Source organism: Mercurialis annua, linkage group LG3 (assembly GCF_937616625.2).
Source record: "Mercurialis annua linkage group LG3, ddMerAnnu1.2, whole genome shotgun sequence".
Classification (NCBI taxonomy): Eukaryota; Viridiplantae; Streptophyta; class Magnoliopsida; order Malpighiales; family Euphorbiaceae; genus Mercurialis; species Mercurialis annua.
In genome coordinates this window covers 68,673,198-68,733,609 of record NC_065572.1, presented here as the reverse complement: position 1 = coordinate 68,733,609, position 60,412 = coordinate 68,673,198, and the positions used below count along the sequence as shown (strand labels likewise).

The 60,412-nt window shown below is 32.9% G+C and overlaps 7 protein-coding genes across 9 annotated transcripts; 4 read left to right on the top strand and 3 right to left on the bottom strand.

The window, feature by feature from the left end:
* Positions 1-323: 323 nt before the first annotated feature.
* Positions 324-5,877, bottom strand: LOC126674782 (C2 and GRAM domain-containing protein At5g50170). Its single transcript, XM_050369291.2, has 9 exons — positions 5,130-5,877; positions 2,930-4,138; positions 2,630-2,812; positions 2,259-2,542; positions 1,970-2,086; positions 1,508-1,770; positions 1,257-1,434; positions 841-1,113; positions 324-747 (listed from the first exon to the last, which is right to left on the bottom strand). The coding sequence occupies exons 1-9, from the start codon at positions 5,485-5,487 to the stop codon at positions 535-537; spliced, it is 3,078 nt and encodes a 1,025-aa protein (XP_050225248.1). The 5' UTR covers positions 5,488-5,877; the 3' UTR covers positions 324-534.
* A 1,078-nt stretch (positions 5,878-6,955) lies between these two features.
* On the top strand, positions 6,956-7,744 carry LOC126674498 (uncharacterized). Its single transcript, XM_050368947.2, has 2 exons — positions 6,956-7,204; positions 7,463-7,744. The coding sequence occupies exons 1-2, from the start codon at positions 7,061-7,063 to the stop codon at positions 7,619-7,621; spliced, it is 303 nt and encodes a 100-aa protein (XP_050224904.1). The 5' UTR covers positions 6,956-7,060; the 3' UTR covers positions 7,622-7,744.
* Positions 7,745-9,052: 1,308 nt separating this feature from the next.
* Positions 9,053-9,976, bottom strand: LOC126674497 (uncharacterized). Its single transcript, XM_050368946.2, has 2 exons — positions 9,698-9,976; positions 9,053-9,606 (listed from the first exon to the last, which is right to left on the bottom strand). Exons 1-2 carry the CDS (start codon positions 9,852-9,854, stop codon positions 9,203-9,205), a joined length of 561 nt encoding a protein of 186 aa, XP_050224903.1. The 5' UTR covers positions 9,855-9,976; the 3' UTR covers positions 9,053-9,202.
* Positions 9,977-33,710: 23,734 nt separating this feature from the next.
* LOC126672464 (L-type lectin-domain containing receptor kinase S.1) lies at positions 33,711-36,016 on the top strand. Its single transcript, XM_050366415.2, has one exon. The coding sequence runs from the start codon at positions 33,873-33,875 to the stop codon at positions 35,853-35,855; it is 1,983 nt and encodes a 660-aa protein (XP_050222372.1). The 5' UTR covers positions 33,711-33,872; the 3' UTR covers positions 35,856-36,016.
* A 116-nt stretch (positions 36,017-36,132) lies between these two features.
* On the bottom strand, positions 36,133-39,290 carry LOC126672463 (ferric reduction oxidase 8, mitochondrial). 2 transcript variants are annotated; one of them, XM_050366414.2, is made up of 7 exons: positions 38,757-39,290; positions 38,495-38,680; positions 38,172-38,409; positions 37,771-38,098; positions 37,433-37,691; positions 36,500-37,209; positions 36,133-36,420 (listed from the first exon to the last, which is right to left on the bottom strand). In XM_050366414.2, exons 1-7 carry the CDS (start codon positions 39,008-39,010, stop codon positions 36,239-36,241), a joined length of 2,157 nt encoding a protein of 718 aa, XP_050222371.1. In that variant the 5' UTR covers positions 39,011-39,290; the 3' UTR covers positions 36,133-36,238. The 2 variants fall into 2 exon arrangements, with proteins under 2 accessions (XP_050222371.1, XP_050222370.1); XM_050366413.2 differs by having other exon boundaries at positions 36,500-37,218; positions 38,757-39,288.
* An 8,786-nt stretch (positions 39,291-48,076) lies between these two features.
* Positions 48,077-50,285, top strand: LOC126671329 (U-box domain-containing protein 33-like). Of its 2 annotated transcripts, none has more exons than XM_050365092.2 (5): positions 48,077-48,547; positions 49,012-49,130; positions 49,408-49,526; positions 49,635-49,830; positions 50,008-50,285. In XM_050365092.2, exons 1-5 carry the CDS (start codon positions 48,271-48,273, stop codon positions 50,050-50,052), a joined length of 756 nt encoding a protein of 251 aa, XP_050221049.1. In that variant the 5' UTR covers positions 48,077-48,270; the 3' UTR covers positions 50,053-50,285. The 2 variants fall into 2 exon arrangements, with proteins under 2 accessions (XP_050221049.1, XP_050221050.1); XM_050365093.2 differs by having other exon boundaries at positions 48,079-48,547; positions 49,635-49,843.
* A 4,275-nt stretch (positions 50,286-54,560) lies between these two features.
* LOC126672910 (uncharacterized) lies at positions 54,561-56,058 on the top strand. The gene is made up of 3 exons (XM_050366859.1): positions 54,561-55,191; positions 55,303-55,590; positions 56,051-56,058. The coding sequence occupies exons 1-3, from the start codon at positions 54,561-54,563 to the stop codon at positions 56,056-56,058; spliced, it is 927 nt and encodes a 308-aa protein (XP_050222816.1).
* Positions 56,059-60,412: the final 4,354 nt, after the last annotated feature.

Genomic DNA, 60,412 nt, shown 5'->3' with positions numbered 1-60,412 from the left:
CTAAACATTATCGGGGGGTTTCATGCCAGACAGTCCCCACATTACCATCGTTCATAATCGAAGCTAAATGATCCGCAGCATAATTTGCTTCCCTATACACATGAGAGATCTTTACCTCCCAGTCACTCTTCAACAATCTAAATATCTAATATTAATCACATGCTACACATCTAATTGCTATTTATTATTAAACTTTTATAAGTGTATATTTACTAGTACTACTATATATGCAATTAAATCAATATAAAATGATTTTAGATTTTCATTAATGTAATTGGCACAGAGTTTTGCAGGATCTTGTAATTCTTTCTCAAGTAAAGATATTTAAACGACAGAATTTGAGATGGACCAGCTAAGGTCCTCTAAATTAGTATCATACAATTTGTACATGATCTCAGATATTTACATTTGCAGACTAGAAATTACATAAACATAAACAACTGAATGAAACTAAATACAGTAAAACTGTTGTTGTTACAGTAAAGGAACGAAAGAAAATAATGAATCACTGACCCAATCAGATTATCGTTTGCATCAATCAACAGTACCATTTTGTATTGTGAAGAGAACTTCTCTCTCAAGCAATTCAAAAATCTCACTTAATCTAAGTGCGAATTTTTCGGTTATGTTTCTTGTGATCCTCTGCTGAAACTTGTTGCTTTTCAACCAGCTTGTCCCAACATAAACATCACACTTGCATGCATTATGAACAAAGCTAGACTGCTCAATCTCGTACCTAACATTCACCTGCAATTCAAAGTAAAAACAAAGAGAAGAACCAATATCATCACATGAAGAACTACTAAAAGTAAAAGAAGTTTCAGAAATTACGTCACGTACGCGGAAATGATCACCGAATGGAACACCGTGAAGCGCCATGACCTCGTTTATAATCCACCCCTCGTCATTTTCAATGGGAAGTTTTTGTTGTGTGCAGGTGACTTCACCTCCAAAGATTGAAACATGACGACTGAATCTGTATGAGACGTTCCGTTCAAAAACATCAGGCTTTACGGATTCCCATGTGGTAGTTGTATAATTTAGACATCCAGATTTTTCCATAATTTTATACTCCATCCTTCCTCCATTGAACATTTTCATTACCGACTTTATCTGCATCAGTACAACAGGTTCAGTACTATCAATGCAAAAACTAAACTATTCCGGAAATGATATATATGTTTTTCACGAAGGTGACAGCATCGACATCAATCATCAATCATGGAGTTGGAGTGTCGAGAAAATTGAATACTTACACTAACGGGGAGTTCAGCAGAGTAAGCTCTTGACATCTTTGCCTCTTCGACAACCATAAGGGACGCTGAGTCTTCAGGCGTTATTGGACTTTCTTCTTGATCAAGCTGCTGCTCTTCTGCAACTTCTGCTTTCTGCTCAGGGGTCAGCATTCTTGTTCTCCACAAGGCCATTATTGTCCTATTGGAAGACCATATCAATCACCTTAGCTCAAGCCAGACGTTCGACAATTAAAATTGAGTATTAGGGATACCTGCTGGCCAGATTGAATGACACAAATGACTGGAAGTGATATCTAAGCCTGCCTTCTTCATCTAGAGTCTTCGCCCCATGCCTTGCATCAAGACCTCGACCCGTCCGCAGAACTATTACCAAAATTGGGCTGCCCACTGAAGAGAATGATGGCGGAAGCACATGGATGTCCTCAATATCTTCCCAGAGAAAGAAAAATTTTGTTTTATGTCCAAAAAAATTGGCGTAAAACCCCACAATTCTAGCAGATAAGAAAAGCCTGCCCTGCATTAAAAATACATCTGAGCATCAACCTCAAAGAACATTAGAGATAAAGTAAGAGAGACGATCTTATAATATAAATTTATCCCATTGTTTCCAAAGTATGACTATATTTTCCGTGCTAGAAGTATGACAATTCATTCTCGTCATGCCTAAATGCCAGTTAAAGTGTACATGTTGACAAGGAAGCCATAACTAGCACCTGCAAAGGCATCTTTCTCTTCAAGTAGCAGGTGAAGTCGCTGATAAGAAATTCCTCCGGTGGCAACCCAAACAGTTTCTGAAATGCCATATTCCTCTGTGGTGATCTCAAACTCAACTGCCACACAGACCAAAATCAGATGAGATAAGCACTTTGAAGGAAGGACTCAAAAGAGCAAAGATAGACAAAATGCAATGAGGAAACTCTTAACATTCATCATGTGCACATAAAAGAGGCATACAAATTTAGTTCTCTGAATGGCTGAGTTGAACTACACATAAAGTTTTACCTTCTTCCCGACTTCCTTTTCCATTTTTGTTAGATAGTCCTTGATCGTTTCAACACCTTTGTTGTTGTCTAAAAAGATTCTCAAGTGTAACTTTGACTGAGAAGACTGAGCGAGCTTTCCCTCAAGTGTGACCCACATGTCTGCCAATTCAGTAGATGTATGCTTCAAAAAATTGATCTCAGCATGCCCAAGTGAGGTGGCCTGGTCAAACGGACCATCAAAATCAAAAACTTCCATGTCTAGAACTGAAGGTGGTTCTTCCATTGCATCAAACTCGAGTATCTCTGCATTATTTCTTCAATATAGTTTAATTGCTATTATTGCAGGAAATAAAGAATGAAGCAAGTAATTGCAAAAGATAAAGGCGTTACCACTCCATTGGGGATTGCCAGTTTGGAGCTTAACAGAGCTTGTTCTTGTTTTACCGTTACAGGTGAAAACTACATAAGGATCTGAAAACCCTGTTGCATCCAATGATGCTTGATTCATTCCCTCTATTAAGGCCACAGTGAGAATCCATCCATCGCCTTGGGCTTTAATGCCATGATCACTTCCTGTCGATATAGAGATGCAAAGTTACACTGGGTTGGTTTGTAGAACTATAGAAATTTTGAGGACTCCAGATTAAAGCCTATTAATAAGATATACGAGATGTAGAAAATGATGTTTACCTTTTTGCAACCTAGCTTGTATGAAGTGTAACCCCATGTTATAAACGCGCTGTAGCTGAATGACTAAAATTGCACAGGTGATAAGTTGTCCAAAACTGTGTGGCAATTGAAGTCCATTGAATTCCAAACCTTGGACTTTACTTGGTTCGCATAATAGAATATGTAGGACTACATAGAAAGCCATAAAGATAGTAGAAACTACAGTAAAATTACAAAAGTAATCAGATGCCATTTCCCAGTCTGACTCGTGTTCTGCTTCTAAAGTTGTCAGTACATGGTCCTTATTTGATGAGTTTGCGCTTTCCAGAGTCTTTAAGTTTTTAGCTAACAAGTTGCTAAACTGTTCGAAATTCTCTTTCAATCCCTGCCTCGCCCCGCCTTCAATCATACCTTTCATCATTGTACTTTGATGAAAGTTAATGCCCCATGATATAATTAGGCGGGATGATTCTTCTCCAGAAGACAGTTCTGGCCCAGGCAATATCTTGTATAGCAGCTCAACATTGAATGTCCTTCCATATGGAACTTCTGGTGTGCTAACATTTACTAGGACAGCAAATTGTTGTCCATCAACTTTTATATAGGTCTGCTCCTCAGTGGCTCTAACAGCCTTAACTAACTTGGTTGCCGCATTTATGTATGTAACTGTTCGTGTTAGATGAGACCTATTAACCGATTTCCAAGTCCAAGGCCCCTCTTCTACATCTGTTGTACCCTGCAATTCAGCTAAGTCCTTCCTGAACTGAGAATCTGGCGCAAAGAGAAACTTATTGAGATCGCACGATGAAATTAAATAAGTTTGATCAAGAAGTAATCCTCCAGGGAGATCTTCTGGAAATTCTTCTTCAGTATCAGTTGATCTCATGATCTCCATAGCTTCTTCAAAGCTACAGCTGGATGGAGGCTCCTCCAAGCAATCCTCATAATCAGATGATGCACTGGCTGACTCAGATGAGCTATCAATTCTTACGGCTTCCTCGTTTTTATTGAAAACCCTCTCGATTCGGTTTGCAATAGTCTTCATAAGCTTCTTCCCATCTGTCATCTTGAGCAATGGGGCTTTGGAGCAATGCATACCACCAGAAGGTATAAGTGCCCCTTCTGATTCTTTATGCCCCTCATTCTTAATATTTGCATTTGCATTGCTAAAATGGTTGGTAGCAAAGTCGAGGCCTTTTCCATGCAAAGAAAGACTCAGAAGAATTTTCCCTGCAAACACAGTAAAACTGCCTTTATCTATGATTTCTACCAAATTGGGTTGCCTCTCTTTCTCACTAGTAGGACTACCTCGGATAATCCCTCCTTTTCATTGAAAGATAGTACAAGGACGGGATTGATGTACATGTTTGATGCCTAAAACAATAGTTCAAATCATAGGAAAAACTGTGATCCTGTCATAGGCCAGCAGAACCAAGATTTGGGGATGTTTTTTACATTTGACAATAAAATGGAATACCCACATAAGAACGATGTCTAACATGTGACATTAATACCATAAAACATGATCCTCAAAGCTTGACTAGAAATCAAGAGAACTCCCAAATGCATTGGTATCCATCAACAAGTTGTTATAATTATTTTTCTCTATTGGCACAAAAATTGCTTAACTTATTTCATTGCTTATGAATTTCGGATAGAAAAAAAAATCAGCAAAAAATCAACTATGTTCAAAGCAAACTACAAAGAACACTCATTTTTTTCGGTGACGAGGACCCACGCCCCCGAGCCGAAGCTTAGAATGACTGTCAAACCCCGGGATGTGGACTGCCCGCAAGCCCACAGACCTGTCAATTCCTGACTATAATGGCCCACAGTTCGGTCCCAACCATTCCATTTATTGGAATGGCCTTAGCAGACCATGGCGCCCGGACGGCTGCATGAGGGAACTGTTCTAATAACGTATTAAGCATCTTGGTCCAAAACAGCATTAAAAATCTACTATATCAGTGGAATGAAACTGAGCCTTAATGGATTATCTACTAACTATAAGAAGAACATAGTCCTATAATCTAAGGGCTTATACTTTCATTTTTCCCGCTAAACTTCAGTGGTTACACTATAATTTTCCCGTTTTAAAAACCATCAATCAAACAAAATCTATTCATTCCTTAGACAACTTAACAACACAAATTTGAATTCAATACAGAATGCAACCTATAATACAAATAGACAATAAAAGAGAGGAAACAGAGACACTAACCGCAACCCATATTGATAAACTTGCCAGTGAGGGGCTTTTCAAGAGAGAACCAAGTAGGCGGCAAGCTATGATTTTTCTCAGCAAAAACAGACCAAACAGGAATCCTAACCCGACCCACAAAATCTCCAGTCCCAGACAGCCCAAAATCATGATGATGGTGACGATCATATTCAAAAACAGAAACAACCAAGTCATCATCAACATCATGTATTCTGAAAACGAACTCCTCATCCCAAACGGGGCTCTCATTATTCTTCAAAGCTCTAGTCTTGGACTTGTGCTTGCCCACCTGTAGTTTGAGGTAGGGGTCCTTCACAGGCAGTTCTTTAGCCTGCAAAACGTAAACGTAAAGCCTCATGTTGGAACTAATTTGAACTGTTGTAATAAAAAGGAGAACTGAAATGGGGTTTTAAAGAGGAGAATCGTTGTCGGTTTGATTCTTGGTTTGAAAGGAGGAAAAGTGAGGGTGAAGGCATTGGAAAAGAAACGTGGATAATGGAGAAAAGGGACACGACGAGGAGGCGGTTAGTGTTTGAGTTTAAGTAGAGAAATTTAAAATTCTTTGGCTTCTTCAACATTGTTATGTCAGCTACAACCTCTTGCTCTTTCTTTTGGACTTTCTTCATTCTTCTAACACCAGATACAGATTTGAACTCTGAACTAAAATTAAACGAGTTTAGATTGGATTTAAACACATATATATTAGTAAATTTGTGGGATTCTTTCAAAAAAATCAACATATTGCAAAAAAAATATTCATATAAATACGGAATTGAGAAAGAATTAAAACTAAACGGAAATTAAATTTCAGAAAAAAAAACTTTCAAAAAACACCTAAAAAGCCATCATACATAACGGTCAATAAAATATTAAATAATATTAAAAACATTAAAAAAATTGAAAAACACAAAAAAACAAAATACCAAAAAATATTTAAGATCATATGCACCTAAAAATACTTAAAAAACATTATAGTCTGTTGGTTAATATTGAGCATACCATGTGTTGACCGGGTGTTGATTGTTGCTGGCCGGAAATTTCCGGTGAATTTTGGCGGCCAGTCATGAAACTTCGACAACATTATCTGATATACTTTTATTGTGTCCAGTGTTTTGTTTAAATATAATATTTTTATAAATATAAATTATAATAAAATTAGAAGTGCTAAATTTTTAAAGTATAGAATAATTTTCGAATTTTATGGTATTTTTATAGATAAATTTAAAAAATAGTAAATGGTGTATTTTCTCTAAATTTATAATATGATTAGTTTTATATCTAAACGAGTTAAATATTTGAGTTTATTTAGATACATTAAATATGACTAAACTTTTTTAAATAAATAATATTAGATTTAATATTTATAACAAAAAAAAACTTTATTCATGTAAGCAATTAATTTTAGTTGGACAATTGAGAAAAAACAATTCATCAAAAAAAATTGAGAAAAAAAAAAGAAACTTTTGATATAATACGTACTGAAATTTATGTGCGGTGGATTTGATAATACATTTATGATTTTAATCACTGAAAATTAGCTTTTCAATTAAATTTTTTTTATCATAATATCAAATAAATTGAATACTGAAGCATTTAAAACTAAATATTAAAATAGATTATCAAATACTCCAAAGATTTGTAATCAAATAATGAATTCAGCTGGCTGATAAATTCGGATTATTATAAGATTTTTGAAAGAAACGATTCAAGCTGGACATGTAACTGAGCCCACATATTTAAGGTTTAATTTCAAGCAACAGTCCATCATTTCATTTCACAGGCCCGCATGAGCCCACATCCGAAAACGACAAAACAGAAAATGTGCCGTTTGTTGTTGCACTAAACTAGAGAGAAACGAAGAGAATTATCAGAGAGAAGAAAAGTGAGCGCCTGAAAGAATTCGACTGTGCCAGCGATTTCACAGAAAAAAAATGTTACAGTTTCCAGCGTTCATGACTCAGTATCCATGGTCATCAAAGACTATTCCGACGTCGTATCTCTTACCGTCGCAATGGCCTCAGCCTCACAGCGAAGAGCTCCTCCTTGCCATGGAGGAATCCGATTTCGAAGAGAAGGTACCAATTCAGAATTCCCACTCTTCTAATTCATTGCCTTATCTGCATCAATTGATTTAGTTAAACTAAAATAAAACCTAAATTACTTGCTTGTTGTTAATATTTTAACAGATTATTTTATTTGATTAAAGATTTTAACTTCAATGGCCCCACAAGTTAAATTCTAGGGCTTATTTGAAGTTTTTGTAATTTAGGGTTACAGAAAAGCTCTAATTGAAGTTGGAATCATATATATGGTCTGCAATTGTGCCTTTGCAGTGCAATGAAATCAGGAAGACTAATAGCAACCTTCCGGTGATCGGAAAAATGACAGCTGATAACGATAAAGAAGACTTTGATAATGATGCTGATGATGATGATGATGCTGATAATGCTGAGGAATCTGAAGGTGAAGAATTTGAGCAAGAAACTGCCTGATGACTGTTGCTAATAGTTTCTTTAATTTAGTCTTATAAATCTTAAAAAGTAGAAACAAAGACAAGGTTTTATGTATGTTTTTGTATGATTTTAATAATGTAGTTTGGCTAGTGTTTATGTTAAGTTTCATCTTCTGTTGCTGAAAGCAAAAATTGGATTTGTCGTAATCTACATACGCTAAGCTGGCATGACAAACCGATTCTTCTATATAAGTTAAGATATGGAAATCAGAGTTTGAACTTTTCTTAAAAATGTCGAAATCAAAAGAACTGGAAAACCGCTGAAAAGGGAAAGGAAAAGTAAAACAATTACAGGATGGGTTAGCAGAGTTTTGAATTGGCGTGAAGGTTCCTTTGATTTGAACAAGAGCTCTAGTCAGCTTTTTGACAAATGGAATAACTTTCTTACAAGAAAGAGTCTTCAAAGGTTGGAGACTGAATGCATTCAAGGTCAACAATCCCTCTTGCTTATTGTTACCCATACGAACATCTTACTATAAAGTCTCCAAGCGAGCCAGGTGACTTCAAGGTATGGTTCCGCAAACGATATACTATATTGGGAGAACAGAGAAGACCACGTTTATAAAGTGGAATATCGCTCCCCTTGCCTAGATACCGAATTTGACGCTTGAATAACCGTTCCTATGATGGCTACAAATAGAATTGGATAATCAATTAAAGAGAGTAATATATTTTCTCACTTGAATCTTTGCCTTCCATACAATCTACCTTAAAGAATAATCCTTCTGATTTATGAGTCGGAAAGGACATACAAGCGATTTCCAAACATATAAAGCTTTGATGTCTTCGTCTATTCCGAAGACACCTTTGAGCTCTATCACTTTTGCTACTGCAAGCCTGTCGTGTTGTATCTAGTACCTAATTTCCATCCCCCGCGTGCTCTTTTTTGCAGAAAATGTGAAAGTTCCCATTTTATTTATTAGCCTGCTCTAACTTGCTTCTTCTTTTTTCACATGTAGAGTATTGTTATCAATTTCATTATTTTCTATTATCAGAATCCATTCCTCAAGAGTTTTCAAGATATCCTGCTACAGACTTAATCTGAAGTAATACGGTATTAATAACATGTTGAATATTTTTAATGTTGAGAAAGTTCAAACTTCAAAGTCTTCTTCAAATAATTCTGAGATTCGTGGCATAAAATTCAGATTCCCCACTCCTGCAAATCAGGAAATAAAAAACATCAGCACATACATAAAGGAAAATTAATAAATATACAATCAGCGCACCTGTGAGTTGACCATGGGGTCTGCCCTAGTTGGGGAAAGAAAATAAAAACTTGGCAAGTGTCGTCAAAAACCAAAAGACACGCGACGCATCATCACAGATAGAATATTGCTTTTGTATTAACGGTGGCTACTGGCTAGCAATTCTTAACGGCGACAAAAACATCCGAAAGACAAGCAACCGGTTCATAGGGCAATCAATAAAATTCATTCTTCTCATCAAATTTACAATCCAATCATACAGCAAAACCTAATTTCCGGAATATTTTTTTATCGTCATCATCTATGTTCTTGTATAAAATCTAATTAGGTATAATCAAGCATCGTCGTCATTATCAATGCGAGTTCCTCTGCTCACTGCCTCTTGATTTAGGTCCATAATATAAATCGTAACGACTTCGGTTGGAATTTTGACAAAAACTGACTGGATATCCAATCGGCGGCGAATTACTCTGTGACCGTCGATAATAATAACCGGTCGCGTTGGATTTTATTTGAGTCGTAGAGAAATCAACGCTTGAAGGACTTGACGGAGGAGGAGAAATAGTTTTGAGCGATTTCGGCGGAGTTAAAATCGCTCTAATCTTGGAAGCAGGACAATTCCGATCATATTCTTCGATCACAATCCTCAATTCCTCGTCGGATTTTATTGAGATTAACGTCTCCAAATCTCCATTCGGTAACTGACACCTTAACTCCACGGAATATCCACAAAATTCGCCAAGCTTGACCATTAGCTCTGTAAACAAATCAAAACACAAATCAAAATCAAAATGAAATAAAACTAATTAACATTTCATCGTCAATGAACAGAAAACTAATTAACAAACCTGCAAATGAAATGGAACGATCAACAGCGAGGACTCTGGTAAGACCGCCGGCATACCGGAGAACACCGTCAACGGAACGAGGAACAATCTTGCCGCCGTAGCTACAAAGAAACTTTGGAGTAGAGTTTCGATTTGAGTCAGTGATATCACTCACCATATTCCGATTTTGATTAGATGTTACTCAAAAGGAAGAGAGATTCTAGAGAGACGAGGAGGAAGAGGAGGATTTAGAACGGGGAGAATATTGTGTGTTTCAAACCTCAGAGGAGGAGAGAGATTGGAGGGTATAAATAGGGCGAAAAGTTGTGTGGGTGTGACGTAAGAGGGGGCCCACACGCTATGGGAGTAGTGAAATTGTTGGAAACGGAAAGGAAGCGGGTGGGAGAGGGAGAGAGAAAGAGAAGGGTAGCTATGTAAATACCGTTTGGAATATATTCGGATATTCTGTTTGGAAGTTAAGGAACGGCCCATATGGCCCATTTAGGTGAGCGTCTGTTTTTGAAAAGAATCTTTCATTTTGGTCGTATGATTCAATTAATTAATTAAACTAATTATTTCTGTTTAATATTAGGAATTCTGTTTAATATTGGGACCTAATTGTTTAATACTGGGACCCATGTAAGGTGGTCTCAATAATTTAAACTTCTTCTGGTTTATAATAATTATTATCGTTTTGTTTGAAAAAAATTATCGTTTTATATTATCTCATACAAATTAAAAAATATATGCCTTGATTTATATATTGACTAATTTTTTTATCTTATTAAATTATTTATAATTGAAATGATTTTAAAATAATAGTATAAATATTTTTTTAATAGTTTAAAGTGACACTTTATAGACAAAAAAACTTCACGACTAACAAATTTTATATTTATATTAAATATTAACCTTCAATTCAGTATAACTGCCAACTTAATTAACATTTCTAATAATAAGTAATTTCCTAATTAATCAGGTTAGCTAAACTACCATTTTCCTTTTATGTTTATTCCGTATTTTGTTATGCTGACTGTTTAGTGTAGACTTCAAATGGAAGTTTGTTTGTTTGGTTCAAATTGTTCTATAGTAATTTTTTTATATAATAAAAGTGGGTGTAATTAGACTTTTTTTTTAAATGTTACAATATTACTCCCTTCATTTTTTTTAGTTATCACTTACATAAATATTTTTGTCTATCAATAGCTATCATTTTAAAAAAATTATGTGACTTTTACAATAGTCTTATAAATTTAACCTTCTTATTAAATTATTTTATTAAATGGTATAGTCCAATTTTCAAAATTAACTCATCTAATAGTGGAATAATACTTCCATTTTTAAAATTAAAATTTTCAATAGTAAAATTTTATAAATAGAGTTAAATTAATCTTTATGTTTGTAATTTAAGACAAAAAAGCATTCTCTTAATTCTATCAATTTATTCAAAAACGACAACTAGAAAAATGGAGGGGGTAGTTGTTTAAATTCTATAATAAACAAAACAAATTAGAATAAAAGACATTACTGTTCATGTCTTCATGAAATAATGGAATTCAAAATTGAATTTTAACATGTTTGATTCTAGTAAAATAAAACATAAATAAATTATGCACTTATTAATCTTCTTCCTACTAATTATTCTAGGAATATGATGCCAATTGGTAATCAAAACATGATACATTTAGGAGTAGAAAATTCCAATTTACTGAAATAATGAAGTTCCACATTTCTAATTCCAGATCAGATAAAGAATTGTTACAGAAAAACTTTCCAATTCCCATTATATGCCTTACTATATAATAAGGACAGGTGGCCTTATTTTATACGCACTCTCATGCTAATTCAAAGAAGTAGTAATTCAATCAAAATAGCCCAAATTTTTTAAAGAAGACAAATTAATTAAGCAAAAGCCATTTTACACGTTTCAATTTAACAAAAACAATTCCAGGGGTCTGTATTGCCTCCACCCATACACCAAACGTCCGTATAACTACTCTTCAGTGACAAGACTATAAATATTGAATACGAACATTAATTTAGCTTAATTTCAGCAACTACTCCTAATTAAATTAAAATAATTTTGCCACCCGCCAGGAAAATTTGTATTTTAAAATATTGAAATTGTGATAATGTTGATATGTTGGTAGAAACATACAATTTGTTAATGTATGTTTTTAAGATAAAAAAAACATCTAAAAATAAAATAAAATCTTAAAGATATTTAATGTTTAAATATATAGAATGAAATTAATTTTTATGTAAAACTTGTATAAAAAATAATAATTTGAATTTATTACTCTATTTTAAAATAATAAGCTAAATTTTTATTTTAGATGTCTTCAAATATAGGTCAAATTTTCTTTTTTAATCTAATTAATTAAATTGAAATACTGACTTCATCTTTCATTAGTTTAGAATTTGTATAATATTCTTTTAACCATCATTAGTTATCATTTAATTTAATAAAAAGTAGGTTAAAATTTACTTATATCTTCAATAGATGTTTTAATAATATATAATTAAAAATGTTTAAATAAACTATCAAATTAAATATATAAATAATTAAACTAAATATTTAATGAAATGTTGTAAAAATACTCCTAATTTAATTGTAGTTTAATTTATCTTTGTGGGTTTTTTCAAGTTCAAGAAAATAGAAAAAAGATGAGTGTTATTTTAACCTGGTGCTGGTACTGGGGAGAAGAATAGAGAATGTTGGAGATTGGAATAAGGCAGAGGACGACAAGTGGAGAAAAGATTCTGCAGTTACTCAACACGTGGATGGTGTTGTGTCGACAGCAGGATTGTCCTAAAATCAGTTAGTCCCGGAGTCATCATCCACTGGCTGTTTTGTGATGAATTCTAGGTCCACCTCTTATCCTCCATAACTGACTCCCCACTAAATTCCAAACTCCATTTTTCATTGAATGGCCAAGCTAGAAAACTTACAATTTAGAAGAAGATGAGCGTAATAATTAAATGAAGGTGACGTCGTTTTGTGTTGTTTTCCCAATACGAAAGTAACATACTATCCTCTCAGGCTCTCATCCAAAATTGATAAAAGAGAAAATTACACCGTATCACCCAAATTTTAAAATCTTTATGTTAATGACTCAGAAATTATTTTTTACAAAAATCTCTCATTTTTTAAAAAGTGTTTGCATGTTCTACCTCAATATAATTTTAGACCCAATTTACCCCTAATTAATTATCCACTTCATATACCAAGTTGTCCAATTTATCACTGAATGACGCAAAATTGTTCCTTCATTCTTAGAATGATCTCTTACTCACATAGTTTAATTTTTTTGAATTGTCTCTGCCATTTTAACTTTAGAAAATTAGAGATCTGTTACGTTTTATAGGTAAGAAATCGGTGGAGGTATGATCCGGCCGCTGCGGGTTCCACCGGAGGTGGTCGCTTCTCTTACCGGCGATCGGCAATTTATATAATCAGTTGAGATTTTTGAAGATTGAGTTCATTAAGATTTGTTTCTATTTTTCTTTTGTTCCTCTATTTTTTAATGATCGCAAAAGTATAAATCAGGTGATGTTGAATAGGACGCAAACTGTTTGATAAAATGTCTGGAGAACTTAGTTAACACAATAACCAGAGGTCATTCAAAAAACAATTTATTTGATAAGGCAATTGAATTGTTTAATCTTCCTCTATTTCAAGAAATCAAATTAAATTAAATGGCTAAATGAGGAAAGAAAAAGAATAGCCACAGATGTTATTGTTCAAGGCACAGTTGGTGGAGATGATATGCTGTCAAAATTGCAATAGAAGTTGAAGTATTGTTTATAATTAGTACTGTACTTAGCATTATTATGCTAAATGCTTACCATTTAACATCAATATTTTGGTTTGTATACAGTTGAGACTATAATTAAAATTTTATTTCTAATTGTATATTGTGGTAAAAATAATGCTATACAATAGCAGAATATGAATCTTATTTATGAAAACCTCAGGCATAGAATAATGATATTTAAGTCCTTTTTTACTACCCAATAATTTCACCAAATTGTATATTTTAAGTAATTGACAAATTTTTATTTTTATTTCGATCATATGTTGATTTGAAGTGCAAATATATGAACTTCAAGTAAATTTTTATAAAAAGATATGAATCATTTTTTTTTCATTTTTTTTGACATATTTATGTATGTTATTCAATTTTATGAATTTTAATTGATATTTTATATTGAGAGAGATTTGAAGTTTAGATATATAAATTGAATATCTCTTTTAAATAAAATGTATTTGACAGTCTATAAAACCAAAAATTAACCTGATGTGAACCTGATATAAACCTATATCAACTTAACTATCTTAATTCAATTTTTAATAAAATTTGTTTTACTGCTTTTTGCAATCTTAACTAACATTTTATATAAAGAAAATTTTTGAAATTTAATATATAAACAAACTGAATATATATTTTAAGTGAAATGTATTTGACAATCTATAAAATCGAAAATCAACCTAATGTCAACCTAATATGAACTTATATCAACTGAACTCCCTTAATTAAATTATTAATAAAATTTGTCTTACTACTCTTTACAATTTTAAATGATATTTTTTATAGAGAGAATTTTAAAATTTAGTGTAATATACAAATTGAAAATATTTTTTAAGTGCACTATATTTGATAATTTATAAAACCGAAAATCAACCTGATATTGACCTGACGTGATATATCAACCGAATTATGTTAATTCATTTTTTATGAACTTTGTCTTAATGCTCTTTACAAACTTAACTAGCAATTTATATAGATAAATTTTTGAAATTTAGTGCAATACAAATTGAATCTTTCTTTTAAGTGATAGTTTATAAAACCAAAAATCAACCAGATGTCAACCTGATATGAACCTATATCAACTGAATTAACTTAATTCATTTTTTAATAAAATTTATCTTGCTGCTTTTTTTAATATTAAATGACTTTATATAGAGAGAGAATGTTGACATTTAATGTAATCACAAATTAAATATCTTTTTTAAGTGAAATATATTTGGCAGTTTATAAAACCAAAAATCAACCTGATATGAACCGGGTGTGAACCTCTTTTAACTGAATCACTTTAATCAAAATAATATTGAAACAACAATGTAAATTTAATATCAACTCAATGGAAAATTAATATCAACTCAACGTCGACACAATTTTAATATCAGCTCAATGTAAATTTTAAATGAAATTATTTTTATTATTGTAATAAAATTATTTTTCTATAATTTATACTTTCAAAAATAAAGTAATAGTAGATTGAAAGTAAATTATTTAAGATTTTTGTGTAAATTTAATGTCAACTCAACGTCGATTCAATGTCAACTCAATGACGACCCAATGTCAACTCAATTTAAACCTAAATTCTACTCAATATAAACATAATATAAAGTAAATGTCAATTCAAAGTAAATTTTTTAATAAATTATTGAAATTTTAAAAATTAGTTTTATATGAACTCAATATAAGTTAATATCAACTCAACATCGACACAAATTTAATTCGATGACGACTTAATGTCAACTCAATGTGAATCTCATGGCAATTCAATATAAACTTAATGTCAACTCAATGTAAACTTAATGTCAATCCGAGTAATTTTTTAATAAATTAATAAAATTTTGAAATGTTACTTATCAAGTTAATGTAAACTTAATATCAACTCAATGTCGAGCCAATATCAATTTAATATAAACATAATATCAACTTAATGTAAATTTAATGCCAATGCGAACTAATTTTTTGGTAGATTATTTTAATTTTGAAATGTAAATTAATATCGACTCAATGTAGACTTAATGTCAACTCAATGTAAACTTGATGTAAATTACATGTTAATATAAAAAGAATTTAGATTTAAAGTAAGCTAATCTAAAATAAATTATATTTGAATTGATTATAAATTTAAATTTATTTAGTCTAATTAAATAATTTATTAAAATTTTATTATAAAAAGTAATTGAAAATAAAATTATTAAATTTTAGATAATAATAAACGTAGACATTATATAAAAATTAATGTGAATTCTTAATAAATTTATTTAAATAAAATAATTCATTTTTTAAAATAAATAATTTAATAAAATGTATAAGTATTAAAATTAAATAAACCGTCACATAAAATAAGCTATTTAAATAAAACAAACTATTACATAAAATTAATTTATAAAAAAATTATATTATCAAATGATTTTAGTTTACAAATAAAAAAAATAGGATATTAAGAACATTATAACAATAGCTTTTCAATTTGAAAGAAGAAGAAGATAGACCTGCACAATGTGATGGCAGGGAAAAGGCGGGAAAAGAAGCATCTTAGTGCAGCATGTGGGATGGCCTGGACAGGCTGTCTTTCTATACGGTAAAGCTGGAATATTATTTATTTGAGGGTTATAATTGTCCTATTTCATTCTAAAATCAGCTTATTTTGAGGTATGAGGGAATTGTGAAAACTTTTCTACTTTATTGAGAGATTATTGCAAAAATAAAAAGGCTGAGGTAAATAAATAAGACCACTTTTAGGGGATTTGTGTAAATTATCCTTGATAAAATTCTGATCTGGGCTTTGTCACGACCCATTTTCATGAATCGTGACCGGCGCTAGGGTATGGGTATGGTTGTACCAAAACCCGTAGCAAGCCTTACGGATAACCAACTTAACAGTTAAAACAATGTACCTGCAGAAAAACCACATGCTCGGGGGCAACCGAGACTTCAGCCTAGTCTAGCAGTACATATAAACAACATATATTTAAAGTACGCTTATCTCAAAATAATCTCCAACAGTATGGCTATATAATATAAATACCATAAATACTGTAATCATGCCAAAAGCGATAAAGTAATAGTTGGACCAATCCAACAAATAATAGTCAAAACAATAAACGTAAGACTAAGACATGAATAATCTGAAACTACTACTGCGGTCTAAGAGTTTAAAATAGTTCAACACTTTATTCTGAAATAAATAAAGAACCTCCGAGAATGAAGAAACGGAGATCGACAAATGCTCAAATCATAAACCTGGAAAATTTGGGAAAACAACGGGGTCAGATTTACTGAGTAGAGTTTATATAACCATTTACATTTATTAAGTTTAAAACCTTTAAAAACGTTTAATAAAACATTTTCATTATGGATTATCAATAAAACCCTAAACCACAATTCTAAATCCATTGTCGTGCCGGTGAGACGTATCTCAATAACCGATCCCCGACTATCACTTAATAAATAGTGAGCCCAGGAGACGTATCTTCCACCGGTGCCCTCACTAAGGTGAGACGTATCTCAAACCTACCTCAATACCATAATCATTACCGGTGCGCACGCAGTCTCGATGATGCCCATCGAGTAGCACGTTCCAAATCAAATCCACAATGCCGAAAACAGTTCAAAAGCTGTTTATACATATATATACAAAATATAATACTTTCTTAATAAAGAGGTAAATAGAGATATAAACTCACTGCTTGCTATTCCACGTGAAACCTGGCAAGCAATCTAATTCTGGTTCGCCTCTGAAGTACGAACAATCGACGAGTCTAGACAAAGTTTAAAAATACTAATTAAAAATAGACCCTAACTCTAGATAGTACTAGACATCACGTAGGACTAGCACAAACAACAAGTCAGGTAAAAGCCACACCGAGTAAACACAATACTCAAATAAATTATAATGCCTAAATAAAACAAGTCTATTGAGTTCTCGCTTTAAAATCCAATTCATAAAATATTATTTAAATAATGTTTAAGTAATAAATTAAATAAATTTTCAATTAGTGGATTAGCCGAGTTACCGATAACTACCAAGCTAACCTCACATGTCGGGCGACTCAAGTCTAACCCGACCCAAATATTTTATCAAAAATATAAACCACAGTTTATAATTCTAAATAGTACTTTTGATAAAATAATAATTAAATATTAAAACGGAACTCAATGGCTTAAAACACAAGCAACCAATAGTTATCGACAAATTACTTAACTAAAATGAGTTAAGAAAAATAATTAAATGTTAAAAAGTAAACTAGTCAAATTGGCACGTCAAGCCGAAATTTAAATCAAACAATAATTACCCAAGTAATTATATGAATTTAGGCTATAAAGTAATTATCGTGTTTAGGGTATAATTATTAATACCAAACCATAAATAAACAATATCATTTTTCAGATTTAAAAAAAAATGTAGTCAATTTATAATATAGAAATTAAAACGATAATCGAAAGTCCAACTTCAAAATCGGTAAAAATAACAATTTATAATCTTATATAAATTATTATAATCTTATATTGATTTTAATAACTAGCAAATGAAATTATGGCATCCAACCCAACCCATTTGAAACAGCAACAAAATAAAGAGTAACCAATACATTTGAATATGATAAATAAATTCAATTTGGATCATAACATTATAAAAACAAAACATATCCAAAGAAAAGGAAGTAGCCACCATTTTGAATAATTATTGCCGCCAAGACATTAATTTGTCCCAACATTTAAAAGTTTAATATTAATTAAGGAGTGCAATAACACAACCAAACAATTTCTTCATCACACGAACTGATATATATAAACTCCAACGAATTATAGAGACCCAGAAAATAAAGAGTCCAAATAGCCATAATCAAAAACGAACAGGACAAGGCTAACATCGACGTCGCCCTTCAACCAATCAACACTCATAACCATTCCTACAATCTAAAACGAAATATTTAACTCAAGTAATTAAAACAAGAACAAAGGTCTGAACAATAAAAGAATAGTCATCGTAATGGTTTCAGTTAACAAATTCGGAGCCAATGAGCAAAAACAAGAATCAGCAAGGTTAATTCAATTTGTTATGAACAAAACACCTCTCTTAACAACCTTAGGAACAACAATTTTAACCCTAGAAGGTAGGAACCCATCGGCAGTAAACCCAAAAACCAACAGTCAACAATAACTCTTAAAAACAATAAATCGACGGCGCTAATAACAGAGAGATTTACGTACCGCTTGACGAAAATAAAGCTTAGAATTGTAGAAGGTGGTGTCTACTATGTCTATGGCGAGACGGATCCCAAGTCGATGCTAAAACGACAAGAACGAGCTAAGAAACGAGATGTGACGATAATCGAACGAAACTGAAATTAAAGAGATAAACTTACCGAATTATTTCAGCAATTGGAGAGGAGTTTTGGACATATGAAATCAGTGAATCATGAAGAAGAATATGACGGCTAGGGTTTGTAGTGAATGAGGGAATGATTTAGGGTTTAGATAACGTAACTTATGAGGAAGTAAGAAAAAAAAAAAACAAAACGCAGCAATATGCTGCTGTATCTATTTGAAATAGAAAGGAGTAGGTTTAAATGGGCTTGAAGAATACATGCATGGGTTGCATGGGCTTTACATGAATTTGATAATTCATGGGCTAAACTGACTCAACTCAAAACGAACACGAATCGAACCACGACTTAATTAATGAACGACTCAAATAAAATTTAATAAAATATATAATAATAATAATAAATTACTTAAAGTTTGACGGAATGTAAAAAAAAATAAATTAAAATTTAAAAAAAATTAATTCAAAAATACGGGATATTACATTCTCCACAACTTATTAAAAATTCGTCCTCGAATTTAATACGCAAAAACTCAAGCATAACAACACGTAAGGCACACAAGACCAACGATAACGCAAAATCAAAGATACACGTACCTCAAGGAAAGAGGAAAGGATAACGTTTCCCCATATCGGACTCCGTCTCCCACAAAAAAAAACTCAACTAAATTACTTAGGATAAACAAAAACGAACCTCAAATTTCAATTCAGAAACTGATTCGCATCCTTGAAAATTTTCAAAATGTTCGCATTTTGATTTCACAAGTTTCCCGTACTTTTTAAATACGTTTGCAAATTATGAAACCGTCCAACTGAAAAAATTTATGTTATCTTTATACCAAATTTGCTAAAATAAGTTTATCCCTCTTTTTTTTTAAAATACACGAACCTCAAATTTCAATTCTGAAACTGATTCGCAATAAGCGGTCACAACACATATGTGCACAAAATTCTGATTCTATCAACTTGGTGCTCCAACTATTACTCGATCAACGCAATGTGAATAAACAATAATTTTTTTCCAACTGAGAGTCATAATTACTCTATACCGGAGTGGTTTCCAAACCCAGCTCGAATTTCAACGATTACACAATCCTCAATTTCAAGTGTAAGATCAAGCCCTAAGCTCAACTATAGTTCTTACAATTCCAAACTCTCTCGTCTCAAACAGTGATACTGAAAACACAAATTGATAAATCTTGCGTTCTGAAACACTTACTTCCTTTCACTTATAACAAACTCGACATCAAAGTACCCGATCATAATACTCAATAAACTTCAGAATATATTTCGGCAAAAAAACAAAACGCAGCAATATGCTGCTGTATCTATTTGAAATAGAAAGGAGTATGTTTAAATGGGCTTGAGAATCATGAAACACACAACTATACCGTTATTCCCAAGAAAACGTGAACTTAACTCATGATTACAGAATCTCTAGATTAGCAACAACTATTCCTCCAATCATTCAAAAATAAACAGGCTATAATAATTTAAGGTAACTAATTATCAACTTACATCCTAAGTATGTTTTACGGACATAATTTTATTCCACTCAAAAGGTTCAATATCCGAACAAAACGATATCAAAACTCTCAACAATTAAACCCTAAATCTACAGTGTCGACCAACCAACTTTGTTGTCGAAACTCACCAAAATGATAATCGTTTTTTTTTTCAAATCAGCTAGCTCATATATCCAAATATATTTAAATTCTCAAAATTATTCCATTAATTGTCACGACCCATTTCACCCCAACTGGTTTGTTAGTTATGCTCAAAACCAAACCTATAAGATTATAAAATTTATAATATGCAAAACATTTTATATTCGAAATTTTCCACTTCTCCTTAAAAGACTTTACATCTCACATCTCCTTTATATATTCAAAAATCGAGTACCTTTGCAGTTGGAAAACCATCAGTTTTTGTAAACGTCTGAAAATTCAAAATGTTTGCATTTTAAATCCGCAGATTTCCTTTACTTTTAAATAAGTTGCAAATTTGTGAAACAGTTCAACTGACAAAAATTATGTTATCTATAAATCAAACTTGCTAAATCATTTATCATTTTCTCGTAAATAATCAACCGTGGAAAAATCCTCCGTATTCAAAATACACATTGATATTGCAAAACATCCAAAATTTTAAGTCGCTTTTAAATTTTACTCTCAAACAAAAACACGATTTGAAGAACTCGTTCAACCGAAAATTAATTATTCCTTTTGAATCAAATTTGACAAAAAAAATCCTTTCTTCCCATCAGGACGTAAAATTTAACAATGCAAATCTCTTTGTTTACAAAAATACCTTTATATCAATAAACCAAAACGTTCGAACAAAATCGAATTAATATAACAAATTTTATTTTAAAATCACAGTGTAATTACATAAGTTGAGCATAACCAAATCATTTAATCCATAAAAATTAAATTCAATATCGGAAACTTCCATGAAAGCTTTCTAATCTACATATAACTATATACCGCACTTAGCACAACTAAAATCTCGAACGCAACCTCAAAATATTCCTCCAACTCCTTACTTACAATCTACCAAAACATACGATACCACCATAACAATTTAAAACGATATCTCCACTAAAACTCATAAGTATAAAGTAATATCCAATATAACTCCAAATAAACTGAATCTTAAAGAAAACAACACATCACATACATTTCTACAAAACTTACCACCAGTTCTCGTATCACACCAAATAAACTTAATGAAAACACTGGCGTATTAAATACACTGATCTATCATCTCGGGTCAGGATTTCTAGTATCCTTTTTTGGGTAATCTGAAATCACCAACAGTTTCAAAGAAAAATACTTCCCTCAATATTTACAGTATCGAAACCCAAAGATTTCAACCCACAAACAAAACACCAAAACCATCGAAGCTAAAAATAAAAAAAAAAGCAACCAGGGTCTAAATAAAGATCTTACTCATAAATTAAGGTAATACAACAAGGTAAGTCATCCATGACCACTTGAAATAATTCACCTCACGTGTTACTCCGCACGCACAGACAAAACAAAAACAATCAAAATAGTTCAATCAAGCATGTGAGTTATACAACGCAAATTATTACCAAAGACTACGAATTCTACAAATCATAACCCATCCAAACATGACATTTAGCAAAATCAACCCAACCTATTTAAAAGACCAAAATCAAGACATGCTACAACAAAATCAACTTGTAACTATATCATCTTTTAAGAGTACGCTTCAAAATTCATTTGAAATATAAACTAACAAATAAATTCTGAGTTCGTGTCAAGTCCCACAGTTTAAAAATCATTTTCCAGAAACCTTTTTTATAAAAATAATGGTTAAATTCATAAACGCCTCAAATTATAAACCATTGAGTTAGCCGAGTAATTACTACTTCCAAGCTCAACTTCTAATTTGGGTGGTCAATCCCGCAATAACCATTTGTAAAACGTATACAACACATTTTTAAATCCAAAAAAACGCAATTTAACACAAAACCTCGATCCTTTCAACTATGGAACTCGACAACACCAAAGTAACAACATCAAGTCATCACCCAAGTGAGACATCTGAAAAATTTAATTAACCTATTAAAAAACATACTTCGAAAAAAAAATAGCAAAAAAAGTAATTACGACCAACAACACCAAGGTGTCGATAAACCGCCAAACGATAAAATTTCAAAAGTATTTTAAATCTTTAATATGGTATCACCTTACAAAATAATTTTATTTATTAAATAACTCTTTTGGAATAACCAGTCAAAGTAAATTTGAAATACGAGAAAAATTATTTTAGTGGCAACGTAATGAAAATCAACTTTTAAGTTATCATGCTCAGACTACTCATTTGACTCTTATGTCCAAAACACCTGTTAGACCAAAATAATTTTTACTAAAGAATTTCTAAACCAATATGAGGTCAGCAACGTAAAGTCACAAAACGTGATAAACAATTTTACTATAAAAATCATTTATACCATAAACAAAGCCAAAACCTAACGAAATTTTTTTTTTGTTCTCGGCCAAAGCCAAAACTATTCACCAAATAACCCAGCGTTATAAAACCGTTAAAGGCATAAAATTAAAGTTTATTACTCGATCAAATGCCACATCAACATGATAAGATAAACAACGTCATAGCCAAGTATGAATTTAGAAAAATTACCAATCATAAGATTTTTCCGAGAAATCAAAAGCAATTAAAAGGATCACTTAAGTGAAATAACAGTTATCACATAAAATCTTAACATAAGATCAAATATGACACGATTGACTCGACACCATCCTATAGGTGTAGGCAGAAAATTTGAAAATAAAAGATGACGTTTCAAAAGACAAGACACGAATCCTAATTCCGCAGTAGTTCCTAAGACACAACGACCACTTATCATGCCAAAACAATAAGCACATAACATGAAAAAGGCCTTGGTTTGAAACCAAAGCTCTGATACCAAGTTTGTCACGACCCATTTTCATGAATCGTGACCGGCGCTAGGGTATGGGTATGGTTGTACCAAAACCCGTAGCAAGCCTTACGGATAACCAACTTAACAGTTAAAACAATGTACCTGCAGAAAAACCACATGCTCGGGGGCAACCGAGACTTCAGCCTAGTCTAGCAGTACATATAAACAACATATATTTAAAGTACGCTTATCTCAAAATAATCTCCAACAGTATGGCTATATAATATAAATACCATAAATACTGTAATCATGCCAAAAGCGATAAAGTAATAGTTGGACCAATCCAACAAATAATAGTCAAAACAATAAACGTAAGACTAAGACATGAATAATCTGAAACTACTACTGCGGTCTAAGAGTTTAAAATAGTTCAACACTTTATTCTGAAATAAATAAAGAACCTCCGAGAATGAAGAAACGGAGATCGACAAATGCTCAAATCATAAACCTGGAAAATTTGGGAAAACAACGGGGTCAGATTTACTGAGTAGAGTTTATATAACCATTTACATTTATTAAGTTTAAAACCTTTAAAAACGTTTAATAAAACATTTTCATTATGGATTATCAATAAAACCCTAAACCACAATTCTAAATCCATTGTCGTGCCGGTGAGACGTATCTCAATAACCGATCCCCGACTATCACTTAATAAATAGTGAGCCCAGGAGACGTATCTTCCACCGGTGCCCTCACTAAGGTGAGACGTATCTCAAACCTACCTCAATACCATAATCATTACCGGTGCGCACGCAGTCTCGATGATGCCCATCGAGTAGCACGTTCCAAATCAAATCCACAATGCCGAAAACAGTTCAAAAGCTGTTTATACATATATATACAAAATATAATACTTTCTTAATAAAGAGGTAAATAGAGATATAAACTCACTGCTTGCTATTCCACGTGAAACCTGGCAAGCAATCTAATTCTGGTTCGCCTCTGAAGTACGAACAATCGACGAGTCTAGACAAAGTTTAAAAATACTAATTAAAAATAGACCCTAACTCTAGATAGTACTAGACATCACGTAGGACTAGCACAAACAACAAGTCAGGTAAAAGCCACACCGAGTAAACACAATACTCAAATAAATTATAATGCCTAAATAAAACAAGTCTATTGAGTTCTCGCTTTAAAATCCAATTCATAAAATATTATTTAAATAATGTTTAAGTAATAAATTAAATAAATTTTCAATTAGTGGATTAGCCGAGTTACCGATAACTACCAAGCTAACCTCACATGTCGGGCGACTCAAGTCTAACCCGACCCAAATATTTTATCAAAAATATAAACCACAGTTTATAATTCTAAATAGTACTTTTGATAAAATAATAATTAAATATTAAAACGGAACTCAATGGCTTAAAACACAAGCAACCAATAGTTATCGACAAATTACTTAACTAAAATGAGTTAAGAAAAATAATTAAATGTTAAAAAGTAAACTAGTCAAATTGGCACGTCAAGCCGAAATTTAAATCAAACAATAATTACCCAAGTAATTATATGAATTTAGGCTATAAAGTAATTATCGTGTTTAGGGTATAATTATTAATACCAAACCATAAATAAACAATATCATTTTTCAGATTTAAAAAAAAATGTAGTCAATTTATAATATAGAAATTAAAACGATAATCGAAAGTCCAACTTCAAAATCGGTAAAAATAACAATTTATAATCTTATATAAATTATTATAATCTTATATTGATTTTAATAACTAGCAAATGAAATTATGGCATCCAACCCAACCCATTTGAAACAGCAACAAAATAAAGAGTAACCAATACATTTGAATATGATAAATAAATTCAATTTGGATCATAACATTATAAAAACAAAACATATCCAAAGAAAAGGAAGTAGCCACCATTTTGAATAATTATTGCCGCCAAGACATTAATTTGTCCCAACATTTAAAAGTTTAATATTAATTAAGGAGTGCAATAACACAACCAAACAATTTCTTCATCACACGAACTGATATATATAAACTCCAACGAATTATAGAGACCCAGAAAATAAAGAGTCCAAATAGCCATAATCAAAAACGAACAGGACAAGGCTAACATCGACGTCGCCCTTCAACCAATCAACACTCATAACCATTCCTACAATCTAAAACGAAATATTTAACTCAAGTAATTAAAACAAGAACAAAGGTCTGAACAATAAAAGAATAGTCATCGTAATGGTTTCAGTTAACAAATTCGGAGCCAATGAGCAAAAACAAGAATCAGCAAGGTTAATTCAATTTGTTATGAACAAAACACCTCTCTTAACAACCTTAGGAACAACAATTTTAACCCTAGAAGGTAGGAACCCATCGGCAGTAAACCCAAAAACCAACAGTCAACAATAACTCTTAAAAACAATAAATCGACGGCGCTAATAACAGAGAGATTTACGTACCGCTTGACGAAAATAAAGCTTAGAATTGTAGAAGGTGGTGTCTACTATGTCTATGGCGAGACGGATCCCAAGTCGATGCTAAAACGACAAGAACGAGCTAAGAAACGAGACGTGACGATAATCGAACGAAACTGAAATTAAAGAGATAAACTTACCGAATTATTTCAGCAATTGGAGAGGAGTTTTGGACATATGAAATCAGTGAATCACGAGGAAGAATATGACGGCTAGGGTTTGTAGTGAATGAGGGAATGATTTAGGGTTTAGATAACGTAACTTATGAGGAAGTAAGAAAAAAAAAAAACAAAACGCAGCAATATGCTGCTGTATCTATTTGAAATAGAAAGGAGTAGGTTTAAATGGGCTTGAAGAATACATGCATGGGTTGCATGGGCTTTACATGAATTTGATAATTCATGGGCTAAACTGACTCAACTCAAAACGAACACGAATCGAACCACGACTTAATTAATGAACGACTCAAATAAAATTTAATAAAATATATAATAATAATAATAAATTACTTAAAGTTTGACGGAATGTAAAAAAAAATAAATTAAAATTTAAAAAAAATTAATTCAAAAATACGGGATATTACAGTTGGGCCATGCAAAAGGCTTTATGTTTTCTTAGGGCCCATCATGTTAAATGTGTTGCTAGATTCTAGAACATGAGGCGCTTCCATTGCTGAAGAGGTAGAGACATTTGTGTTTTCCTTTTTGATATGTTTATAGATTAATTACCCTTGTGTTGCATGTTGATTGAACTTAGGATTTGGAATGTGCTAAAGCAAGATAGTTATGGAATATTAACATAATCTGATAGGAATAATATAGGCCGATTTACAAAGCATAAAGTTCAGGTCTTGCACTTTGAAATGCCATGGCAAGTGGCAATTAACTGAAAGTGTGAAATGTATGTGGAAGATTTCCATCATCTTGATTGATTTATATTAGAGGATTGACTCGGCTAGCTTCCCACTTTCCAAAAGTCGCATCGGCTATGTTTTAATATATTTTATTTAATCTAAGCTAGAATTTAATTAGGTTAGTTGTAGTGGTCACTAGACCGTAAAGTGGGTATCCGTCCACGTCCGTCCTATAGGACCGGACTTGGATTGTGATTTTTTGTCTTAAATTCGGTCCGAAGTCAAAAAAATCCGCTATTTTTTGGCGGGCTCAATTTTTCATTTTATATAATTATTTATAGAGAAATTTAGAAATTTACCTAAAATACAAAAATAATAGGATTTTATACCTCAACACGGAAAAGTTAATAAAAATACATCACAATTCTGATGATTTAGTGTTTTTACTCTGCCGTGTCCAAAAGTTTTAATTTTACTCCAAATAGTACCATATGCTCTGACAATATTCTCATTTTCTCTTTCTCTCTGACACGCAACCCCCTCACATGCAACACCTGCAACTAAAAGCACAACCACATTCTATAGCTAGCTCACTGTATTTTTTTATTACTAAATTAATTAGACAAAATAAATTTATTTTTCTTCTTAACTTGCATTAAGGCTGCATGCAACTACAATTATCAAAAATATCAATACTATTATTAGAATTAAATTGTTTTTCTATAAAAAAATAAATGTTTTTGCAATTTAATTTTAATTTAAGCTCGCAATTAATTAAAATTGATTATCTCAATTTCAGATTTAAAAATTTATAGAAAATTAATATGGAATACGATTTTAAAAATTCATAAAATTGTTTTAGGACCGTCGTAGACGGTATTTTTCGGTGTGTTGTTCATGAAGTGGAGACGGTGGACGAGGAAATTTAGGTTGATCGTGCGGGTGTATTTGGAAAGCTTGGTAAACAGTGACATTTTTGAGTTCTGGAAGGAAAAATTATAATCAAAATAAAATTATATTTTAACTTTGAAGTGTGGGATGAGATAGTTAAATTATAGTATACCTGCTCTAATGAATTCAGTTTCATTTTCATTTATATTAAGAGATAATGTATAGGTTGCAATGCATTTTCTCATGATATCGTTATATTATCACATTATTGAATATTTTTGACATTAACCTGAAATATTATCATCACATTCTCATAATATTATCAGTACATTATCATTACGTTATCAGATAATATATATTATTATCTTATTATAATATTATCATTACATTATCATAAAAATATCATTACTTTATAATAATATTATCATTTAAAATATTATCATAAACTTATCATTATATTATCATAAAAAAATATTATTATAACCTTCTCACAATATTATCATTACATTATCATTTTATTATCATCCATTATCATAAAATATTATCATAAAATATTATCATAAATATTATCATTATATTATCATGATATTATCATTACATTATCATAAATAATATTATCATAGTCTTACCATAATATTATCATTATATTATCATTACATTATCATAAATAATATTATCATAGTCTTACTATAATATTATCATTACATTATCATAATATTATCAAAATTTTATCATAATATTATTATATTTTACGTACTTTATCATAATCTTATCATAACATTATAATTATATTATCATAACTTTATCAAAAAAATTGTATAAATTATTTTTCATTTCTAATTTTATCATAAAATAATCATAAGATTATCATAAGGTTATTATAATATTATCAAAATATTATCATAATCTTATTATGGAAGTGTATTTTACGTACTTTATCGTAATCTTATCATAACATTATAATAATATTATCATAACCTTATCAAAAAAATGCATAAATTATTTTTCATTTCTAATTTTATCATAAAATAATCATAAGATTATCATAAGGTTATTATAATATTATCAAAATATGATCATAATTTTATCATAATCTTATTATGCTAATTTATTTTATGTACCTTATTATAATCTTATCATAACCTTATTATAATATTATCAAAATATTATCGTAATATTATCATTATCGTATTATGCAAAATTATTTTACGTATTTTATCGTAATCTTATAATAATTTTATTATAACCTTGCTAAAAAAATTGCATAAATTATTTTTTATTTCTTTATTATAATATTATCTTTATCATAACTTTTATCATAGACTTGTCATAATATTATCATAATTATGTCAGTATATTATCATAATCTTTTATGTAAATTTATTTCATGTACTTTATCATAACCTTATCATTACATTATCATAACATTGTCATTAATATAATCAGAAGCTTATTATAATATTATCATAAATGTATTGTAGGTAAAAAAAATGAGAAGCAAAAAGAAATCATAATGCAATAGAAGTTCTGATTTAATTCAAACAATCTATAAAATGCTTATTGTTTAACTAAGAATGTATTATAGCTCTAAATAATTCAAATTACCAATCGAGAACAAAAGTGAGTAAATAACAATGTTAATCACATTTTTGGTTGGTTTCAACTAAAGTTGGTGTTTCCACCGTCATCTTCATTCTTGTTCTGTAGAAGTTCAACCTCTTTAGTTTCCTTCTTTCCATCCTCTAAAACAACCTTCTTTCCGTCCTCCTAAATTCACTTATTTGTAGCATTGGAATAGATAAAAGTGAGCAAGTATCACCAACATACTAGCATCAGAATCTAGCATCGAAGCTGACAAAACTACAATTTAGAGAAACCAAGTGTAAGCTAAAAAAAAATGATATTCCTCCTCAATTATCATATTTTGCACATTAAAGAAAAAAAAGTTAAAAATAATAAATAGAAAATTCAGCATTTAATTTATTTTTAGTTATACCATCTTTTGAAAAACATAAATGATAAATTGTACTGAAAATTGCACAAGTAACGACATAGATGTCACCAAAGCTTCCATAGATAGTAAATTACATCTGAATGTATTAATAGAAAGGGATAAACACACACACAGAGACTATAGAGATCAACTGGGTATCACAATTATGTTCCATCAATTCAATTAATTAGGCAACTAATAGAACATGTAATCAAAGAATTCTAATTGAACATGTAATCGCTATTCTTGGCATCTATGATAAGCAAAGATAAAAGTGAAGACATGAGCCAAAAAATCATAGTAGGTCCATGATAGAATAACTCATACAGATTAACAAAAAAAGTGAAATTTAACATAAGTTGCTTATCACTGAATCAACATTTCTAATTCTGATGGCATAAAGCCCACCTCTGAATTAGTAGAACAACTTGTACTCCATCAGAACCAAAATACCATGATAACTATAGTCTCTACTGTCAAGCATGAAATGTAATCCTAAGTTTCAACTTTACTCATCTCTTCCCTACCCAATTACATTAATTAAACAGCCGCAACAATCTTATTCTTGAAGTTTTATTTCCTACAAATCGCAAAAAAAAAAAAAAGAACGGCAAAAACAGCTAACTGTAGAAAAGCGTAACATTCTCAGTCTAAAGGGAAACCTTGAAATGATAGTAATATGCAAAATCAAAATCCACTTAAAAAATGAAATTAAATCTCTAATTTCATTAAAAAGATTGGTTACCACTAGTGTCGCCGTAACCGAACATATCATCCATCCACTGCTTCCAATTAACTGAGGCCGACGAAAATCGCCTCCACTGCCGCCGCAAGAGATCACCTTTACCTACACGCTTCCTCTAAATTCTCTTCTACTGTCAACCTAATTGAATCTCTTATCCATCCACCGCTTTCCGTTCCGCCGCCGCCGTCTTTTGTAAATACCAAACAAATACGGTGATCATCGGCAGCAAAAAAGACCGATAATCATTAAGCCCATAAAGATGGTGGCGGTGACTGTAATTGGAGGAATCATTGATGTCGCTAGGAAAACGATTATGGAAAAGAAAAAGAGTAAAAGTTAAAAGTTTAGATGGAATTAGAGTAATTAATAGAGTAAATATATAAATAAAAAGACATTAAGAGTATAAATATAAAGGGTCAAAAAACCGAGAGTATAAAACGTAACTTTTAGTGTGTGAGGTAATTTTTATAAATATTTTAGAAATTGGAGTATTTTTTCTAAATTTCTCTTATTTATATAAGTTCGAAAAAGCCGTATTCCCCACATATATAGAGCGTAAGGGCATATGGCTTATATAGAGAATTTGAAACCCGAACTTGGCCGTACTTGAGCTTACGTAAAAAATAATTAGCCGGCCCGGCTTAAACCCGGCCTATGGATAAGTACAATGATTAGTAGCTGGACATTTTAGATTTTATAGTGTTTTAAAACGACTGACCTATTGAAACTACCGAGACCTCATAAATGCACTGAGAAACCTTAACCAATGGATTAATATGTTAACACTAGTTACCAAAACAAACTAAACTAATTGAATTGAAGTGCTTTTTGATAATTTTGATTTACCATTTGAAAAAGACTATTTAAATAGTCAGGTTTGATTTTGATGATAAAAAACCAAATAACTTAACAGATTATATAATGAAACTATAACGTTTGATGAATTGTTGCTACTTACTATATGCAGTGACGAAGTAAGATTAGAATTTCGGGAAGGGAATTATTTTAATTAAAAATGTTAAATAGAATACCACAAGATGTATATATTATAAAAATATAATTATTAAAAATCTGATGTATGACACTTTTAATAATTTATTTGTTTATTGATTTTTGTAAAAGGTAATTTTAAAAAAAACTTTGAGGTGGGACTTTAGACACTGTCCGAACCTACCTTATATTCGTTCCTGGCGGTTTGTGTAGGTTGTTGTTCTGTTGCTGGATAACTGATGTGGATTGTTATTGCAACTTGCTGATATGATTAATAAAAAAAATTGGTTTTTGGTTGAATCAAACTAAATGAAACTTTTTAGTTCAATAGTAAAATTTAGGCCTAATCACTCAAAAACCCCTCACCTTTAAACTTTTTTTCAATTCCACCCCGACGTTGAAAATTTATCAATTTTACCCACTTTTGAATTTTCCGTTTTCAATTGTACCCCAATATTTTAATTTTTGTTAATTTTTTTACTTAAATGATGAAATCATTCAATTAATTAAGTATAAACATAAAATTAAATTTTTTTTTATTCAAAATAGTACAAATAAGTCCTTTATTTTTAAAAACTAACTAAAAACCATAATCAAATTAACACTAATTTAAATTCTTAATTAATTTAACTAAATTTAAATAAATTTTAAAAAAATACAATTAATATATGCGAGACATGGAGAATGTTTTAAACAAACTTCCAAACGCAAAAGACGTTAATTTAATTTTTCAGGGTACAATTGAAACACAAAAATGCAAAATAGGGTAAAATTGACAAATTTTCAACGTCAGGGTATGATTGAAAAGGAGTTAAAAGGTCGGGGTTTTTTAAGACATTAGGCCTAAAATTTAATCTCATAATAAAATTTCAGCCAGTTTTATTTACTTATTAAGATTTTAAAAATTAAATCGAGCATATATTTTTAATTGATTTTATGACTGAACCAACTGTTGCACAGCTAGCATTGGCTATACAAATAATTCCTTTATTTTTATATTAATTGACGTTTTAGATTAAAAAAATCATTTCAATTTATATGACATTTCATTTATCGAATGCATTTTAACTATGTCTTCTTTATGTTACTGTCATCTATTAAATCATATTTGAAAATAGATTAGTGATTGTAGGAGTTATTATAAAGATAATATAATATTGAATATTTATCTAATATAACAATTGTCTCATCTTGCGTACAACAAGCGGATAAAATATTTATAATATATAAAATTAACTAAGCATTAAATACTCTAATGTTATAGATAGCTCGTTAGTTTATTGCAAAAATAACTTGACATAACTTGTATGGTATACTTTTTAGTTACAATTTTAAGTTTAAACATAAAAAATTTAAACATCAATCAATAAGGAATAAGGAATTGAGGGGGCTATATAATGTATCATCAATATTCAAACAAAATTGTATAGGATGATTTAGTCAACTTTTACTCTTTTATGATGGGGTGCGAAATTTTTCAGGGGGGTTTATACTAATTGTCTCCGTAAGGAAAATTTATTTAATACAATCGTTGTCATTTTATTTGTACAATAAACTAATTATGGGTTAGTCGTATAAAATTTGTAATGATTAAAAAGATAAGTAATAAATAAAAAAAAATTATTGCAAATGCTCATTATTTGTTGTAAATATAACATGGTACAACTAATGTGTGAAATAAACACTATTCATAAAAAAACAACCTATTACAAAGTACAAATACATGCTTTCTATGATCATCTTTAGATATTCGGTTCAATTCGGTTGCAACAACTTTCTTTTTAAGTTCATGCCTCATCAACTGAAAATGAAGGTCTCATTATAAGACCTGATCAAACATCTCATAACACGAGCCGATAACAATATTTTTATTAATTTTTAATTATTATTTTAATTTTAAAAGAGTATACAATTAGTTATTTTTGATATTAGATAACTCATACGATCAAAATAAAATTAAAATTTATTATATTAATTTTCTATTTAATCAATTACTCATGGACATATATATTATTATTATTATACTTATCACCATAATAACAAAATTTAAATGAGTATAAAAATTATTTTGTCATATAAAAAAATCATAGTGAAAAATAAAAGCTCTAGCTTGCTTATAAAATAGCGGACATTTTTCAGGTTCAACCCGAGCCGAGTTTGGGACAAAAGGTTATTGTCCAAGTCCAGCCATAGGTTGATGGGCTTGAATGGGCCAGACAGATACCATACATATGAACAAGTTTATTGAAAATGTAAGTTTTACTTTTTTTATTTTTCTCTTTTAGGGGAAAATGTAGGTTTATAAAAGTTCAACTTTTTCTAATACTTTTGGACCATAAAGCAAACAGCAAACTGCAATTCTGAGTTGATCAATTCTTCTTTGTTTTGAACTTCTTCTGCTAGATTAGCAGCCAAAAAAGGCCAGCTGTAAGAGTGTTACAGTATATACAGTAACCAATCAAGTAGATGATATACAATTAAGTAATCGATTTCACCTAACTTAATCATAAATATTAAAAAAAACATCCAGAATTGAGACCAGACAATAAATGTTTATTGACTAATTCAAACCTCTTCAATTTTGCTTAAAACTAACCACCTCAGTTGACTAATCATAATCCTAAAACCATTTTCACCACTTCCCCCTCTCTCAAATCTCTCCGCCCTTCACCGGAATCTGACATGAGATGCCGCCGTCACCAACTCTCCCCCTTCTCCTCCTCCTCCTCTTCCTCTATATTTCACTTCCCTGTTCAGCTCTCGACTTCCTCTTCAACTCCTTCAACGCCACAAATCCCGACATCACTCTAATCGGCGACGCCCGTATCGACTCATCAGTCATCCACCTCATCAACGACACCAACCAGTTCTCCCTCGGCCGTGCTTTTTACCCATCAAGAATCCGAATCAAACCATCTCAAAACTCCACAACCCTCTTATCATTTTCAACTTCCTTTGTCTTCTCAATTTTACCAGAGATACCCACATCTCCAGGCTTCGGCCTCACCTTTGTTCTCTCAAACTGGACAGACCCACCTAACGCACTTGCTAGCCAGTACTTCGGTATCTTCAGTAACGCCACCGTACCTCCTCCAGCTCCACTGCTCGCGGTAGAGTTTGACACTGGGAGAAACACTGAGTCTAACGACCCGGATGGGAATCATATAGGAATTGATTTGAATAATGCTGACTCTGCCAAAACTGCACAAGCTGGGTATTTTAATTCATCTGGTGGGTTCGTGCCTGTTGATATGTATGCCGGAGAGAATATTCACGCATGGATTGAGTTTGATGGGGCTAACTTTGAGATAAATGTTACGATTGCTCCTATTGGTGTGCCACGTCCTTCTGTTCCTACGTTGTCATATAAGGATCCTATCATTGCTAATTATGTTTCAGCTGACATGTTTGTTGGATTTTCGGCTTCGAAAACTACTTGGGTTGAGGCGCGGAGGATTTTAGCTTGGAGTTATAGCGATGTCGGAGTTGCTAGGGAGATTAACACGACTAATCTGCCTGTTTTTACGTTCCCGTCGTCTTCTAAATCCTTATCTACCGGGGCTATTGCTGGGATTATAGTTGGTTGTTTAGCTTTTGTAATAATTTTTGCTTCGGGAGTGTACTTTTTTTGGTTGAAGAATAAGTTGAAAGATGATGAAGAAGAAGAGGTGGAAGATTGGGAACTTGAGTACTGGCCTCATAGATTCTCCCATGAAGAACTAACCGTAGCTACCAAAGGTTTCTCAAGTGATCAGCTTCTGGGCGCAGGAGGGTTCGGAAAAGTATACAAAGGAACCATCTCATCAAACAATACGGAAATCGCAGTCAAATGCGTAAATCACGACTCGAAACAAGGGTTAAGAGAATTCATGGCGGAGGTATCAAGTATGGGTAGACTCCAGCACAAGAACCTCGTTCAACTCCGAGGCTGGTGCAGAAAATCTAACGAACTCATGCTTGTTTACGATTACATGCCTAATGGAAGTCTCGACCGCTACATATTCAACTCGAATAATAACTTATTGAACTGGCAAAAACGTCGCCAAATCCTCTCGGATGTAGCAGAAGGTCTAAACTATCTTCACCATGGATGGGACCAAGTAGTTATACACAGAGATATTAAGTCAAGCAACATATTGCTCGACTCAGAAATGCGAGGCAGGGTTGGAGATTTCGGATTAGCAAAACTCTACAGTCAAAATGAGGTACCGAACACTACACGCGTAGTAGGCACGTTAGGTTACTTGGCGCCGGAGCTGGTAAAGGTGGCTATACCGACAGCTGCGAGCGATGTGTATAGCTTTGGAGTGGTGATACTAGAGGTGGCGTGCGGGAGAAGGCCGATTGAGATAGGTAAAGATGAAGATGAGGATATGGTTTTGATTGAATATGCGAGGGATTTGTATGTTGAAGGGAGGATTGTAGATTGTGCTGATAAGAGAATTGAAGGGGAGTATAGTGTTGAGGAAATGGAGATGATTTTGAAACTTGGGCTGGCTTGTTGTCACCCTGATCCTCAAAGAAGGCCTACCATGAAGGAGATTCTTGTTGTTCTTCTTGGTGAGGATATTACTGCTGCTGCACCCGCTGAGTTGCTCGGTGAATTGGCTCGCGGTGGTGGAGAGGGGTGTGCGAACACCGAATCAAATCGATTAATGGAATCAAATTGATAAATTCAGTTCGGTTAAGATTTGGTATAAAACAGAATTGAAAAACGTAGGAGTCATGCATGCCCTGTTCAGTTGCGGCCAGACTTGACTTTTGATTGCTAATGTGAAATATGTCTTCATTTATTCAAAAAGATCTTTCAGTTGAATTAAGTTTTTGTCAACCCGTGCAAAATGTCAATGTTTTCATTATCTTCACAAATTTTTCAACAACATCCATCAGCAAATTAGGCTGCTTTGAACTTTTGTTTGACCATCTAAATTTCTTGATAAATGAAAATTCAGCAACATCTAAGTTATGTCACATTAATTTTTATTCTTATTATACATAAACTTGTAAGCAATAATTTCTTGTGTTAAACTAACTCATACTACTAACCTTAGGACTAGAATGTGAAATTAAGGGAATGGAAGGTGAAATATGGTTTATTTCCTTTAGCAGCAATGTTGAACCCTTGAGACTTCAGCTGGCATAAAGAAGCTACTGATTCTTTCATGGTTTCAGGTCCACAGACAAACACTCCAACATCGGATCCTCTAGTTTCCATCGAGAACTTGGAGAAAATTTCTACGTAAACATCACAAACACCATGATTAAATTTCCCAAAAATTAGTTAGGTAAGAATTGAAAGAATTAAAGAAATTACCTTGGAAATTAGGCCTCCCTCCATAATGAATTTCATGTTCCTCAACAGAACTCCCCAATTCCACGAAATTTAGTTCCTCGAATTCGCCTTGTTTTGGGGAGACAGATGGAATATCTTTCTTGAACCTTTTCCATCTCAAAATGATTGCAACAGAAGTGGTGAATATTATAGCTATGATAAAAGAAGATAGAAGAATAAAGTCAACAATTAAAGATGGGGTCTTTTCTTTAGAACCCTTCTTTTCTTGATGAACAACCATTTTTTCTGATGTCGAAATTTTCTTTTCTGAAGGAAGAAATATGTGGTTGAAACACATAAGAAAAACCAGGAACACAATCGAAGTAAATGCAGTTATGACAGCCATCCAAAGTGGAGATTCTAGTCCGTGCACCGCATAATTCGAGCCTCTCGTGCTGAAGTTTACTGTCTGAACGAGAGATAAATCATTGAATAACTCTCTTATTGTTATTCCATTAGTACTCTTGTCTTCTTGGGTAACAAAAGCTGACAGCTTTAGCCTGAATTGTTTCGATGACTGGTTTAGTAGCAGAGGTGAAATGGAGTTCAACAGACAGATATCCTGAGACTTCTTCACAACATAGATGAGATGTATTTGTGAAGGGAGTCTATTTGATCTTGGAACAGAAGCAATTTCCTTTAAGATACTCAAAAACGGGGTTATCCCAATCCCGCCTGCTATCAGAAACAGACTGTCGTATCTAAAAAAAAAATTAGTTAGCATCTATATAGCACGTAAATAGAAATGCTGAAACGACGAAGCGCTTAAACAGGAAACAACGAAACCACATTTTTACAAGAATAGGTAATAAATATAGGATTTCATAGTTTCATAAGCATATCTGGAAATGTAAACACAACGCCAAAATGTAGGACTCCATAAGTTTCCGTAAGTTGGTTATTGTTGTAAAATACCTTAGAAAGTCTAATGAGGGAGGTCCATAAGGCCCTTCAATTGCTATTGGTATGCAACTAATATGATCACCATTTGAATCCATTTCTGCCTGTATCATGTCATGAACAGAACCTGTCCAGCCTCCCTTGCCTTTAATTATAACAGACATAGTTTGATCATCAATATTCGAACAAGAAGTTATACTGAAGGAGTGCCACTGAAACTTCGATATACTTGGTATCTTCATATATAACACACTAGTTGGAGTGTATTTCAAGCCTGCAATTAGTACTAAATAAATATACTATCACAAGTTGATAACACTAAATTTGATTCAATTCAGCTGAAGAGTATATACTTGGATCCTTTGGCAGTATGAGTTCTACAGCTTTATTAGGAAACAATCTTGCTGAAAGAACGCAAGTGCCGGGTTTTGATTGAATGATTCGAAGTAGCTTGTCGAGACTAAATAGAAATATTCCAGGGAAAACCATATAGAAGTGACGATCTCCGGTATGAAACAGAAAGAAAATTAGAAAAACTATATAAAGATGATGAGTGTAGTAGAAGATTTCAAATCTTTTTCTTCTTATTTGAGGCAGTGAAGTTATCCATATTACTAATCCTGTAACAAGAGCTATTTCTCCAGCTAAGTATATCCGTCCTGTTCTCTGCCATTTCCGTATCTGTTTTCGAATAGCAATCAAATAGTTATATTATATTCTCTTCGTAAAGGAGAATAAAATGAAAAGAAATTACCTCGTCTTGAATCTGATGGCTGACGGCCCAGATGAACAAGGTGCTTCCACCGTGAAGAGTGGCTAAAAATATCATTGAAGTCCCAAGCCAGACATGGTATCTCACCGAAGCTTCAAATTGAATACCAAGCAGCTGAAATAAAGCTAAGCCTCTTAAAATTGGCAGAAGCAGTAGAGCTAGACAGACTTCAGCTAGCAATCCGAATCGAGTTGCCACTCTTAAATATTTGACCTGCCATCTGAAATACACATAAACACATCATTCAGTAATTAATGATGATACTTTTGATTCTTAATTTTACGAGATGCTATGTCAAAACTCACAAATTCAAGCCGACGGATTTGGCAGGATTCAAGTTCTTGAAATCATTCGAGACGCGGATATAAAAAGTCCATGCCAGAAAGATGACGAAGAGTAGCAGAACCAAGATTTCTAAGGCAGATAAAACACCGACAAAGCTGTTTATTATCACAGGATTTGAGAAACCAGTACTTGGAATCCCTGCTTGTCTGTATAATTTATGAAGAATGAGTATGAAAATAGCAGTAATAATAACAATCAATCAAATTTCACAATTTTTAATACCTTCTTTTTATTGGCTGTTCGGACAGAAAATTGAAGTAAACAAGTCCAATTATGACCAAAGCAATCACAGGAAATGTGTACACAGCAAAATCAAGACCGTAATAGCCAAAAACAGTAAGCTTAGCTCTTTCTTCAGCTTCTTTCCAGTTTCTAGTCCATAAACGAGTAGGTTTCAAGATCCAAACAGCAACCCAACCACCAAATATTAAGATCAACAGTACTTTAAGAATCACCAGACGAACAGCTTTTTCCATATCTAACTCAAAAAAGATTTTTTTTTTAAGTTCAACTTGGTACTAAAAATATTCACTATATATTGTAAAGAATCTTGATAGAACAGTGACATAACAGATAATCCATTTTGCCGTAAGAAGATTAAAGAAAGCCCCACTACAGCATTAAGGCACAAGAAAATTGCTTATAGCTTTCACAGAGTTCACATCATTCGGCCACTTTTCCTCTAGTTGATGAGTGCCATGCTCGGTTTATTGCACGTCAATGGTGATTTCTTATGTCACATATATCGTAGGTTTCAGCGGTTTAATGATAGTTAATGACATGTGGCTTTCTCATATTTAATTCTCATTGAAAATGATGACAGAATATTCCCAATCCATTGTATGATTTTGTTTTCAAAAGAGCAAAACGATTCATCCCATTTCTAAATTTTTGATTCGGAATTAAATGATTTGTCAATTAAAGATAAAATTAGATATCCCGGTCAAAAATAAAAATATTATCTTACTCAATTAAAATTATCGAAAATAAATTACTTAAACTCTAATTATAAATTTAGGAACCAAATTAATTTTTTTATTCGTTTTTAAAAGAGAGTTTTTGTTTTTGATTATCAGTTTTAGCTTTCTGTCAGATCTTAAAAAGTTGGTCCATTTACTATAAAATAGTGGACTAATTGTTCAACCTCCAACCTAATTTTGGTGTCTTTCGTGTATTTACATTATAGAGTTTGTCTTATAATGAAATTAATATCATTTGCTACTCTAAATCAATGATACAGATTGGAGATTCTGCTATGCAAAATGGTTTAAACTATGCTATGCACCAACTAAATAAGATAAGCTGGTGGGACTACTTAAAACAGAATGCATACAAAGTGGAAGGCACTTTCTTATGTAGATAACTTGATGGGATTTCTTATCGAATTATTTTCGGACAAATACTGTCAACCGTAACCGGAGTGAGCGAGCGATGCTCAATTGTAAATTTCTCGCCCAACGAAGGCGAAACTCGAACCCAGGGTTATTTTGCCATTGAGCTAACCAAAATTGAATTATACTAAAAGGTGCACAAGAATCCAACATTTGGCTAATATCTTGCTTTAAAACAATGTGTTTTAAGAAAGTAATAAAATAATGTTCCTTATATTATTAAAATGATTATTTAAAAAATCATGTGTTTTTACTTCTCAACTTTGATCTAAACTATTGTGTTTGTAAAGCAGCCACATTATCTTTGAGGCAGGTATGGTCCAACTATATAGCCTTTTTCTTCCTTTTCTCCTCAAGTAGCAACTTTTGGCAATTTTAAAATATATTTTTTCTTATTTGATGACCAAGGAGCAAAGAGATAAAAGGAAATAACCAAACCAAAAGTTGAATTGCTTTATTGTACCAAGGAATAAGGAAGCAAACTGGAAAATGATATAATTCTCTATCTTTCCTATTGAGTGGAGTGTTAGTCAACTCTTAAAAAAAAATTAATAAAATTTTAGTGTCTGAACTTTTTAAAAATGACAAGATGACGTTTCAACTAAAATTTATACCAAACCAGTTATTAAATTTGTTAAATAATTATAAGTTAGTTGTTTCAGCCGGTTTATTTCAGAAAAAGGTGGTATGGCGTATGACGTGGTTGAAATTTACAGGTGACCAACCACCGTTTTTACTTGCTACCGAAATATCGACTGGAACAACTGATTTATAATTATTTAACAAGTTCAGACATCATATTGTTATAAATTTTTGTTAAAACATCATATTGTTATTTTTTTTTTAAGTTCACACACCAAAAATTTATTAATCCCTAAAAAAAAGACAGTTTTAAGGGTTTTTATTTTAAATTGTTGAAAGAGATATTTTATATTTTAGAATTTTACTACCACAATTTTAGTTTAATCGTACTCTAAAATTTAGTATTTTAAAATTCATTTATAAATATTTATTATGTGTGATATCATAAACCACAATTATAGAAATGAACTAAAATCTACGTAGCACGGATATGAAAACGGGAAACGGAAACGACACGAAACGGACACGGGGAAACGACAAATTTTTAAAATAAAAGACACGAAACGTGGGGAAAACGTGTAAATAATAAAAATATAAAGATATATTTATAATATTATAAATTATATAATGTTACATATATTAAATTTTAATTATATATTTATGCCAATTAATAAAATAAATCAAACATAATTCAACCCAACAAATAAGTTTTATTATAGATAAAGTAAACAATACAAATTGTGATAATTGATTTAAAAAAGTTATTTTTTGAAATATTTTTAGATTCTTTTATAATCCTATATTTTTTATTTACAGAAACGGCCTGAAAAGTTTTCTTATGAATTTCCGAGAGTTTTTGAGAGTTTCCGGTTTCCGAAACGTTTTGAAACGGAACACGGAACTTCATTGAAGTTTTTGTGCTTCTTAGACTAAAATGAATAACATATTTATATAAATTAAAAATAATTAAATATGTTATTTTATCAAAAAAATATTACATTTATATATTAATATGATTTAGGCTCTTAAAAAGTACCAAATTATGGTCGATCCATCACCGTCGCCGGAATTGTTTTTTCAACCAAACTAATTTAAAATACTAAAATTTAATGTGTCAATTTAAAAATAAAAATCGAAAATAGGAGGAGCTGCTCTGGTCCGAAAAAACAATTGTCGGAAAAAGTTTTGTCCGCAATGGGACGGAATGATTATTCAATTAGTTTTAATATATAATTTTGTTTTTTAGAGAAGAAATAAATGAAGAAAAGGGTAAAAATGTTTTAAAAAAATTGTAAACATAAAATTGGTAACTATAAAAGTTAAGTTGAAACAATATAAAATTTGAGGGTGTAAATTTTTTTTTAAAAAAATTAATAATTTATTTACATTTTAACCTAATTATTGCCATGCTGGCACATTGTGTGGCATGCCACGTAGGCGCCACATCAGCAAAATTGATTGTCAATTGAGGGTTGGACAAAATTGAGACAAAATAATTTGTTCTGGATAAAATCGGCAAAATTGAAAGGTCATGAATTTCGTGGAACTTTTGTAAAATGTTGGGGCTTTTTACAATATTTGGCCTTTCTTTTATAACCATTTGTAATCGGTTTGGTTTCTTTTATTGTAATTAAACATTTTATTACAACACATACACAAATGTTTAATATTTTATTGCGATTAAATCATATATACATGGTTGTCATGTTGGCGAGAAAATAGCCTTGATTTGAATTTAGCTATAAAATAAACATAATTTGCAAAACGGATTATATTTGTAAATTTTAAAAGATTTGATCATAACTGATAAAAATTGTAAAGGTTTTGATATTTTTTAGGGTTTGGCCTATAATTTATTATTACTGATGGAGTCTGCCTTCTGAACCGGTGAATGAGACCTGCAAAACAGGGTAGAAGCTAACGGACGATGGTTGTCCGATTAACTCTCCAATGCTAAAATCGGTTTAGAGCTTTGAGCAGCGTTTTGAGTATATGAATGTAATTGTGTTTTTAGGCATACCTCATGCTCCTTTTATAGTAGATGAATACATACCTTGTAGAGTTATAGTAGGTAAGTGAATACTACTTTGTAAGGATTGATCCTGATTTTAGCGTGATCTACCTTATTCAGACATGAGCCCTATTTAGGAACGTTTTCCTAAATAGTCTCGCCTTCCTAAGATATACCTTATCTTTCCAAGTTGGAGATTGTGTCCAAATAGGAAGATACTTCGAGATATCATAGTAGATCTAGCGATTCGTCTGAATTTAGGATTAATGCGCTTTGGGCGGATCATAAGGGATTCAGTCTTCGTCTTATTGAATGATACATCGGCGGATCCTGTGGATTCGGCCTTCTTCCTCATATATTCAGGTCTTCCATTAGGAGTCTGGTATTATCTGAGAATGGATCTCCTGTTACTTGGCTCCATTGTAATTATCATAGGATTCAGTATTCATCAATTATTATCATGAATATTCAAGATACTTTTTTTCTTTTATAATAAACACTTCAACCTCTGAGTTTCTTTTAAATTTGATCAATTTTATTAAAAATATATATATATATATATATAATAGAAATTTATGAAGTCCATTTATATCAAGCACTATATATTGTAACCAATTAGATTTGCATCATTAGTTCCACAATTTGCCAATCATCTTTTGTAAGAGCTTAGCCTTCTTCAATTAGCTAGAATCATGAACAATTCAACACATATTATAAGACCTTTCGTATATATTTTAATATTTTTATTTGAAAATTTTATTTCATGGTCTATCACTCTCAATTATATAAACAATCAGAGATTTTTATATATTAATATAATTAAAAATAAAATCTCAAATCATTTAAAAATAAAGTAACAAATCGTTAATGAAATTACAAGTGAAGTATCAATGCGTTTGAAAGTGAATACCAAATTATTAACAAAACTAACAAAATTCTCTAATTGTTAACAGAATTTTAAGTGAGGAACCATTAAATAGGACTTTTCAAATAAGAGGTATCAAACTGTGAATTATTGTATATGTGGGGATCTAAGAGTAATTTGATCTATAATAATTCACAGTTTGATACTTCATATCTGAAAATTAAATTAAATGGCCTCTCACTTTCAATTATGTAAACAATTAGCAGATTTTGTTAATTGTTTTGTTTCTATCTTTAAAAGCGAACGAAAAAATAAAACACCCCTTTTACACTGAATATCGTCGTTTTATAAATTAAATAAAAGACCTAAAACACCCAAGCTCTGACGAACGAAATTGGGTTCATATGAGACGATTCCAGATGGCAAACCCAGCCGTTTGCATGGGTTCGTCTCAAATGAACATGTCATTTGAGACGAATTGGGACAAATAGGTGTTAGGGTAGGGGTGGTGGCTGGCAAGAAGTCGGCGGCGGGGGCGGTGTTTGTAGTTTAGTTTTTTAGGATTTTTTTTTTATTTTAGGAATAAGAAAAAATTAAAAGTATTTTCTAGTTTAAGTTTTTCATTTCAGCTTTTGCTATATTTTCTTCTTTGATTGTGTATTTAAATAAAAAAAACTAATGAAAAAAGCCCTTAATTTTTAACAAAACTGACCCTAACATAGTGTTTTTAATTTAATTTTTAAATAAAAGATATTAAATCGTAAATTATAATATATATGGCAACTTTAAAAAAATTTACTCTAAGATCATTAGAGAAATTATTGTCTACATATGTAAATATAATTCAACTTAGGGCTTCAAGATTTCTCTTAGCTGAATTTTTAGGGCTTTTTACACAAACAACCAACTTTCTCTAACATTTTACTTTTATACAGGTCTAATTTTTGTATCTCTAAAATACGGTACACGGGTGAAATAATATCTTTTATACAGTTCACATATATACCTCTCCTCTCAAACAAACCCTCACAATTACAATTATTTTCTCTCTCCTCATATTTCTTTCTCAGCTCTTTCTCAACTCAAATTTTTACGAAGTTTCTCTTCTTCTCCATAATCATCTTTGTGCATCTTTAATTTAGTAGATCGGCATCTTCAGATCTGTTTTTCGCGCTCCATCTCCGCCGTTACACCTTTACCTCGCCATCGAAGTCATTTTCTCTGCTCGTTTTAACTATCTCCGTTTTTTATTTCGATTTCATCAAATCTGAAGTTCATCGTTTCTATTCTTCTTCTTCGTTTCAGATCTGCAATTTTTTTTTCTGTTTACTTTTTTTATATAATAGTAAGTTTTCATTATTAAACATGTATAAAGATTATCTTTTCATGTTATATAAAATGATTTTATGGTTTTATGGAAGAAAAATCTGTTATTTCTGCATTTTTACTGTGTTTGGTTGTATTTCTGCATTTTTTTTAATTCTGCAGTACGATTTGTTGATGGTTGTTGATTGATAAATTATTGTAATGTTACGGTGTTGTTGATTTTATATTGATATTGTGTTGATAATCTGTTGATATTTTTTTTGATTTTGACATTAACAAATAAGATAATATTTTTCGTGAAATAAACTAAAAATATAAAAATTAAACTGAGACTGGATAATGATATGTTAACATTGAGGAATAAGACAAATAATCATGTTGAATTATTGTAATGTTGCAGTGTTGATATTGTGTTGATTTTCGGTTGATATTTTGTTGATTTTAGCGTTGGTGAAAAACAAATAATAATGTTGAATTATTGTAATGTTACAATGTTGATATTGTGTTGATATCCTGTTGATGTTATGTTGATATTTAGTTGATTTTAGCATTAACAAAAAAGACCACATTGTACGTGAAATAAAATAAAAAAATAAAAATTAAATTGAAAACATGATGAAAAAAATAAAAAATAAGTATAAAAAAATTTAAAAATTTAAATTAGTTAGTTAATTAAATGTTGTTGATATTGTGTTGATTTTGTGTTGATATAAAAAATGACGAAAAATATCAACAGTTAAAAAAAGTCAAAAGTCAAAAAAGTCAAAAATTAATAAAAAAATAAAAAAATATAAAATTTAAATATGTCATATATATTAAATGCAGGAATATAATGGTGAAAAAATAAATTAAAAATAATAAAAGAAAATGTTGAAAAATAAAGGTTAATATAGAAAGTAAAGTTTTTCAAAAAGTAGTATAAAAAAGAAAAGAAAGTTGGTATGAAAAGTAAATATTTAGAAAAGGTAGTAAAAAAGTAAATGTTAGAGAAAAAACAGTATTTTATATAAAAAGGCCAATTTTTAAGTTTAGGTTTGCGTTTGAGGCCATTTACTGTAAGTTATTTCAGAACCCAGCCTTTACTGTAAGTTGGTATTACCACAATCAGGCTCAATCTCTTCAGGGCTCCGTTATTTTCAGCCTTCATGTAACTATAAAGCCCATAATGTTAAGGGTTTTTCTAAAAAAATTGATTCCAAAGCCCATCAAATTGCTTAATTTTCCTTTGAGAAAATTAGACTCAACACTTGATTATCAAAAATAATTCCAAAAATACTTGAGCATCTTTTTTTTTTCTGTCAACACTTGATCCCACCTTTTTATTTCATCTAGCACTTGATTCCACCTTTTTATTTCATCTAGCACTTGATTTTACCTTTTTATTTAATTCAGCACTTGATTTTACCTTTTTATTTTATCCAACACTTAACCCAACCTTTTTATTTCGTCCAACATTTAAATTCATTTTTTTATTCATCCAACATTTAACTCCATTTTTTTAAGATTTAGAATTTAGATTTTAGGATTTTAGGGGTTTAGGGTTTATGATTTTAGGGTTAGGGTTTAGCATGATTTAGGATTTAGGGTTTAAGATTTAGGATATAGGGTTTAACATGATTTAGGGTTTAGAGTTTAGCATGATTTAGGGTTTAGGGTTTAAGATTTAGAATTTAGGGTTTAGGGTTTAGCATGTTTTAGGGTTTAGAGTTTGGAGTTTAGGGTTTAGGCTTTAACATGATTTAGGATTTAGGGTTTAGTATAATTTAGGGTTTAGGGTTTAGAAAAATAAGATTTTAAGTGTTAGGTTTAATGTTTTTATTAAATCAAGTGCTAGGTGCAATTTATTTTCTTTTGTAAGTATTTTCCGCAAATGAAAACGAACATAAGTATTTTTGAGATTATTTTAACAAAATCAAGTATTTTTCAACTTTTCCCTTTTCCTTTTTCCTATTAATAATCCACCTTGGAGTTATCAACCATGAAATCAACTTCTTGAACTAGTATAGTAATTTTCCAAAAATATAAGACCCTCTCTGCATAAAATTTGTATAAGTTGGAACATAAAGGCACCTTTGAATAAGACATTTCTGTATAAAAAAAAGAAAAAGTAGACATCCCATCCCTATTTTCCATAGTCAATAGGATGCATTGACTATATGCAAAGTAAATCATATCATCTTATTGAAATTTGAGGTCCATTTTTAATGTTTGTTAAGACTCCTAAATATGTTAGACACGATAAGAGGTCAATCCCGGAGACTAAATTATACAAAGAGAGTGGAGAAGAAAGAAAGAAAGAAATAATTGAATATTATTTAAATTAAAATTTATCGGAGAGGATTGAAATACAGACAATAAAACCCACATGACAATATTTAAATATACAATTTTTTAATTTATAATTTAACAAATACTAAAAACCGTCTAAAAAATTAATCGAAAAAAAAAAACACTTTAAGAACATGAATCTCGTTAAACACGTCGTCATGGTTCTCAACGATGAACATGGTTGGTGCGAGAGACTTGATTTAGTACTTCTCGATTAGACCGATAATTCACTCGATCTGTTGAAGTCTAATCATGATCTTCAATAAGATTATAAAGAGAATCATAATACTAATAAAAAATATTAGATCATCAAAAACTTAAATATAAAGCTCAAATAATCTCTAAAAATCTTGAATAATTCAAGAAAATTAAATGCAAACCGAAATTAAAATCACAAGTAATTTATTCAAACACACGATACACTTTATATCTGAAAAATTTATTGAATAAAAGATATAAATCATATAAATAAGAATCAATATGGTCGGATTTCCCATCTTCTAAAAGACCAAGGTGAAAAGAGAATTTTTAGAAAGAAACTAGCAAAAAAAATTTAAAGAGAAAATGTAATTTTAAAAGTTTTAGTTTACAAATTTTCTATTGCTGTAATTTAAATATTAATAATTGATGTGATATTAACAATTACGAGTTATCAAATCGTTATATTAAATCAAATTAACAAGGCAGAACAATCTATTTCGATTATCAATTTGATTAATTTAGTTTAATCCACAATTTTTTAAATTGTTAAGATATAGAGCTGATAAACCTAATATATCATTCATTTTTAATTTTTTTTATCGATTTAACCAAATTAACTAAATAGAGCAACTAGTTGGAACTGATTAATTTATATATTTAAAATTTGGATCAACTATTTAAATCAAAGAGTGCTTATCTCACACACAATGAGTATTTATGATAAGAATTCTTTTAATATGACAAACACTTTATTTATTTGTTGCAAGAATGATCCGACATTAAGGTTGTGTCGTATAGTTATTTTAAAATGAATTCATTAAACAGAGTTTGTGTGAAATAAATGATTGACCAATAGCCTGCAAAGCTTGACAAAAAGAGAATCTCCTTTATGAACTTTATTTCTTGCCCTTTTCTTTTGTTTTGTGGCTTCGATAGCAACGATTCTCTTCTCCTTACATAGAAACCGCCTATCAATTCTTGTTATCTTCTTCATTTCTCCCACACTTGTTCTTTTTTTCTTGCTTCACAAAAATGGAAGATCAAGAAAACACATCCTATGTCCTGCCGGCCCATTCTGCTCAGTATTATAGCTCAAGAATTATGTCATCAGAAATTGTTGAAATCGGAGAAGATAGCAGGAATGGTATCGGTAATAGCAGAGACGGTACCGGTGTTATCGATGTTTATGTTGCTGTCGATAAAGACGATCTGCATGTCCTAAAATGGGCTCTTGATCATTCTGTTTCTCCTGGGACTAGAGTTTTTCTTGTTCATGTTTTTCCTCCGATAACTTATATTCCTACACCAGGTGATTAATTCAATAATAGAGTACATTACTATTATCTATGTTGCACGAAAAAAAAAATGTTGATATAGTATTTTTTAGAGTCATAGTAACATTTTCGGAAACGAAAGGCTGAACATGTTTTCGATGAGTTTCAGTGCAATATTATTGACTATATATCTATTATGTGTTTGATTAGTTGAGTATGATTGTTTAAATCATCTAGCACAGTGGTAATGACTATGTTTTTTTTTCATTTTTGTCAATAATTGAGACTTTTTAATTAGAAATAGTGAAATCGATGACTTAATTACAGTACCTGATGACTGGAATACATAATGTGTTTAGTCCGACCTGGGGTAGGGCTATCTTAGTCAGGTCAGAACATACTACAGAACAAGAAGAAAGAAACTAGAAAATGGTTAGTGAATGATGACGCAATTTAATAGTATTAATTTTTAATATGAAATTTACATGGTTGTTAACAGTTGGAAGACTATCAAGGAGCCAATTAAGTGAAGATCAAGTGAGATTTTATATTAATGAAGAGCATAATAGAAGAAGGAATTTATTGCAGAAATACATTCGACTCTGCAATGATGCCAATGTACAGACCCTCTTACATTCTTATTATATAATTTAATAAATCTCAATGGATAGTATGATAAAATTTAGAGTGTTTATCCCATACAACCGTTGCGCCACGTCATTTTTACATCAAGCCAATGAACATTTGCGATAGGGAATCTTTTAATTATTACTTATTTTTTTTATCATTCAATCTTCCACATGGCTAACGCACAATTGGTTTGTTGCACGAATGACATGGCGCAACGGTTGTGTGCAATAATTTTTGTAAAATTTATGTTTCTGTTTAATGGCAGGTCACAGTGGACACGATGCTTCTTGAAAGCAATGAGACAGCCAAAGCCATTCTTGATCTTATTCCTGTTCTCAACATTACCAATCTTGTTATGGGAACTACGCGGCTGCCCCGCTCCAGGTGCATGTCAACCGAAACTTATCAAATCTTACATTTTATGATTTTAATATTTTATTTTTAGAAAAATATTTTTAAAACTACGAAACTCTATATTCATACTATTTTAAGATTGCTGAGGAAAAAAATTGCAAAAGCGGAATTTGTGAAGAAGAATGCTCCGGAGTATTGCGAGGTTACTGTTGTTCATGATGGCAAGAAGATTCCAGAGGTTCATCAGGCGACAAAGATGGTGCACACTTCTCTGTCATCCACTACTCATACACAAGATTTTTCTCGCAACTCTGATAAAAAGTTTTACAATTGTGTATGCTTTTCAGGCAAGTTCAACTTAAAGTCATAATTTTCTTTCTACAATGCCTTGAAAACACTCAGAGGCAGCAAAGTAAATGAAATTTCAAGAAACTATAGATAGTTTGCGTTCCATTTTCATTTTCAGAATAAGTTTAATTCCGAATTAACCTCGTTTGTCTCGACGATTCAGTTTGTAGGCGTGAGGTCAAGGATTCGTAAGCGAAACAGGGTATAAGAACTTTGCAATTGGCAATGGACAGACAGACCATCACACAACTCAAAAGTTTTGGGTGTTCAAAGAGAAAAATATTTATCCAGTTACTAACAATGTTCATATTTTTTTTTTGTCATTTTAGCTCTTTGGAAGTGTAGGATTAATAGTGTATTTTTGTATTTGTATAGAAGAGAAGAGAATTTAATTACACAAAAATGGGGGAGAAGTTGTGGAATAGAAGTCATGTTTCTCAATTTGTGCTATAGAAATTAAAGGCAGACATGACTGAAAATATAATGTAAAAATTGAACAATGAGAAGAAAAGAAATAAGTAAGAAGCTAAAAATTGTTAAAAGAATAATGGAAAAAATGTTATTTACTATAGAATTTTAATTTTAGAAAGAGATGTAATTTTTTTTGATAAATCTTGTGGTATAGAAATTGAGGGGTTATAATATTTTTATTTAGGGTTAATTACATATAAAATCACCACCTTTACACGAATTCTCAAAAATAATACGACCTTTAAAACGTGTCAATTCAGGGCATCACCTTTCATTTCTTTTCAAAAACAACATGGGCACGTTTTTAGATAAAATTTTGCTGACTTGGACACCCAATAGAAGTGCCACGTGTCATGCCACGTCAGCAAAAACGCCACTAAAATTGCGTCCATGTTGTTTTTAAAAAGAAATGAAAGGTGGTGCCCTGAATTGCCACGTTTTAAAAGTCGTGTTATTTTTGCAATTTCGTGTAAAGGTGGTGATTTTATATGTAATTAACCCTTTTATTTATGGTGTTTAATGAATAAAAGAAACTCAGATAATATATAATAATACAGATAAAAATGCAAAAAATAAGAAGAAAATATTCTTATTATTTTGTTTAGAAATTAAAAGTTTTACAGTTTTATTTTTTATTTAAAATATAGAGTGTAACTAATTTCATCAACACGAGTGATGATAGGAGTGAAATACTCCTATCTTTAGGATGTCTTTTCGTATGCTTTTATGTGTTTTCACCCCGCTTTTATATGGAATTGATTAGCTTATAGAGGGTGTTTATGTTTCAGGGAATCAAGAGCATTACGAAGAGTTTTGAGGCCGAAATAGTGGAAAATGAGCGGAAGCGGAAGTCGAGCGCAAAAGAAGTTAAAGCCGGAAGCGAAAGAAGTCGACTCCCCCTTTTGGAGAGGTGTCTCGAATCGAGACATCCCACTTAAATGGGTGTCTCGAATCGAGACACAAAAATTTGAGAAGCAGAATTATCTGCTTAGTGTGTCTCGAATCGAGACACACTCATAAGTTGAGTGTCTCGATTCGAGACAAGAGGAAAGGAAGGATGTCAGCTTTTCTCAGAACATTTCCTAATTGGGCCAAACATTCTAGATGGGTTGTATTTTGTTCCCTATTTTGGGTTGTACTATATAAGGGTACCTTATTTTCCCTTTTTAGGGTTATGCACTAGATTTAGATTTGTAGCCCCCATTTTTCCTATTACTATTCTCAGATTTTTAGATACAATTGTTCTTAGTTTTAATTCCAGATTCTTGTTCTTAACTTTGGTGATTAATGCAAGATTATTATTATTCAAGCTTCATTATTATAGTTATTGTTGAATGTTTTTCTTCTACTTATTAAAGGTAATCTTTCTACATCTTAATAGTATGTTTAATTCTTGTTTAATCATTGCTTTAGTTTTGATAATGGCTAGCTAAACTCCTTGTTTGGGGGTTGTTGATGATTGCCATGATTAGTTGAATAGTTGATTAGGGTAGATTTGTGTTGGGAGTTTGTTGTGATTATTGGGGTTTAATGCTTAGATTAACTTGATCTATTAATCTATGTTTAGAGACTAGTTAATTAGGCGAGAGTCAATTAATTAGACGGACTTAGTTGATCACAAACCTAAAATCTAATCACGCTAGGGCGGTTTAGGGATTAGGTGGTTAGAAGTTAGCTTCGTGATTGGATTAGATTGACATTGTTGACTTCTAATTACGCGAGAGCGATTTAGACGTCAACTTGATAATCTAATCTCAATTAGACCTAATTGCGGACTCGAGAGAGCGGATTAGGCAATCTAGGAAAACTTGACCCGAGCCGATAACACTATTATACCCAATTTTCTAGGATTCGTTAGTGGCATGATTTAACAACCTCTAGACGCTTTTTCCTATTGTTATTCCCGTTTATTAATTAATTGCTTTAGTTCTTAATTGCTTAAAGTGTTGATTTCACTAGTTTTAAATTCCGTAGTCATTACTACAATTCCAATTAATCTTTGCTTTCCGAATTGAATTTCCCATTACATATTCGCTCACTTTAAACCTCTTGTCTTCGTGGGATCGATTCCGTATTTCCGGATTACTACAAGTTAGTATTTTTGCTAACAAGTTTTTGGGGTTTGATAGGAGTGAAATACTCCTATCTTTAGGATGTCTTTTCGTATGCTTTTATGTGTTTTCACCCCGCTTTTATATGGAATTGATTAGCTTATAGAGGGTGTTTATGTTTCAGGGAATCAAGAGCATTACGAAGAGTTTTGAGGCCGAAATAGTGGAAAATGAGCGGAAGCGGAAGTCGAGCGCAAAAGAAGTTAAAGCCGGAAGCGAAAGAAGTCGACTCCCCCTTTTGGAGAGGTGTCTCGAATCGAGACATCCCACTTAAATGGGTGTCTCGAATCGAGACACAAAAATTTGAGAAGCAGAATTATCTGCTTAGTGTGTCTCGAATCGAGACACACTCATAAGTTGAGTGTCTCGATTCGAGACAAGAGGAAAGGAAGGATGTCAGCTTTTCTCAGAACATTTCCTAATTGGGCCAAACATTCTAGATGGGTTGTATTTTGTTCCCTATTTTGGGTTGTACTATATAAGGGTACCTTATTTTCCCTTTTTAGGGTTATGCACTAGATTTAGATTTGTAGCCCCCATTTTTCCTATTACTATTCTCAGATTTTTAGATACAATTGTTCTTAGTTTTAATTCCAGATTCTTGTTCTTAACTTTGGTGATTAATGCAAGATTATTATTATTCAAGCTTCATTATTATAGTTATTGTTGAATGTTTTTCTTCTACTTATTAAAGGTAATCTTTCTACATCTTAATAGTATGTTTAATTCTTGTTTAATCATTGCTTTAGTTTTGATAATGGCTAGCTAAACTCCTTGTTTGGGGGTTGTTGATGATTGCCATGATTAGTTGAATAGTTGATTAGGGTAGATTTGTGTTGGGAGTTTGTTGTGATTATTGGGGTTTAATGCTTAGATTAACTTGATCTATTAATCTATGTTTAGAGACTAGTTAATTAGGCGAGAGTCAATTAATTAGACGGACTTAGTTGATCACAAACCTAAAATCTAATCACGCTAGGGCGGTTTAGGGATTAGGTGGTTAGAAGTTAGCTTCGTGATTGGATTAGATTGACATTGTTGACTTCTAATTACGCGAGAGCGATTTAGACGTCAACTTGATAATCTAATCTCAATTAGACCTAATTGCGGACTCGAGAGAGCGGATTAGGCAATCTAGGAAAACTTGACCCGAGCCGATAACACTATTATACCCAATTTTCTAGGATTCGTTAGTGGCATGATTTAACAACCTCTAGACGCTTTTTCCTATTGTTATTCCCGTTTATTAATTAATTGCTTTAGTTCTTAATTGCTTAAAGTGTTGATTTCACTAGTTTTAAATTCCGTAGTCATTACTACAATTCCAATTAATCTTTGCTTTCCGAATTGAATTTCCCATTACATATTCGCTCACTTTAAACCTCTTGTCTTCGTGGGATCGATTCCGTATTTCCGGATTACTACAAGTTAGTATTTTTGCTAACAAGTTTTTGGCGCCGTTGCCGGGGACAAGGTTGCGTTTAATTGATTGAAAGTATTGTGAAATTCGGTCGAGTTAGCATTATTTTCTGTTTTTGTTTTTTTGTTATTAATTATCTTTCGTGGTTTACACTCGGTTTTCTTGTTGTTGTTTGTGTAGGGAATTTGATTTTTGTGTATGCACAATACGCGACGAGCAAATCTACCACTAGAACCGTTCCAAGATAACCTCGGTAACTACGAAAGAGGTGTAAGAAGAAGAGCCCGTATACCCGAAGTTATGAATAACGAGGGAAACAATTATGATGAAGAGGGGAGGTTCAATCCTCTAATGGATGGAGGGGAACAACAATATCCACCCGCTCCTCCATTAGGGAATGTGAACCGACCAAGGCAACAAGACCACCCAAGGGATGATCGACCCCAAGCGCACGCACACGTGCCAAACCAACAAAGACAAACTTTGGGTGAGTTTTTCTTGCCGGATGTGGACAATGCAACTTTTGGATGCTTCGCAATGCCGGTTCAAGCGGCAACTTTTGAGATCAAGCCGAGTACCATTCAACTTTTGGAAAATCGTTGTGCCTTCTTTGGGTTGAGTCATGAGGATCCTAATGAGCATATCGCCAAGTTTTTGGGTGTTCTAAACACTTTCAAGCTTCATGGGATAACGGCGGACCAAATTAAACTTCGGATGTTTCCTTTTTCCTTGAGGGACAAGGCTAGCATTTGGTTGCATTCTCTACCTAATGAGTCCATTCACAATTGGAGGGAGTTGGCTCAAGCCTTCCTTAACAAATATTTCCCTCATGGCAAGACTACAAAGTTGACTAAAGACATACTTGAGTTTGTCCAATTTGAAGGAGAATCACTTCATGAAGCATGGGAGCGGTTCAAAGATTTACAACGAAGTGTACCCCATCATCGGCTCAATAGAGAGCATGTTATACAAATCTTCTATGATGGGACGAATGTCACTACCCGAGCTACTATCGATGCGGCTTCGGGGGGGTCACTCATGCAAAAGACCTATGAGGAAGCCCTTGAATTGGTGGAGAAATTGGCCGTGGTTAGTAGTACTTGGGGTCCTATGGAAAGAAGAGCGCCACCTACTCAAAAGTCACTCATGACTCTTGATCAAGTGAGGGAGATGGAGTCCATCAAAGCCGCAAATGCTTCGCTTCAAGCTCAAGTGGATGCTCTCAAGAAACAAGTCGCTCCGATGCAAAGAAACGCTCCGGTGGCTTATGTGCAAGTAGGTTGTGAATTTTGTGGTGATTTTGGCCATTCGGGAGGAGAATGCCTAGTTACGGGTCAAGCCTTGAGTGAGCAAGTCAACTACATAGGGGGACAAAGGCAAGCTAATGACCCCTATTCGAACACCTACAACCCCGGATGGAGGAATCATCCAAACTTCGGGTGGAGAAATCAAGAAGGGCAAGGCAATGCTCAAGGGCCTAATCAAGCGGGTCCAAGCTTCCAAGGTGGAAATAGACCTCCCCAACAACAAGGGAATTACCATCACAATCAAGGTCATGGCAACAATGCGGGTGCTAGACCTCAACATCCTCCCGGGTTTCAACCTCAAAGAAACATGGATGAAGGGAATATGCTTGCTAAGTTGATGGATGAGCTTAGAGAGATGAAGCAACTTCAAAAGAATCAAGCCGCCACTAATCAAATGCTTGAGACTCAAATCTCTCAACTTGCTATCAATCTTCAAGGTAGACCACAAGGGGGATTGCCATCTACTACGGAGAACAACCCTAGAGAACATGTTAAGGCGGTAGAGCTCCGAAGCGGGAGAACTCTTGAGAAAGCCAACGGAAAGAGGCAAGTTGTTGAGGAGGATGAGCCTCAAGTGGTAATTGACATAGCAAGTTCAAGTCAAGAGTTGCCAAAGGATTGTGAGGAAGTGGTTGTCGAGGTTGAAGAGCCCTATGTGAGGCCACCACCACCTCCACCGTTTGTACCACCGGTTCCATTCCCAAGCCGGTTGAGGAAAGCCCAAGGGAACGAAAAATTTCACAAGTTCCTTGAGATTTTCAAGAAATTGCAAATCAATCTAAGCTTGGCGGATGCACTTCGGGAGATGCCCCAATATGCAAAATTCTTGAAAGACATAATTATGAACAAGCGTAGTTGGGAGCAAGGTGGGACAATACCGCTCACGGAGCATTGTAGTTCAATAATCCAAAGCAATTTACCGACAAAGCTTAAAGATCCAGGGAGTTTTTCTATACCTTGTACCATAGGAAATATGAATGCTATAAATTGTTTGTGTGATCTTGGGGCAAGTATTAACTTGATGCCATTGTTTCTTTTTAGGTCTTTATTTGGTGATCAACCGGTAAAGCGCACCTCGATGGTATTGCAACTTGCCGATCACTCTCTCAAAAAGCCGTATGGGATAGTGGAAGACGTACTCGTTAAAGTGGATAAATTCATCTTTCCGGTGGATTTTGTGATCTTAGACTATGCGGTGGATAAAGAATGTCCTATGATTCTCGGTCGCCCTTTTATGAACACCGGGCGTGCTCTCATCGATGTTCACGCCGGCAAGCTCACCTTGAGAATTGATGAGGAAAGTGTGGAGTTTGATATGAAGAGAGTGATGCGGAATGCCATCGAGGAGGAAGATTGCATGAGAATCGATTTGGTTGATGAACTTGTGAGGGATACTCTTGAAGCGAGTGTGGAAGAGTTTAATCAAGACGGAGTGACGGAAAATCAATTTCTGGGTTCCCTACATGAGTGTCTCGAATCGAGACACCCAACTAAAGAGAGTGTCTCGATTCGAGACACTAATGAAAAGGGAGCAGAAGCTTCCTATGGTGTTGTCTCGATTCGAGACAGTCCCATAAGTAGACTGTCTCGAATCGAGACAAGAGCAAAAGGAGGGGACCCAAATTTTTCTGAAATTTCGAAAGTCACCTTCCATTCCGATAATCCGAGTGATGAGTATTCCGAGGAGGATGAACCTAAGCCGGAGAATTTGAACAAGAGTAGTGGTGTGACTCCACCATCTTCCGAGGTGCCACCACAAGTTGAGTTGAAGCCACTTCCATCTCATCTCCGGTATACCTTTATTGGGGAGAATGAGACCTTGCCAATAATCATCTCGAACAAGCTTTCTAAGGAACAAGAGAGGAGGGTGGTACAAGTAGTAAAGGAACATGTATTAGCAATAGGGTGGCAAATCTCCGACATTCGTGGAATAAGTCCTCAAATTGTGATGCATAAGATCAATCTCGAAGATGAGTCAAAGAAGTCGGCTCAAAGGCAACGAAGATTGAATCCGAATATGAAGGAGGTAGTGCACAAAGAAATTGTTAAGCTCCTCGACGCCGGAATAATCTACCCTATTTCGGATAGTGAGTGGGTAAGCCCAATCCAATGTGTCCCTAAGAAGGGCGGTATGACAATGGTGGAGAATGAAAAAGGAGAACAAATATCCACAAGGACGGTAACCGGTTGGCGAGTATGCATCGATTATCGGAAGCTCAATGAGGTAACCCGAAAGGATCACTTCCCGCTACCATTTATCGATCAAATGTTAGAGAGGGTAGCGGGACACAAATTCTACTGTTTCCTTGATGGGTACTCCGGGTACAATCAAATATTAATCCTCCCGGAAGATCAAGAGAAGACGACCTTCACATGCCCCTACGGTACCTTTGCATATCGGCGAATGCCCTTCGGACTATGCAACGCACCCGCCACATTTCAAAGATGTATGACCTCAATCTTTAACGACATGATTGAGGATATTATGGAGGTGTTCATGGACGATTTCTCCGTGTTTGGCGACTCATTCGATGGTTGTTTGGCGAACTTAAGGCGGGTTTTAGCAAGATGTGTTGAGACAAACTTGGTGCTTAATTGGGAAAAGTGCCACTTTATGGTGGATGAAGGCATTGTACTCGGGCATAGGATATCGGAAGCGGGAATCGAAGTGGATAGGGCAAAAACAGAGGTTATTGAAAAATTAGTAGCTCCGGCTACGGTCAAAGGAGTTCGGGCATTTTTAGGCCATGCGGGCTTCTACCGGCGATTCATTAAGGACTTTTCATCTATTGCACGGCCCTTGACGAGATTGCTAGTTAAAGATGCGCCGTTTGAATTCACAGAGGAATGTCAAGGTGCTTTTGAGAAACTTAAGGAGGCACTTGTGACCGCGCCAATTATATCGTCTCCGGATTGGAACTTGCCCTTTGAGCTCATGTGTGATGCGAGTGACCAAGCCTTAGGGTGTGTTTTGGGTCAAAGGAAGGATAAGAAAGTCCACGTGATTTACTACGCGAGCCGGACCATGGCGGGAGCTCAACTCAATTATACCACAACCGAAAAAGAGATGTTGGCGGTGGTATTTGCGTTAGACAAGTTTCGGCAATATTTGCTCGGATCAAAGGCCATCATTTATACCGATCATGCCGCCTTGAGATATCTTTTTGCTAAGCAAGACGCAAAACCAAGGCTTATTCGATGGATTCTTTTAATGCAAGAGTTTGATGTAGAAATCCGAGACAAAAAGGGAACGGAGAACGTTGTGGCGGATCACCTATCACGGTTAGAAACTCCGGAACCTATTCCAATTGGTGTTGATATTAATGAACGGTTCCCGGATGAAATGTTGATGGTAATCTCGGAAGTGGAGACACCTTGGTATGCGGATATAGCTAATTACTTGTCTTCCAATGTCATGCCACCGGATCTATCGCACCATCAAAAGAAGAAATTTCTGAGTGATGTGAAACGTTTTTTGTGGGACGAGCCGTATCTTTTCAAGATATGTGGTGATGGGATGATCCGGAGGTGTGTATCTTTGAAGGAAGTGATGCCAATTTTGAGCCATTGTCATGAGGCGGATTACGCCGGGCATTATGGGGCGTCAAGGACCGCGGCTAGAGTGCTAGAAAGTGGGTTCTTTTGGCCTACCCTATTTCGCGATGCCAAGGAGTTTGTGGGGCATTGCGATCGTTGTCAACGAGTAGGGAACATTTCCAAACGAGATGAGATGCCATTGACCTCAATCCAAGAGGTGGAGATCTTTGATGTGTGGGGCATAGATTTCATGGGGCCATTTCCGATGTCTCATGGAAATCTTTTTATCTTGGTTTGTGTGGATTACGTATCGAAATGGGTAGAAGCGGAGGCTTTACCTACAAACGATGCCAAGGTAGTGGTGAAGTTTCTCAAGCGTCTAATTAACCGATTTGGGACTCCAAGGGTTATCATTAGTGATGGGGGGTCGCATTTTTGCAACCGGCAATTTGAGGTTTTGATGAAAAAGTACAATGTGTACCACCGAGTTGCTACCCCCTATCACCCCCAAACGAGTGGCCAAGTGGAAGTTTCGAATCGTGAATTGAAGAGAATTTTAGAGAAGACAGTAAATGGGACAAGAAAGGATTGGTCCCTCAAGTTGGATGATGCCTTATGGGCCTACCGCACGGCATTTAAGACACCTCTCGGTATGTCGCCTTATCGAATTGTGTATGGTAAGGGGTGTCACTTGCCGGTTGAATTAGAACACAAAGCCTATTGGGCAATTAAAAAGTTGAACTATGACTTCAAGGCGGCCGGTGAGAAGCGGTTGTTGCAACTTAATGAGCTAGATGAATTCCGACTTGATGCTTATGAGAATGCCAAACTTTATAAAGAAAGAACGAAGAAATGGCATGATGCTCACATCTCACCCAAGTCATTTGAAGTTGGAGCTTTTGTGTTGCTCTATAATTCAAGGTTGCGGTTGTTTCCGGGAAAATTAAAATCTCGGTGGAGTGGTCCGTATAAGATCCGGCACGTGGCGGTTCATGGAGCAATAGAATTAGAAAATCAAAAGGGAGAGACATTCAAGGTCAACGGAAACCGTTGCAAGCCCTACTTGGGACCTTTGACGGGTCAAATAGATGACAAGATCTATCTTGCTCCCCCTTCAACTTAAGTGCCACGGATTGACGGTCGAGCTTTCGACCTTAAACAAGCGCACTTGGGAGGCAATCCCAAGAGGTTTGAACTTTAATGCTTTTAGTTGTTTTCATTTTGCAATTGCCTTAAGTTTTTCATTTTTTTTTGTTGTTGTTTATGATTTGGCGTATTTCATATGTTGTTATGTTCGAGATAATGCGTGGTATGTTCGGTTTTTGGATGTGTAGGAGTTCGGTGGAGCGATTCTTCAAAAAAATCAAGGTTCCCTAAGAAAGGAAAAACAGAATAATCTGTTTTCCCTTGTCTCGAATCGAGACAAGCTTCTTAGGAAGTTGTCTCGATTCGAGACAAAAGAAGCAGATTATTCTGCTTCTCTTTTCTTGGTGTCTCGAATCGAGACACCTATTTAACAAGGGTGTCTCGATTCGAGACACTTGACTTAAAGGGGGGACTTTGAAATTTTCTCATTGGCTCTTATTTGCTTCACATGGATTGATGATGTGGCACGATCCTAACCCTTCAAGATTCAAATTTTTGACATGGATCACCAACTTACAACACATCTTGGCCCTTCAATCCATAGCTATGAATTTAGCCATAAAAAGGACTCCATCA

Bases quoted from the DNA above. Each gene is read 5' to 3' on its own strand.
- LOC126674782 (XM_050369291.2), bottom strand. From the start codon at position 5,487: ATGAGGCTTTACGTTTACGTTTTGCAGGCTAAAGAACTGCCTGTGAAG. The intron at 4,139-5,129 runs GTTAGTGTCTCT...CTGTGTTTGCAG, and splicing joins GTTTATCAATATGGGTTGCG to GGAAAATTCTTCTGAGTCTT. The intron at 1,435-1,507 runs GTATCCCTAATA...GTCTTCCAATAG, and splicing joins TCATTCAATCTGGCCAGCAG to GACAATAATGGCCTTGTGGA.
- LOC126674498 (XM_050368947.2), top strand. From the start codon at position 7,061: ATGTTACAGTTTCCAGCGTTCATGACTCAGTATCCATGGTCATCAAAG. The intron at 7,205-7,462 runs GTACCAATTCAG...GTGCCTTTGCAG, and splicing joins AATCCGATTTCGAAGAGAAG to TGCAATGAAATCAGGAAGAC.
- LOC126674497 (XM_050368946.2), bottom strand. From the start codon at position 9,854: ATGGTGAGTGATATCACTGACTCAAATCGAAACTCTACTCCAAAGTTT. The intron at 9,607-9,697 runs GTTTGTTAATTA...ATTTGTTTACAG, and splicing joins TCGTTCCATTTCATTTGCAG to AGCTAATGGTCAAGCTTGGC.
- LOC126672464 (XM_050366415.2), top strand. From the start codon at position 33,873: ATGCCGCCGTCACCAACTCTCCCCCTTCTCCTCCTCCTCCTCTTCCTC.
- LOC126672463 (XM_050366413.2), bottom strand. From the start codon at position 39,010: ATGGAAAAAGCTGTTCGTCTGGTGATTCTTAAAGTACTGTTGATCTTA. The intron at 38,410-38,494 runs GTGAGTTTTGAC...TGTGTATTTCAG, and splicing joins AAATCCGTCGGCTTGAATTT to ATGGCAGGTCAAATATTTAA. The intron at 37,692-37,770 runs GTATATACTCTT...TACTAATTGCAG, and splicing joins CATACTGCCAAAGGATCCAA to GCTTGAAATACACTCCAACT.
- LOC126671329 (XM_050365092.2), top strand. From the start codon at position 48,271: ATGGAAGATCAAGAAAACACATCCTATGTCCTGCCGGCCCATTCTGCT. The intron at 48,548-49,011 runs GTGATTAATTCA...GGTTGTTAACAG, and splicing joins AACTTATATTCCTACACCAG to TTGGAAGACTATCAAGGAGC. The intron at 49,527-49,634 runs GTGCATGTCAAC...TACTATTTTAAG, and splicing joins ACGCGGCTGCCCCGCTCCAG to ATTGCTGAGGAAAAAAATTG.
- LOC126672910 (XM_050366859.1), top strand. From the start codon at position 54,561: ATGTTTCCTTTTTCCTTGAGGGACAAGGCTAGCATTTGGTTGCATTCT. The intron at 55,192-55,302 runs GTGAGCAAGTCA...GAAATCAAGAAG, and splicing joins AGTTACGGGTCAAGCCTTGA to GGCAAGGCAATGCTCAAGGG.